This window comes from Haemorhous mexicanus, chromosome 13 (assembly GCF_027477595.1).
Source record: "Haemorhous mexicanus isolate bHaeMex1 chromosome 13, bHaeMex1.pri, whole genome shotgun sequence".
In the NCBI taxonomy this organism is placed as follows: Eukaryota; Metazoa; Chordata; class Aves; order Passeriformes; family Fringillidae; genus Haemorhous; species Haemorhous mexicanus.
Genome location: NC_082353.1, coordinates 14,365,259 through 14,437,043, shown reverse-complemented (window position 1 = coordinate 14,437,043; position 71,785 = coordinate 14,365,259). Strand labels below are relative to the sequence as shown.

The window sequence follows — 71,785 nt, the reverse complement described above, 5'->3', positions numbered from 1 at the left end:
GCTGGTGTCATATGTTTTTCAGTGGTATTTAATAAACTCCTCTGAAGTTCTTCTTAATAGTATGAGTATTATTACAAAGAATAAATCCACATGTGTGAAGAGGAGAGTGGAATCTATGCCTCTGTCCTTTGAGGGGTGAATGTCCATTAAAGAGCAGGGGTTGTACACCCCCCAATGAATAGGAAAGGAAAGGTTGGATGGGACAGATTTGTCACCAGCTAATTCCTATTTATGGCATTGTTGCATTTCCTTTGTTTTCCCATGGTTTTGCTTTAGAACCATTGTTTCCTCTTTATTTCATTCCCACTGAATGGTGCCATTCACAGAGGAACACGAGGACAGCTGTACTGGCTCTGATGGTGGTCCCATCACCTGGCTGGCTCTGGGGTCAGCCAGGAACCAGAGGCACAGGGCAAAGATACCTCAGCAGCTACTGGTACATTGCTGACACATTGTCCCAGCTCTTGGCTGGCAAGACCAGTGACTTTCTGACTTGGAGACACATTGCATTGGTCTTCAACTGCCTAAAACACTTTTTCTTGCCTGAACGTGTCCAGAGGGCTTCTTGCAAGAGATTTGACACTGCAAAGCGTTGATTCCCAAAGAGTTTTGAAGGCAGTATTGAAAAAGGGTGTGTTTTAGCAAAAGGAGGGTGTGTTGGGTGTGCTGTAGGATGGGAGGTCTCTGTGGCACTTCCTGGGTGATATTCCCCAGGGGTTGTAGTGAGCAGCTTGGCACCATGGCTGCTCTTTGTAAGTGATGCTCAGGGAAACACAAAACTTATCACCACCACAATATATTATCTGAAGTTGAACAAGAAAGCAATTATGGTACCAGATTGCCATTAGCAGGTAGAAAAAAAAACAAGCCAAAGGTTTCTTCTGCATCTCAGCTTGTGGGCTGACATTCAGATAAGATGAAAACATCATAACTTCCAGTGATTAACTGTGAAACATTGGAAATGAGTGTTCACAAGTGAATTTGTCCTCAAATACAGCCTTAAATACTTTCATCTAGGCACTTCTTTTTGAATAGCACAGCCTTCTGTGACACCATGGAGCATTTTTATGTGCAGACTTAATTGAAACAGTCTTATTTATAGCCATGAATATTCATTCTTCCTAAAGGTGATTCTGAGGGAGGCTAATAAATGTTCTCACTTTCCTTTGCATTAGCTAACGATCTGGAAAACAAATATATTGCCATTCCTTGGGAACCCAACCTTGCTGTGCTGGTCTATACTGGATAAAAGTTGTATTTCACCTGCCATTTATTTATTATTATTCATATCTCTTCAATGCCTGAAGTTCCTGCCATGGAGCATCAGGCACAGCCCCAATGTCCACGTTCCAGAGCTGGGACTTTGAGACAGGAGACAACAGATGGAGCCAAAGAGACAAAGTACAAGGAGAAAATCAGACTGAATCCATCAATGCAACTGGCCATGGTCTTTGTGCACTGCCATGGTGGCAAAGGATTTTGGCTGAAGAGAGTTAAAGGGGAGTCCTGTGAGATGCATGTGACACACCTTGCCAAAATATTACCTTCTATTCTAAGACAGAAAATTTTAATGAGTGAGTTATTTTTATCACTGATCAATAACTGTTCTTTACAGTTGTCAGTTTACCCATGATTTTTCAGGCTAAGTCTTGTCAAAGGAGACATCAACCCTTTGTGCAGCTCCAGCACAACGTGGAGCTGCAGCTTTTCCCAGGATCAGGTATCACAGCATGGACCCATGAACTGTCCAGAGCTGCAAGCTGACTGTGCCTTTTCATGTAAATTTTTGCTTCTGATGCTGTTTCATCATTTAAACTGCCAGAAACAACCAGGACACATGGCAGTATCCTTCAGCTCAGTTCTTTCACATAACTGAATGCAACATTGCACTGCAGTGAGGGATCTGGGGAACGTGAGCCTCTCCCTGGCACTTACTGCCTCCTTTCTCAGCCAAGGAGAGAGGAGTGATGCTGGCACAGGGAGTTGATGAATTCTGAGATTTCACAGACCAGTGCTCCCATGAGCTGCCTGAAGTCCTAAACTGTCTTGCTTACAAAAGTTCTGCACTGGGGCTACTCTTGCATGGGGGTCCCCAGCTCCTGCTTAGGGAGGTCCCTGGGTAAAATGAGTAATAAGTGATGAAAAATCATCTCAGTCAGCACTCTCCTCTAATGACTCTTGGCAAGTGATTTCAGTCTGCCTCATAGACATGTACTGAACCCAGCCTCCATTCTCAACAAAAGCCTTTTAATAATAAATGTTATTTAATCAGAAAAAGCATAATGCACTGAAATTCAGAGGCTAATGCTGGGAAATAGCTGTTGGCTTCCAAGATTTTTCAGGTACCCAGTGTTGCTCTTCTCTGAAAACACGAGGTGCAGGGCTTTCATCTGTCATCCATGTTGATGTCATTTTGTGCCTCTGGTGAGCTGTGCCCAGGTAATTTGGCTGAGACCATCTTTAGGGAGCACCAAAATGTTCTGCCTCTGCCTCAAAGCAGAGAGCTCACCCAAAAATGAGGCCTGAGTGAGGGCTCAGTGGAGCTCAGGTGAGCTGCCATTCCTGACTGGTCCTGAGCAGTGGGTGCCACAGGTACTGATAGACCCCAGCAATGTCCAACTCTTGGAAATCATATCAAGATCTGACAGAAGCGACTTTGGAAAGTCACAAACAGACCAGCAGTGGAAAGAAAAGCCTCTGGACAGTAAATCCAACCTTGCTTACACCTTCTCTAATTCTTCTCTCTCCTTCCAAAAGTGCCTCCCTCTGCGAGCTTTTGCAATTACCTCTCATTAGCCACTGACAATGCAGGAAGAGAAAGCATAAATTGGGAGCATGAATCATATCCCAATTTAGCCTGTCTCTTCTGCTAATAAAAAAGCATATGCTTCTCAGATACTCCTCTGCATCAAGACTGAGAGGGAAGGCAGTGGAGGGAAAGTGGAACTGTGCAGACTTTTACAATGAAGTAGTTCCCATTTCCCTTTAAATAAGAGAATAATAAATTATAAAATTCTCTTCTTAGAACTGTCTTCATCTTGTGCCAGGTATGTGCCTAAGCCAGTTCTCCATACCCAAATATGTGGAAGAAAGTTTGGTTTCTGATGATTTGTCTGCACATCTGGAGTTAACTCTGCAGCTCAGGGCCAGACTGTGTGTGCTGGAGCATCCTTATGTAATAATTGCCATTTTACAGCTGAGGAAATAGCAGTGCCCTGACACAGTTTGTGGAAAGGGCTCTATGAGGCCATTGCAGTAAGAGGTCTGTGTGACCTGCAAAACCCTTCTAGCCTTAAATTCCTGAGCTCACAATCTCAAAATGAGCATTAATATTCTTGAGGGCTTCCAGCACCATGATAATGGAATAAGTCAGTGGAATAAAAGGACTTCTTTAAACAGACAGTAAGGATCTAAAGGTCCAAACAGCATCAGCTTCAAGTATTCAGTCCTTTCCATGAAGCAACAGAGGGTCTGTGGGTTAGGAATAGGTTGTTATAATGTTCAAGTGACAGCACCTGTGAAACTATGCAGAGATCTTTTAAAATCCCTTGAAAAACACCAATCAGTGATGATATCCTAGACAGAAATAAAGTAACCCAGATAGGCTGGGCACAGTGGAATAATCCAAAGTATTTGGTTTGGGAAAAAAAAAAAAATATTCTGCTGTGAGGTTTGGTGGAAGCTTCCTGTAGTGTACTATAGTAATAGACTTTTTTGCTTAAGATCCTTACAAGTACTCCCTGATAAGTTATGAAACCCTATATTTAGTTTATAGAAAGTTCAAACAAGTCAAACCTATTCCACTGAAAGAATCAGATGTCAGTGAAAACAAATGTTCAGTATCAAAACACAGATTAAATATTGATGACTGCCCAAATTCTACATGGTAGTAAAACAACCTTTGGAACTCAGAATAACAGCAAGGCCTCTTAGCAACAGCTCAGCAAAAACCCAGTGAAGATCTGTTGCATGGCAAATACTTAGGAACATGCAAGCTGTTGCACCAGTTAGGTTATTGCACTTTTTCAGGGCAGAAACAAAAGCAAGGCAGTTGATTGTGGGCTCTTCAAACTCTATTTGTTTTCTCTTATGTTCTTACCAATGCATTGTAGAATAAGAATCTCTCAGTTGAGTAAGTGCTAAAAATGAGCCTCATGAAAATGTGTTACAATTCAGGGGATTATGAATTACAAAGTCTCACAAGAGTTGCAGTCAGTGGCGTGTTGGGAACTGCCTGGGAAGAAGGTAATGAATGCACAAAGTCATTGTCCCTGCCTCTCTGGTGAGGCAAGCTGAGGTCCTGATGTGACTACAACAATGGGCATTTGATCGTAGTAAGAAACAAAACTTAAACACAAATTCTGGGGTGTAATTAATACCGTGTTGTGAAAGTGTCCCCACTGCTCCCCATAGGTCAAAAAAATCCCTTTTTCCCCCAGAGTGACACAAACAGGCAAACTAAAGAAAGCAGAGCTTGGGACAGCAATTTTTCCTCTCTAATTCTTCTCCTATGCTGAAAATATACAGAAGTGAAAGTAAATGGAAAAGTACAGTTTCGAGCATAGAAAGTCCAGTCCTGCCCTGGTGCTCTCCAGTTGTGTCACCACTGGCCACAAAACCCAGCTGTAGGAAGTGAAGCTGTGGTTTCTTCTCTGCAGGGATTTTCTCTTTGCTGGAAAACTTCCCTTGGGCTCCAGCTGTCTTTGGGTCAGACCTTCCTGGAGTCCCAAAGGCTCTGGGAGGCTTGGAAAGGAAATAACAATAGCAAGGAGCCTTCCCCACTTCACAAGTGACAGAGGAACCCTTTGGTGATGTCTGGGTAATAACAAGCAGGACAGCTCAGATTAGAAGCCCACAAATCCCCTCAACTGACACAACTCAGGCCAGTAGTGACAGATAATGAAAGTTATTTGAAATTACAGACCTTCTTTTAGAAGTTAATGCTTGGCCTCATCTCCTTTAAGTTCTTTTCTGTGGAAACCATAAACGCTCCATCCTTCCCAGAGCCTTTCCATGCCTGCTGCATGGAGTGTATAATACACTGACATTTAAGGCTTTTTTTCAATTTTATTCTTGAAAGGCTAAGTCCTCAGCTCTAATCAGCTAAAGCCTGATGCTTCTGGAGGAGAGACTGCAATGAGCTCTGAGGTGAGACACTTTCTGGAAAGCTTTCTGGATGTTTGAGTACTACTGGACTCCTGGTACTGATTGCCCAGGGAGATTTTTTAGGACATAGCTTGAGACATTTTTGTTGGAGTAGTTTTTCTGGAGCTGACTCTGCTGTGGGCAGCTGCTAGACTAAGGAATCTCTGAGGAGGTCCAACCTCCTTTCCATCATTCACCTTTACTTTCTTGCCTTGGTCATGGTGGTTTAGTGTTTTCTGCTTCCAATCCATGCCAGTTTTTAGTAAAATGTAGCTAATCCCTCAGTGTCTTTGGGACACCCCCTTGCTTCACACATGGTCCTGCAGCCCTTGGGACCAGGCAGGCAGATGGATCATCTTTCCCTGGAGGAGAACCTGTCTTCTTCACAACTGAGAGGGAACAGTGTAAGCTGAGGGGGTGAAGCAGATTGCATAATTCTCTCTATTTAAAAACTGTACAGGAATTCCCATGCTATTTTATTAACAGATAAAAGCTGATATTATCACTTGTCATGAGAAAAAAAGGAGGAGGACTGGAACCTGATCTCCTGGGAAACACAAAAGGAGAACCTGCATCATGTGAGCTGTTAGGTGGATGCAACAGACTAAGTTTATTTCCTGTTTTATGAATTTCAAGGGATAGATAAATAAACCCCCTAATGAGATCCCTGCTGAAGGGCAGCTGTTTTCAGATCTTTAAGAGTTACTGATTTCAGCCCTAAGTTGCATTGAAGCTTCTCTTAAAGCAGAGATTGCTGCTTCTGCAAGTGCTACAGAAACTTGCCTCAGGCAGGTGCTCTCTCTTCCAGTCCTCAGCAGCTGCCATAGCTTGCTGCAGCACCCTCATCTGAAGGGAGAAAGGACAAAATTTGTCAGGCTGCAGAACATCCATCCACAAGAAAGGGAGTTTAATATTCGCAGAGTGCCATCCATCAACTCAGAAGTTCCCACTTTCAGGTATGAATTGATTTATTCCTTTCATTGTCCAGGACAAACGTGGCAGACACCTTGCTCTTTCTAGGCTGCACAGCCCATCCAGGAGGCACTGACAAGTTAACAAGGTTTATTTATCACCTTCCCTTATTAGACAAGCTTCAGCCAGCTGGGAAGATGTCCTGGGAATGGAGTGAGGGTGGGGGCCCACCACAACCATGTGCCCTTGACTTGTGACACAGCTGCAGGGATGAGGAAGGCAGAAGCTTCCCATGGACGTGCTGGCACCACAGAGATGTGGAAACTTCTGTATCACCAGCACAAGCAAAAAGGTTTCCTTCCCTATTCCATTCCTGCCTATATTTGTGTGGAAGAAGAGGACAAACCCCAAATGTCCACAGTGACATGGTAAAGGATGAGATCACTATTTAAAAAGATCAAGAAAAAAACCCCAGCAATGACTTGGCCACTGCTGTTGTGCTCAAGAGTTGGTTGGAATGGGGTTTTTTCTCCACCAGCACCTGAGGGTTATTCATTTGCTGCAAAGCATTTTCTCCTGAATGCTCAAGATACTCTGAAATACTGTCAGGAATGCAGCCAATTCCCACCTCCAGCTCCCCCCTGCCTTGTCCTTTCCCTGTGGGCTGTCCTTCCAGCAAACAAACCCGAGGGGAGGGGAAGCTGCTCCTGCTGCCTCTGAAGGTCACAGACACGAGGGGCTCATGCTCTCCCCTGGGAACCAGCAGCATCTCTTGGTTTCTGCACCTCCTGACAAAATGCACATATGTCTGCAGCACTTGTGGAGAATGATGTTAATATTTGCATGTTCTAACAGACTGATCAAGCATCAAACACTCAGCAGGTGGAAGAATAATTGAGAGCAGACAGAAAAAATGGACTCGGGACCTGAAAACAGTGAATCTTTCCTGTGATGTTCTTTGGGACAGAGTGAAGCTTGGATAAGTGTCTCTCTGAGTCTGGACTGATATGGATGGGCTTTAAACCAACAAAATGGTAGAAGCTTTAAACCAGCTTCAGAGCTCACATGGCCAGCTTGTACATCACCCAGACAGCAGTTCTACTCCTGCTGTAGAGGAGGATGCACATGGTGGTAACAAAACCATGGGTATCGTAAGTCTCTAGCAGCTTTTACAAACCAAAGCAATTCAAAGCAGCCTGATGGCTGTTTCACTTTGTGCTTGTGGCACATTTGGCCTTTGGCCCATGCCAGAATCAGAAGGAGCTGGAAATGCCTCTATCTATCTTTGCCTTCCTACAATAGCAGCACTGGACACCTCTCTCCTCTTAAATCTGATTTTCTCAGTGCTATTTCTGGTACAAAAGCAGAGGGTCATTGAAGTTACACTGATTACAAAACCAATGTAAAAGCAAGGAAAATGAGGTCTGTTCTTCTGTTAGGCAGAGTGCAGCTCTGAACTGGAGTGAGCACGGTGCCACAAACCTGCCAGCAAACACAACAACGTTGGGATCAGAAATCCCTGGGGAGGATGAGCTCACCGAGGTGTGAAATGCCTCCCTGCCACCCCAGAGGTTCCTCGAGGCTCCAAGGACAAACAAGCAGCATCTGTGTCAATGTTCTGTGCAGCACTCAGCAGGAAGGGCTGCATTTCAGGAGGGCAGTTGTGCAGTGAGCCCGTGCTGCTCTCACATCAGCTGTGGTTTTGTCTCTGTGCCTCCAGGAAGATTTCAGCACCGGTGTTTTTCCTCCTGCACCCAGCACTGCCTCAGCCCAAGTAAATCTCAGTCTGTAAGAGACACAATTTTGGTTGCTGTAAACCAAGGTTAGATGTTTCCTGCTGTAATCAGAACTGGCAACTCCAGCAAGCTTTTTTACTACTTAAAAGCTGGATTGATTGTATAGTAGCAAGGCTGAGATCATGAAGGAGCAATTTCTCTTGCACAGACCCATCTGGGGTAGTTAGATGACCTGCTCTATGAGCTGTAATTTAAAAACAGTGGGAGAGACAGCTAAACATGCCACTAAACCTTAAAAGAATTTCTAGGATCCTCCCCAACCCCCCCAGCACACATTAAAAAGCCCCACTGCTTGTGGATTTCTGCATGTACAATTCTGGCACTCGGAGCTTTCCCTGTGCAGTCAGCAGATGTTTTTGTTGTTTGCAGTCTGCATTCATCTGTCTCTACTCCTTTCTGCTCATCTATAATCAAGTTCTGGAGCTACAAATGTGTTACTCAACAACCCACAGCCTTATGTTCACATCATAACCCATTAATCCTGGACAGGCTCTGGGAGGGTTCTGTTTCTAGAGCAGTGGAGAGAGGGTTAATGGCTGCTGCACACAGATTTAACACAAACATCTCCTGCTAAAGCTGGGCAAATTCACATCACTCAAGGTGTTATTGGCAGCAATCAGCTATGGTCATAAGCAACATATTGACCTGCCAGTCTGTATAGCAATCCATAGCATTTGATTATCCATTTCTTGAAACAACTATTAATTGTTCATTAGCCCTTTATAAAGTATTTATATACTCATGCTTCATATAAAACATGACTGTAATGATAATGTATTTGACATTTAAGTATAATCAAACACAAAAATCAGTAAGAAACAAGGTTTTGGAGCATCCACACCACTTTGGCTGAAAGACCTGAAGGTCTGCAGCTAGTCCCAGATTCATTTGGATGGGGGACACTTTCACTGTCTAAATACTGTCTTGCTAAATTCTTCATTCCTTTTCCTGATAGAAGAGACACCATGGCACCATCTGAGCAAAACTGACTGAACCCCTGGATTTCAGATCCGGAATCAGAACGGGTTGAAGCACTCTCTTCCTCTGGGATGGGCAACCTAGAGACCTGGAGAGAGCTGGGGTGAAGTGAGAGCATCCCCACCCTTCCTGGCACTGAAGGCTGCTCTGATCCAGAAAAACACTGTGGATATGCCTAAAGTGAAGAGTAGGATGGAGCTCTAGCATTTAGCCAGGACAGGGGAGGCACACGACTCTGTGAGGGGAGAATTGTGCTTTGAAGGGCATCCAAGCACACAGAGATCCTGAGGATATTTCAGTGTCCACACATGGAGTAAGGGGCTTAGATATCAGTGCAGTACACTCTTTTTCACATCAGGAGGCCAGAGGAACCTTGGAAATTTCAGCAGGACATTCAATTGTGAGGCACATTTATTGAAAGCTCTTTTATCTTTGACTGCAGTAACTTTCTCCCTGGCTCTTAGGACTAATAACAGCAAAGCTAGATGGGGCTTTTGAAGATACTTGAAACAGCATCCAAGCTGGGCACTGCACTCTTTCTGATGCCTTTACACTCCTCCTTCATCTGCATGTCCTACCTCATCAGGCAGCAATGTGTCACAGGATTACACATCATGAATTAAGCCTCATAACAAGCTGTTCTGAGCTGCAAAAGTACAAGAAATATATTTTGGCAAATTGTACGAGAAGCAGAGGAGAACAGCAGATGTTTCCAACAGGCAAACATTTCCAGTTTGGCCAGGAGTCTGTACCCTGGACCAGTCCCTGATAACATCCTCCAGCATCGTGCCAAGGGGAACAATGGCTTTTTTGATCCCAGTGCTGTCCTGTATCTGAATCTGAAAACTCTGGAAGAGCTGACTCAGATTCCTTCCAACCTCATCTTCGTCCAAAGACACCCAGGAATTTCTTTATTCTCTATCCCTGGCTCTCCATGGCTGCAATCCAACACCTGCACTTGAGCCACTGGAGGCAAAGATCCAAAACATTCAGGAGAGGAACGGTGTGGTGAGAAGGCAAAAGGCAATCTGCCGTGACATGAGGTGGGTAATTCCCTTCCCTGCCTGAGCAAACACACAGACACTGTGGCAGGGAGCCTGACAGATGGCTACAGCAGAGCAGTGGGCTTCTCTTCACCCAGACATGCCTCCAATTCCATCTGGGAACGAAGATGTAACGTGGTTGTCCCTTCTCTGCTCCTTCACTTAGTGGGGCCCGAGTCCAGTGGATGGAGGTGCACATGGGGTGCTCTGAAACCAGGCAGGGTCCCCCTGGTTCTGTCTCTACATCCAAAAATGCTGGCCCATGTGTCCATCCTGGGTGAGCCCACCATCCCTCTTGGTGCTGGCACCATGAGCCTGGTGTTCAGGCCAAGGACAGCTCAGGTGCCAAGGACACAGCTGCTGTGCCTGGCCTGGGCACTAACAGAGCTTATGCTCCCTTCAGGGATGCCTTTGCTGTCCTCGGATGCTGCCCTGTGAGGGGATGCCACAGCTCCTTTGTCCAAGGGGAGGAGAGCACCTGCCACCAGCCCAGCCCCTGAGCAGGGAGGCAGCACTGGGGGTGGATGGGGAAGAGGGCTGAATTTGTCCCCTTTCCTTCATAAACCTACACGTGTGCAGGCTCAGGCAGCCCCTGGGGTAGAGGCAGAGAGCCCTGCAGCACTGCTCTGAGCCATGCTCCACAGGCAGAAAACACTTTGAATGCTTTTCTTTTGCTCATTTGCTCTTTTGTTTCATCAAGCCATCAGAGCAGGCAGCCGACCTCCGATGGTGCCTTTGAAATGATTTCCCTCGCCACTTTTGCAAACATGAGTTTATCCCTCCCTGAGAGGTGAACCAGGGATAAGTTTAATATAAAAAGAGAGAGGCAAGGTAATCAAACACCTGCTCCCACTAAAACAAAGCCTTTTCCTCTCCACAGGCTGTTGAGCACTGATGAGGGAAGATGAAGGTGCACAAGAGCCCTAACCCAGCACAAGGTCCAGCCTTCAGAGCAGGCAAATCTGGGCTGTAAAAGCAGAAACCTGAACCACACTGTAAGCCCTTGTCTCAGCTGCTCTGCCCAGGTCAGAGAAGGCTTTGCAAATATTTCCAGCTGAAAACTGCAGGTGCTTTCCCTGCTGCCTGTTCCCATCATCAGAGGGGGAAGCACAAGTGTTAAATGGATAAACTTAAGACAAATTGCCTTTGTTATTCTTGCAGGCGAGCCCCTGGGGCTGATTTACCCAGGCATGGAGCCTCCAAATGTCCCACTGGCTCTGGCCAGACATATTGCCACCCTCCTCCTCCCCTCTCTTTCTCTCTTGCTGCCCACATAACACACATCCAAAACTCCCCAGCTCTGCTCCAGCTGCAGCTTCCAGACAAACCCATGGGATGGGCATTTCTTACTTCCCTGAAAGACTTGTCTCACACAAGTTTTCAGACCTTCAAAAGCAGCTAAACTGTGGCTTCAGGTGGTTTGGATTTCCTTGGAGAATGATCTACAGTGTGTGTTTTTTCCCCTCTGCTGAGGGGGAAAAAAGGACAGGGCCAGAGTAAAAATAATCTACCACCAAAAGCCAGGGGGGGTTTTTATACCCCAACTTTGCAACCTTTCATGTAGCAATGGACACAACAGAAGCAGCTAAATAGCCTGGCTGACCCCAGTGGTCCATCAGGTGCCCTTTGAAAGGCAGCAAAGCCCTCACAAGTGCCAGAATATCCTCAGTCAGATTTCTGGTTGCCCACACATTTGAGTTGGTTTCTCAGAGCCTCTAATGGCCCATGTGCAGTGATGGGAGGGAGCTGCAGATGATGCCCATCAGCAGGCAATCAGCAATCTCAGATTTCTCTTCCAGCACAATTCTCCATGCTGGATGGTAATTTTCCCTGGCTGGGGCCACGAGTCCCCTGGTCCTTTGGCTATTGCCTTCATCAAGTCTGCAGCTTAAATAAACAACTTTCTGCACACCAGACAACTGTTAGGACCCTGTGTCAGGGAAATAAGCATATCTGTATCCTGTGGAGTCAGTGGAGTCAGCCCTACAGGGCTCTTTCCCAGAACAGATGCCTAAAAGCCCCATCTGATGCTGACTGCTCTGCAAGGCTCAGGATGCAGATATTTCAGACAAGCAGCCCAAAGCAAATGTGTGCAAGTCTCTGCAGACTGCACTAATGCCTGGGTTGTAAGCAGAAGGAAGCAGGCTGCCAGGATCTAGCAGGGCCCAGGGATGTTGCACTCAGTGCTGCTTTATGAACTCACCTGCACGGAGAGCACTGTGCACCCCCCACTGCACTGCTCACTTTCCAGCCCATAACTCATTACAGGGCTGCTGTTTCCCAGAGTGTAAAAATAGGATAAAAATAGCTGTGCTGGCACAGCTTACCTGGTGCTAAGAGCACCATGGAGAGGCACAGCAATAGCTGCAAGGGAAATGAGGAAACAGAGGAGTTCTCCTGAGCAAGGGGCAATATCCAGCAAGTGCTGAGCTGCAAACCTCTGCTGCTAAAACCAAAGTGCCCTGGCAAAAGGCACAGCCATCCACATATGCACAGCAACCAGCAGCCCTGAAGAGGATGGCACATCTCAAATGCACTCAGCAAATAAAGCCTCAGCTGTGTGCTGCACTGCAGGCAGGACAATCCTGCTGTTCTGCCCATCTGAGGAAAGTTAGGTCAGGATTTGGAAGGCAGCTTTCTGTGGGTTTCCAACTTGTTGATTCAAAGGCAAATGGCAGCACACTGGGGCAGGGATCCCAGCTCCCGAGGGGCAGGATGGCCCCAGTTAACTGAGAGGGAGCTCTGCAGGGCTGGGTTCTGCTCTGTTCAGCTCTCCAGCACTGTGGGTTTGCTGTGCTGCAGAGTGGTGCAGGACTCAGTGCTGCCCAAGACACCCAGCTTTCACCAGCAGCGTGTCCCACACAAGGTGTGCTCCTGGTTTTGTTTGACTTGGGGCTGGTCTAACCAACCTCATGGTGGTCAGGGCTCTCCTCAGAGACCTTCTGCTCTCTCTGGGTGCCCTGATGGAATAAAATTGTGTGTGGCTGGAGGAAAAGGAAATAAGGAGAAAATTGATTGGAGGTGATTTTGGAGACTCATTTGCCAGTATTTAATAGGTTTTGGATAACTGACAGCTGGCCTCCCATAAGCAGAATTTTGTCTCAATTCTTTTTATTTCCTCAGGTCATATTTACCTCTGCTTTTTAAACAAAATAGAGTCAGACCCAGACTATCACAGTCCAGACTGATTGACTGCTTTCAGACAGCTCTCCAAGCCTCCTAAACATGTTAAACCCCCCTTCCCACTGAAGAGGGATACAGTTCTGCCAGGAAGGGAAAACAGGAACATTCATAAAAGCTGCTCAGTATTTCTGGGCTGAAATTATCCACAGCAGTGTTTTAACAATTCTGTTTTTAATTTCTAGTAGTGGGCATAAGAGTCACTCTTTCAGCTGCATAGATAGCTTTAGTTGCTATCTGACATGGTAACAGGTTTTCTTTCCAATACTATTTTGTCAAATATAAATATCAACTTTGTAATGAAAAGGATTATAGTTATGCTTCAGAGTAAAAGGCTGTAGGGTGTTTTGCATGTAAAGCTGAATCTCATGCACAAATAATAAGGAATAAAAGGACAGAATTTAGTTTAGATGTTTAAGCTGAGGGAGTAATGAAGTGGAGAGGGATTTTTTTGGCTGGAAAGAAATATACGTGGAATACATAAAATTTCCCAAAACTAGTAAGTAGAGATCCTTTTCCTCCCTTTTTATTCCAGGGCATTCAAATCACTACAACTGGATAGGAAAGGGAACTTTGAGAGGCCAGTAAGCACCAACCCCCAAAATACCTGAAACTGCTGGACCTGCTCTAAGTGTGATGAACTCATAAAGGAGAGATCCAGACATGAGGCACTTTGCTATCAGCCTGGGGAATTCAGTCAGACACAGTCCAGCAAGCTCACCCATAGCTGCTCTGCCCTCCCCAGTGCTATTCTCATTTCTCACCCCAAACTCAGGAGATTGAGGCAGTAACAAAATCTCAGCCCCACAAAAGCAAGTGGCCAGGGCTCGTGCACGGTCAGTGATTCTCTGCTCTATGGATACTTACTGCTATATAGGCTTTTTTCTACTGCCAAAAGTCCTCAGCAGCTGCACATGCTGGGTTTATCAGACTTTATGAGATATGGCACCACAGAAATTGGTCTGAGACCGCCAGACTATTTACTACCACTCTACCAGAATAATTCATATGCTTATTCCCCATCCTGAATACACCCAAAACTAAACCTCCCAGTGAAGTTGCACAGATTTAAAGCTAACCATAAATCTGTTGACCCTTGGTAAACCAAGCCTGTGCTTTTTTCTTTCTTTTTTTTCTATTTAATATCTATTTGGTGCTGAGAAAAAGAACAATTTTCCAACCATATGCCTCAAGCAAATCTCCAGATCCTTTGCACTATGCTGTCCACTCTTTTTCCTGTTCCTCATTCATTTTTTATCTCCCAGAATTTTCTACAGTCTCTCCTGTCCTTCCTGAAATTTTCTCCCTCCCAGCCTCTTGCATAGGGAAAGCCAAGGATGGAAATGTGCTGGGTTTACTTCTCCCCCTCTAAGCAGGGAGAGCAAACAAAATAAAGCCAAGTCCTGATGTGTGTTGTATATCAAAGCCTTTCACCACTGCCCTTGATCCAGAGCTCTGCAGGAGGAGGCAACCTGCACTGCTAGCAGATAACTGATGGTTTTATTATTGGGCTGATATTTTCCCCTTTGGCAAGTAGAGTTAATTTTGGGGAGGAGGGAGAGAGAATTTTTCCCTAGCATGATGATGGTTAGATTTTGGAAAGCTTCCCTACTTGGGACAGCCTGAGTCATTTTAAAGCTTGTTTTCAGCTACCATTGTTTTCCCATTAAGATTTTATGTAGTTCATTTCCATGAATATGAGCCTTTGCCATCCAGGGCTGCTCTGTCCCTTCCTCCCTTCCAGACTCTTAGCCACTTTGGACAAGAAAAGGAATAGATCTTTGGTAAACAGAGTTCACAGAAATCTCTACATTCATTTTACTGGTTTATTGCAATGGAAAAGAGATGCATTAATATATTCTGATTAGCCTTGAACAGTGGTGGGAGGAGATAAGCTCTCAACATCTTTCAGGAGTAAACAGCAAAGTGTTAAATTGGTTTAACAGCTTTTCGATCCGTTTAAATGAGGCGTCTTTATATTTTTAAACGACATATTTAGAAAAAAATTAGCTCTTTGGTTCTTTAATGAGACATTCACTTATGTCACTTAATGTTGCATGATTCTTCTTTTACAGCCTTTGCTGAGCAAAGTGCTGGCACCGTTGTGATCCAAAGGAAAGAACAACTTCCTTAGCTATTCTGATGATTAGCTGATTTTGAAAGTGCAGATTTTCTTCATGAAACTCTCAGCTGGATGCAGCATCAACAGCAGTCTTTTGTGCAGCTCCTCCAGGGTTAGTGATAATAATGAATTCAGATGGGCCAGACCAAAGCAGTTTTTTCTCAAACCAATAGCATTTCTGTATGGAAAATGGGTCTGATTAAAATACTTCCTCCCACCCTCCATGTGTTTTCTCCTCAGTTTCGAACATTCTCTGTAGACAGCAGATAAAAGGATTTTGTCCCTTTTGTCAACACCCTGCAGTTATCAGTGTCCATTCTGCTGGAGTGCCCCTGCACACCCGGGCCAGGTGAGCAGTCCTGCACTGCTGGCAAGCATGGGGAGGTGCTGGGCAATGCCAGAAGAGCAGGCTGGAGGCAGGACTTGTTTTTCATTGTGGCTCTTCCCTTGGGAGGCTCCTGTGAGACCAGGTGGGAAGAGGGTGGTGGGTGGCAGCTCTGGCACTGGCTCTGCTCCTGGCACGGCTGTGATCCCGGGAGCAGACACCCTGGGTCCTGCAGTGTGCAATTATCACAATAAAACCCCAAACCCCACAGGCGAATTAGGTTAGAAATGTTGTCCCCTGTGCGAGGGAGTATTTGTTGGCGCTGAGAACTGCCAAGGTTACAAAATCCAGATCTCCCACAGGGAGTTACAGTCTGAATAAATTTCTTCTCCATCATACTTTTGACAAGAAAGTATCAGTTTGTATTTTTAAGGAATACTGAGGATACCAGAAAGCAATCCCTTTTTAGTTTTTTATTTATTTTGAGGTTAGAGATTTATAAAAAAGCTATTGGATAAATTGGATGAATAACTGTATCATCTCTATTTTTCCCTGCATTTTTAAAAATGTCAATAAGGAGATGGGAGCTTTTCCTATCCCTTTTAGGAGATTATTTCATAGAGATTTTGTACTGTTTCTTAGCTCAGACTTTCCCTTCTGTCATTTTTATCGTGCTCTCCTCAGCATCACATTTTTGTACACACAAAATAATTCTTTTCTGTCTGCCTGAACACAGTAACCGTAACACAAGTCATTACTCAGTGAAGGTATATATATTTAGTTCATCATCTTTTCTCATAAATCAGTCTTTTCAACCCCAAAATCATTTTAGCTGCTCTTTGAATTGTCTGCAATTTGGTATTTTCCTAGTAATGAGGTGGCCCAGAACTGAATGCTGTATTCAAGGCAGGCTGCCACCCAAGCAATCGGAACCTGGATGATTTCCATTATCTGCTGTTTGACACAAACCTTCGTGGGAATAAGATGCAAGCAGAAGTCTGTTCTTGCAAATGTAATAGTGCTGAAAACATACATAATCTTTATGGTCTGCATTTAACGCTGGTGCTCCCAGGCATCTGCATTTCTTAGATTGTCCTATTTTTCAATCCTGAAGGTTTGCTCATTAAGAAAAAAAAGGGGGAGAGATTTGGCCTTTCGGTCCCTATTCCAGATGTCATTGTCCAGGTAGCTGAGGACTGAAATATGGAAGCTCTCATCAAAACTGTATCCTTCTGGTACAGGTACAGCTGTAATTATTTCAGCAGCTTCAGAAATCCTTCCTCAGCTCCAGCTCATGTCAGGTCACTCTGCTCAAGCCAAGCTCTCGGCTTGAAGCATTTCCTGATCCATTTTTATGGTACAGCCGTCACATAAATACAGCACCAAGTTCTCCTTATGGGCACCAGGGGACTTGCTAGCCAGTCTAACAGCCCTGTTATTTCGCTGTTAAATAGAGCAGCGAGAGTGGAGCAAAAACAAAAACCCAACCCCAATGAAAACAAGAAACCCCCACCCAACACAGGGTTTGCTGAAGATGATTTCCTTCATCCACGTGCTGGCGCGACAGCGGCCGCTCCCCGTCCGTCCCCGCTCCTCGCACCAGTGATGGCAGAGAGCAAAAATCAATAGCAGGAAAGGAGGATCAATTCAAGCAGAAATGGCAAGTTTTGTTTTAAAAGATTTTGGCAGAAGGGTTTTAAAAAATTATGCCATCTGTGGTTTTTTCCCTCCACGGACAGCATGTGCTGTGGATAATGCCAGTCCCACATCAATAACATCTGCTAATGCCTCTTCCTGAGCCGTGCAATCAATCCTGCCCAGCAGGCCCTGGGGCAGCAAAGTGAGCTCACAAACTGTGCCTGCCATCTGCAGCCCTCGCCCAAACTCTGGCAGACCTCACCCAAAGTGCCCAGTGAGGCCCCTGCCCGAGGCACGGGGTGCTGGGCAGGACCAGTTGCAGCAGGAGCGCCCTACAACGAGGCCAAACCCCACCATTTGCTTTATTTGGAGCTTGTCAGTCTCTGATGTGAGCAGCAGTTTCCCACAAGCACCTTTGCACACCTGTCCCCAGCTGGGACAAACCCCATATGCCACCATGAGGATGGGAACCCAGGGGGAACCCTGGCGTGGCACAGGGCAGAGCTGGGCTGTCACTGTTCTCTGGGAATGCAGCTGGGGTGTTGTGGTTTGTTCATGAAACATCTGAGGATGTGTTTTCAGCACTCCCAGGGATGACAAAGAAGGGATACAGGGAACACCCTAACACTGTTCAGGGCACACAGCCCTGCAGTACCTCTCAGCTCTTACCCCAAGAAGAAAGTTTGCATGAAATGGCCCTGAAGAAGTTTTGCCTCTTCTTCCTATGTGAAATCTCTGGAAATCTGCTGAGATTCAAGGCACCACCCAACTGTCAGCCTCACCCATCAGAAAATACCAATTTTCCTGCTAGAACATTTTGTTTGCATTGCTTGGGTCTGTCTGGCCCCAGGCAGCACCAGGAGTGCTGGGAGTGCAGTGCCTGTCACACTGCACAGCAGTCCCTAAACCCAGGCTCTCCACATACATTTATAGAATTCTGCAATTAGGGGTGATTCCTTTCAATTTGATAGCAAAAGTCCTTGGGCAGTAGCAGAAAGGAGGTGGGACAGGCACAGATCCATTTTCTCCTGGGGCTGGCTGGTTTTGCAGCCTTCAGCATGCAGCCCTGAAAGCATCCATAAGGACTTACAAAAGTAACGGGGATTGGAATAAGTCAAATTAAAGAAAAAGTGTCCAAAGCACACATACTTGATACAAAATCCTAATTTATGGAGGAACTGGCTTCCTGCTAATCTCATTTAATACCCTTTTCTGCAGAGACACTGGGCTGAGGTACTGGGGGAGGATGAAACCATAAAGTCCTCCATTTGAATGGAACATTTCTCTCAAATTAAAAGGAATGGCTTTTCTCCAGAGTCTGAATGTGTTTGACAAACAGCATAATTTTATTTAAAATAGTTTAGGTTTTTTTAGACCTGAAAATAGGGAGTTCACTTTGGCATCTATTTTTAGCCACATTGTGAGCATTTATAGCCTTTTCTCCACATACAGATAAAACAAATGCTCCCCTCAGAGTTGTTTGCTTTCAATAGCACAGAGCCAAGCAGTTGTTTTAATTAAAAGGTTTTCTATAGACAAGGACATTTCCCTGATACTTTTCCTGCATCAAGACTGAGCAGAATGGGAAACGAGCTGCAAAAATTGCTGAGGGCTATTCAAGACAACAAATACAGCCCAAAATAAAAGGAAACCTGACCAGTACCCAACCCAGAGCCCAAGCACTGCTGGTTTTCATTGGCACTATCATAAATGGAAACCTCTGTCCACCCAGCATGAAATTCAGTGCTCACAATGTCACTGAGTCCCTCTGCCTATCTCTGGCAGCAGCACCACAGCAGTGTCACTGCACAATCACCATTTTGGCACTTGCAGGAATCTGGAAAAATGGAGCAAAAAGGAGAGGGAGAATAACGTGGTGAACATGGTTAGATAAAGTTTCATTTGTCAAAGAACTGTTGAGGAAAAAGGCTGATGTATTCCAGGCTGTTGTGTAGAGTATTACAGAAGCAATCTATTTTTGTTCTGCTATTATGCCATGGAGAATTCATCTCTCTGCAACAGTAGAAATGATAAAGGAAAAAATTGGCCCTTTTCCTGTAAATTGACTCCAGCAGTTTCAGTGCAGGTTGCTCTCCCTGCAGGTGAATGCAAGCCTGTGTATTCCCAAGGAAACAGCTGAAGCCAAGGTGTTCTTGAAGATCAAGTGCAAAACTCAATGACCTGGGACAAGAGAACGAGTCTTGGAAATAATCAGCCTGAGATGACACCTGAGCAGCAAAGTAAATCAAACACTTCGAGGTCTGAAAAGTTCAAAAGGCCTTAGGAAAGACAGAACCACTCGCCAACCAGTTTCTTATTTAGTCTTGATTTTATTTTTCTTTAAGTACAAAGAAATATTTCCAGGAAAATGGTGCAAATTCAGTGTCATCATTTGGAACAAAAGAAGGCAAAAATTCTCTATCAGAAAGAACAATTTAACCTCCAGATGCTGGAGGACATGATACCTTTGATGACAGCCAAGAGAAGAGTGTCTGGTGTGCTCCAAATCAGAGGCACTGCCACAGACATTGAGGGGCAGCTCCTTGTGCTTGTGCCTTTTAAGAAAGATCTTTAAATAACAGAAAGGAAAAGCAAGTACTTTGCATCGAAACCACTTGTGCAGTCAAACCAGAATCCAGCCTAGAGCCACAAATAAAAAAGGAGGTTTGAACCCTCTTCTGTCCCTGGAATGGTGCTCAGCCACAGACATGGGTCCTGTGGCACCAGGCAGTGACTCAGGGTGGCCAAGATGCTTTATCCTGAAAGGTTTGTATAGATGAACCTTCTGCTGCCCAGCAGCTGCAAGATGCACACCCTGGACTTCAGAGAGACACAAAGAACAGCTCTGGGCCAAGAAATGCAAGGACAGGTTCTCTTGTCTCACCCTGAGGAGGTTTTTTTTAGCCCTGAATAGGAGAGGAACAGATCCTGGGGGGGTCTGAGCTTCTTATGTCCACTGGGAGAGGCATTCCCAGCAGGGAGGGTCAGCAGCATCTGTGAACCTGATGCTCTGAGGCTGTAGGGGATTAAGAAGCTCCAGGAGGGCTTTGGGAAGCTTTAACAGCAGAACCTCCAAATTCACAGGGAGAAAAAAAGAGAGTAGGAAATCTGAAGAAAGAAGACAGAAAATAGAGAGGGTGAAAATTATGAGAATAAAGCAGCACAGGCTGCCTCTGTCCCTGCTCTCTCTGGTGGAGTAACAAGGAGGTGACCAGGGATAATCACATGGCAGCCAAGTGTGCTGAAGAGTGAGCTGTGGTCACTCCTGTGGCTGTGGGGACCTGCCACGTGTGTCCCCTGGGAGCTGCTGAGCCACAGCCTCGTTTCACTGAGCAGAGGGGAGAAGCTGGGAAGCAGCCCTGAACTGAGCAGGGAGAAGCATGAAGGAGAGAGAGGGAGGAGACCCACCCAGCCCTGATGGCCTTGGCTCTTCCCCAGGCACCAGCAGAGCCCCTGCCTCAGTCACACAAGGGTTACAGAGATGCCTCATGTGGGGAAATCCCCTCTGGAAAAGGATGGTGCTGTTTACATGATTCATAGCAAGATAAGGTGATTTATAGCAATGAATAATTAATTCCTACACATGTTAACTGGGGCACAAACATGACAGCCCTTAGAGCAGAGTGCCCAGGGATGGCACAGCCTTGAGTCCTGGATAGCTGCTGGGGAGCCCTGTGGTGGTGGGGATGGTGGGGATGGTGGGGATGGGAATGGCTCAGATGCAGGTCCCTCACCCTGAGTCTGAAAACAGGGAGAAACCTCCCCAGAGAGGGGAAGCCCTTGGTCCCACATGGGCTGATTATTCACTGGGTGTTGTGGGAATGAAAAGGAAAAGTAACCCAAAAAAATGAGGGGTTTTGCAAGAGACAGAGGTTCTCCTGTTCTTGCCCTCCTGCTGACACCCTGGGAGATGGTTTCAGTGAGAGCTGCTGGGGGCTGAGGCTCCTTCTTAAATCTCAGGAGATATTTTCAAATATTCCTCTGAGTTGACTGGGTTGTTGCATGCCAATTTGCATTTCAGACATTTACACTTCTGCTCCATAGTTTCCAGTTTCTGCTTACATGCATTGTGTGGAATGAAATCAAGCATTTGCAGCCACACCAATTTTAATCTAATTTCAGACAGGTTGGTAAGGTAAGGTCAGCATTCTGTCAATGACAAATTTAATGAAAATAAAGGTCCAGACACCAAAATGTTATGGAACTGGATAAGGCTTTTTGATTGCTGTCATTACAATTGATAGTTCTATTCAGTCACTTGAAATTTCATTGATTTTTTTTTTCCCAAGCACTCCACCTTAAACTTATTTTTCATTTCAAGAAATCAATACTATGGATCCTTTGACACAAGGCATGCAGCATTCTGCCACAATATGTATTTCATAATGGAAGGAGCTGGGATTCTTTTTTCCTGCTCGCCTCCTTCATTGTGCAAATGAACTGAAAGGTCTCAGTTACTTATAAAAATACAAATCTTAGGGAACTTCCTGCCCTTGATTCTCTGCACTAGATCACCTGTGCTTCTGTCTGCTGTGGAGATGTTTTTCCTGAAGCCCTGCTGCTGGCAGAAGGCAGAGTTATGAATGTCTGATGAGGTTCACCAAACAGCTTTGGTAAGTGGAAATTTTTTTCTTCCTCTGTCTGCTTTTTGTCCTGTTGTTTTTTTTTTTTTGTTTTTGTTTTTTTGTTTTTTCCCCCTCAGTTCTGCTTTCCTGGGCACTGGTGGAAATAATTTCTTTTTTTTTTTTCTTCTTCTTTTTTTTTATTTTCTTTATTTTTTTTTTCAATTTCATTGCTAGAATGACAAAACCCAGGTTCTCCATGGGCAAAGGCTCTGGGCTGGAGCTCCAGGTTATGTCACTGCTCTGGAGGCAGAGGAACTCTGGGGCAGTGCACACAGTGGGTGAAGAAGGTGGGGTGGTGAAATGTTATCAGGGATCTGTCTGTGTGAGACTGGGGGTGGACACTGGCCCACTGGGGACAGTTTGGTGACTGTAGGGGTGAATCTGCACCCACTGCCTCTCCAAGCCCACATTTTGAAGCCCAAATCCAGCACCCCTGGGTGCCTTTTGATACCCACCACACCATGGTGGAGCATGGACAGGTGATCATGGACAGGTGGAGCATGGACAGGTGACATCGCCTGAGCTCAGGTGGCTCAGAGCCAGCTCAGGCTGGGGGTTTGGGCAAAGTGTGAGCAGCAGCAGCAGCAGGTGCTGCCCTACACCACCAGCCCTGAGGGGCTCTGATGATCACCTTCACTCTTTGCAGTTGATGGATGAGGGACAGACATCCAGGTCCCCACTTTCACATCACATCTCCATGCATTTTCCCCAGTAAATGTATAAATTTCAAGGTCTTATCCATGCTTGAATAATGCCCCCCACTTTCCTCTGTCAGGAAATCTCTAAGGAGAAGAAAGAGCAAGGTCATACCTGAAGCAGGTGACCCCTCTGGTCAGCTGAGGTCCTTAGAAATGTCCTGTACTGTGGATCCAGCTGCCCTTCTGACTGATAAATAATTTAGATCTGGCTGTTATGAGTCCCTGGCTTTTTATGAATATAGAAATTTATTACAAGTACAGAAAGTCTCACCTTCATCAATAATTAAAGTTGGTTACACAAAATGACTTTAGCAAATGATCTGAAATTTAAGTGAAAAAATGGAGTATTTGTCCCTCTTTTTCAGAAAAAAAGAGAAGAGTGTTGAGGGATTGATACCAATGTAAGGGCACATAGGAGGGGTGAGGGAGCTACATCTTTCTTCTAAGTATCTCTCTGACCTGATGGATTTGTGACTACAGCTCTGTAATTTTGAGGTAAATGAATTCCATTCGGACAGAAGCAGGAGAGGAGGAGGGAAATCTGCCATCCACATTCTTATAGGTGCAACAGGTATAAAAAAACAATATCCAGCATCCATATCTTATTACATCCACCACTAAACCAGAATGTTATTAGCAGTCGTGGCACAACAGAGAACAGGAGGGGAGATAAAGAAAGAAAAGAAATCAGGATTGATGTTCTCTTCCTGTATTTGTTATCTTACAGAACCAGCAGCAGAATACAAATTAACCAATCCCATGCACAAGAGGGTGGGATCCTTCGAGGCTCTTGTTTTATGGATGAAATTAATTCAGTTGTTGGGGAATGAAAGGCCCTACAAGTGTAAAGAAAACCTCACCTTTTGCATATCCTTTTCCTCTGGTCAAGATCTTCTGGAGAGTGCTGTGAAGAGACATGCCAGCAGTCATGGCCCAGGATGGTCACAATTTTGCCCTTATCAGGAGAAAGGCTCCCATAGACTTCTTCTACTCTTTTCATGGCAACTCCTTCCTTGGAGGAGTTTAAATGGCACTTGCAGATGACAGTGAAATGGCACCCAAGGTGTTGTTATTGTTTCCTCATTTGGGAAAAAAAAAGAAAAGAAAAGAAAGAAAAAAAGGGGGAAATACTTTAAAAGGAAAATGAGCTGACTAAGGAAAAGTATGTCAGCAAAAGTGGAAAAAAAATATGTTCTTCATGTTTCAGCAGAGACAGACAGTCTGGTTTTTTCCAGTTTGCAGTTTTCTACCAGAAAACACAATTTTATATGTTTTACAGACCAAATCAGCAGCTGTTGCACTCTGAAGGAGCCTGTATCTCCCTGAGAATGTGAAAACACAGCAAGCACCAGGCTGGCAAAGCCATCTCACCTCCCCACCACCATCTCCTGCTCTGCACTGGCAACACTGCAGAGTTATTTCCTCATTGTACCTCCCCTTGGAATGCAAGAGAGATTTCACAGCTATCTTTAGACTGGACACAGTAGCAGGAGATGAAGTTGAACTGAAAACCTACCCAATATATTCCTTTATTCCTATTTCTTACAGATTAACATGGATACGTCAATCTACAACTCTTCAGGCTTGTGCCCTTTGCTGGAATATACTGATTTACAAGGTGGAGTAAAGAAATTGGTTATTAAAATATCATTCACAAGCACACATCTCTTAAATTTCCATTATAGCAATTACCCTGGAGGTAGTGGGATTCTTGGGGTTCCAAATACATCATGCCCAGAAAGCAATTTCTCTGTGAAATCAAACCACATTCAAAACCAAAGGGCACTTTTCAGATTGGTGATGAAATTCTTAATTATGCTGCATCAACCACAGCACTGCTATGGAGAAGCAAATTCTCTTGCAAATTATGTACATACATCAAAACCACCCTCTGTTTCAGAGACAAATGCCCTATCATTCCAATCTATTTTGCCATCTACAGCAGACTCTGCATCAGTCTATTTGATAACTATAAATTTTAATATGTCTTTCCTCATTATAGTCAGTCAACTTGTGATTATCCAGACTCAGGGAGGGAGCAGAACTAACCCAAATAAAGTGGAACACATTCGAACAAAACTGATGTAAATCAGACTGTGGAAATAAAGGTTTTATTTTCTATATTAATCTTAGCCAAAACTGGAGAGACGATGCAGGAAAGGTCAGCGAGGGGAATAAAAGTGTTTTATTTTTGGTGTAACAGTGTTCATTTGCAACTGGATAATCTGCCCACACATAATTAAAAGTTGACAGTGTCTGTATTGCAAGCTAGGCAAGAGAGCCAAGGAAAAAGCAAAGTTGATTTTGTTTCAGTCTTTGCAAATACTCTGCTGCTTGGTCCCAGTGATGGATTAAGATGGAGCAGGGACACAATTTACAGCTCTGTCCCCTGGGCAGACTTTTGAGAGGAGCGAAAGCAGTGATGGAACAGTGCGGTCCTGATCGCTTGGCAAAATGTAACGTGCTTCCAAACACCAGGGGCAGGGCCACAGACAGGGGTTTAAATAAAGCCAGCTTGTGAGAGAAAGATCTACAGCTCAGTGGGAGCTGCAGGCAGAGCCCAGCTGGGTGGTAAGGATGGACCAAAGGCAGTGGATTCACCAGGAGGAACAGATCACAGTGACCATCACACAGCTCTTCTGGTGCTAAGGCATACAGGAGAGGTGCTCATTCAGGGGAGGCAGATAATGCTTAGAAGAAATTCTGTACATTCAATAATCATCCTTTACTGTACACTCAATAATCTCCCTTACAGAGATTTGATTTCCTATTACATTATTCTGAATCGTATTAGAGGTCGCACACAGAATAAAGATTGGGCTCCCTCATTCTTCTATGCCTCTAAACCCAGATGGAATGCTAGAAAACAATAAAGTTCCTTTCCCTTTTTTTTTCCCCTTCCCTCTCTACTTAGAGGAAAAGGTGCTTAATAGTAGTTTTAAGATAAAGGAAGAAAATGGGTGTTTAAAAAAGAAACATATTCCTCTTGGGTCACTCTGAAAAGCTGCTTCATTATTGCCTAGAACCAATGGAGATAAAGCCAGCATGTCATCAAATCCTTAATACAGCATTAGATCTAATTGAATCTTCTGCATCTATTTTTAATGAGCATCTTGTTTGTTTAATGTGATGGCTACATAATTATGAGTATGAGTTTGTTCTCTGCTTGGGACATATTGGTTCTAATGCAATGACATTTAATTACCACCTCTCAAGGAATTATAAGAAACAAGCTGCCAAGCTTGAAAATGCAGGGAATAATTCCTTGTTCATTGGACTGAGGAGCCCACATCTTGTTATCCATGAGGTGTCCCTGAGGGGCCAAACCTTTCATCCTGGATTTCTCCATCCCCATTCAGCACTGGAGCTCTGTACAGAAGCCAGCTCAACACCAACATATGCAGATGGGTCAGACTTGCCATAAAATGAATCAAAATCCTCCTATTAAATGTGCAATAGCTCAGAGCAGTAATAGTGAGTGATAGGAATGAGGATGAGATCCAGCTGTTGAGACAGAGACAGGAGCACAGATTGGGAACACACATCTGTTTTCTAAGAAACAACATCAGCTGCTTTCCTTGCACCCGTCTGACCTGATTTCTGTCTACCCAAGAGCCCAGAAATGGCTTTAGAAAGCCACCCAGGCTCCTGCTGGGAACTGTCTGTCCTGGTTTCTGTCCCCCAGGCCCAAAACTCAACCTGCTGTCCCTGCCACATGTCACTCTCCTCTGCTCTGCTCCAGCAGTTGGCTATTGCCAAGGTGGAATTATGGCTGGTAATAACACCCACAGCAAATCTGGCCATCCTGCCAAGCTTTGCCTAAACCAAACCTGTGCCCTGTGCAGGGATCAATCACTTGTAAATTCCCCCAGTGCTCCAAAGAGGAGTGGCTCCCAAGGCCCACGTGCCTGGTTGGTTTTGCCTCAGCACTTCAATCTGCATCTGTTCCCCAATAATTAATAAAACTCCTTAAAGAAGAAACAACAAATCATTGCCCTCCATCCAACCCCACCTCAGAGGGAACAGCCTACATCCCTGTTCTTTTTAAGTCCTACCAGTATTTCTGTTTTCTCTAGCAATGGCTTTTCCCCTATTTTCACCTAACATCTGTGCTGCTGTGCCTTTGCCCTTCCAGCCAGCCCCGAGCTGCCAGTGCTCCACTCAGCAGGGCTGAGCACAGGTCATTTCTCAGCCAGCCAATTTGCCTTTCCCTCTCTTCCTGCCATTACTCTTCCCTCTGTGGAAGCCTCCCTCACACACGACCCCATCAATAACGCGAGCTGAGCACAGAGCTTCGCTCCAAAAACAGCCAAGGATCCTCCCTGCCAGAGCTGATCCAGCCCAGCTCAAACAGAATGACTCTTTGGGGGCTGGTGGACCTAGGGGAACCCCTTCAAAATGCCTGCATCCCTTAACAAAGTGTCCTGCCTGCTCCCTTCCTGGGCTGCTGCAGTGGCACAAGTTAATTGGAGAGCAATCAGGAAATATCCTAACTCTGCTGACATGAGTAACTGCAGACTTGCCATGACTTCCAGCAGAGCTACAGTGCAGTCCCCACAAAAACCTGTACAATTGACCCTGCTGCTGTTCTTCCAGTGTTTTCTAGACAACAGGAGCCATTGTTGTGAGGGATTTCATGGGTATGCATTAACAAAATTAAAGATTCAGAGTCAGGCCAAAGTCAGAAACTTCACTGACATTACCAAATCAGACCTTGCCACTTTATTCATGTGAGATAAAGCCCAGGTAACTGCTGCCACATTTTCTGCCCACAGTAAGAAGGATTCAGCCAGTGAAGCACCACTGGACAGACACAGCTTCAACTTTCTTATAGACTGTGCAAAAATGGTAACTCAAGGGACACGCAGAACAGCAGTTCTGCTGGAAAAGTGATCTAGGACATCACCCCATGCTAGGAAAAATCTGTATGGACTGGGGATGCAAATGTCTCGAGGAAAACAGAGCTGACAAAAGCCACTTAGCATTTCCACAATTTGTTCCAGCTTAGAACGCCACTGCAAGAGATTTTTTAATTTTTTTTTTTTTTTTTTGAAGTTGCACATTTTGTCCTTCCAGCTGGAAGAAAGGCAGAGAACAGGAGGAGGAGGAGAAGGGACAGCACAGATTAAAACACCAGCTTGGGCTGGCAGTGAAATATCACCCTCAAATGCCTGAATAACCCACAGTGAAGCAAAAATTAGACAAATGGACAATAAAACTGATTGTTCCATCTTGTCCTCAACGGATGGGAATAATGAAAATCTCACAAAAGATACATGGTAAAGTTTGTTTAAAATGGATTTAATGAAACTAAAAGAGGATGAGTACTCATTCTAGGCTACTGATTGATAATTTCTGCATTTTAGTCCTCATAACCAAGTTCTGTCTCATTAGCTATTGGAACTTTAATACAGGGTTACACGTTCAGTTAAAATCCAAGCAGCTTTTAAGACTTTGAAGGAGCAAAATGCTGCATTTTGAAAGATTAGCAAGGGTGTCCTTGGCTGGGTCCTTGCATATTAAAAAGTGAAGTTCAAACCTGGGTTTTTCTTGTGGGATGGGGGGATGGGGAATAATTCAAACCATCACGCCTTTTTTTTTTCTTCCATTGAACTTGGTATAATGTAAAATTATACCAAACTTCAACAAAAGGAATAAAGGTTTACAAAGAGTTATCTAGAAAATGAGTGGCTCTTGTGAAGATGAAATATGCTCCAAAATTAGCTGAGGGTTTGGGTTTGTTTTTTTTTCTTTAATTCTATATTCTTTGTCTTTCATCTGCTCGCAGATTTTAGAAAGAATGAGCTAATTTTTCCCACTTTGTCTCCTCAATATTTTTTCATGGTATAAATAATACATCACAATCACAATATTTGGAAGAAGTGGGATCTGCCTTTGTGTCAGAGCCATGTTGGAGGCAGACACAATGTGGATGAGGGTTATTATGCACCATGGTGAAACCCTCTAAACAGTGAGGACCATGAACAAGCAAACCCATCCTTCGTTGGATGGTCCACAGAGAGATGCTTAGGGATGAGTGACCTTTAAAATGGGCAAAAATAAGCAAAAGTCCTTTATAAAGCAGGAGGATAAGAACCACTGCCCCAGGCTGCCCACAGTGACTCAGCACTGAAACTGAGCCTCTCCCAGCCCCGAGCAGAGAGCTCAGCTCCTCTGACTCATCCCCAACACAATGGCAAGGCTGCCAAAATGCCAGCGGGCCCTTGTGACAAAGGTGCCACACTCCAGTGCTTGGGCTGAGACCAACCCACCCACTCCCTGCAGGAAAGGGCAGCAATGCTGGCAGGCCAAGCCTGACCAGGCTGGACCCAGAGCTGGCAGTGAGAGCATTGTCATCCCTGCAGGTGCACAGGTGAGATGGGGCTGCTGCAGTGGCCAGCCAGGGGCTAGTTAGCTAATAGTAATAAGGTAATAATTAATAGAAAATGGCTAATTAGCCAATAAGTAATTTAGAACTCTGAAGGCGCTGTCAGCTCCCTGGCTGCAGTGAGAGAGTATGGATCCAGATCTCCGTAGCTTGACAGCAATGTCCTTGATCTTCTTAGCTGTGTAAATAAGTGCATAAATAAACTACACACACGTGCTTTCCTTCAGAAGCAAATGGGAATTTTCCACACACAGACAAGGAGCAACCCTCTGCTCAAGGTTTCTTCCCGTGCAGGTCCCCAGGACTCCAGCGTAACACAAGATCCTGCTTCAGCCTCTGCTGGCATCTCTGAATCTCTGCTGCCATAAAGCAGCTGCTGCTGCTAAGTGACTTTCTGCACCAGTGGTCCCCTCATGAGCAACACTGATTTTTCTTTCCTTAGCAACTGAAGGTGCAGGGTGTGACTCCAGCCGATTGATTTTGAAGGGACGGCACCCGCCCGCCCGGGGAGGAATGGGATGTGCTGGAGCGCCGCAGTCCCGGAATGAACAGCAAGGACAGCACATCCCAGGCTGCCAGGGGTACAGGAACAGACCATCTCCTGCAGGAAATGACTGTGCTACAGCAGATCCATCTGCAGCCTGGAGTGAAACCATCCTGCTCCCAAGCTCTCCCAAGTCCAAGGCGTGACTCATTTCTTGACTAAACTCAGCTGGGCTTTATTCTGCACGGTAACTCTGGAGTCCCTGACCAAAATGAAGGAATGTTACCTTGGCAAAGTGACTGCTTTTAGATGTGAATTCCCCTGGTGCCTGTCCACTGTTCTGAGCTCCTATTCCGATGCATCAGTATTAATAAAGCACAAGCTGCTTTTGCTGGGTTCTTTTGTTTTTTCCCTCATGGCTTGACCTCTCGGGCCTCATTCTTGTTCCCAGAAAACAGCCCCACCATCACATCCCACCCAGTGAAGGTGGCCTCTGTCCTGTGACAGTCTTGCTGTGATGTGAAGGGGTTGCCTGGCTACAGCCACATCCCAGCTGACCAAAAGATGGGGAGAACTTGACCACGAGCCCTTCACTGCTCTGTGTTTGGTTTCCAGATACTTCTAACCCTAAAAACACAGTGTCTGCATCCAGGAGGCTCTCAAATATCACAAGCAGGGCAGCCAGTTGTGTTTTCTCCATCCCCTACCAGCACTGTGGGTTTTCTTCTCTGGTGCAGGAGGAGCAAATATATTACTCATCACAGCAAATGCCAGACAGACAAACACAGGCACTCCTCAGGCCCTGGTGAGTAGGGCACATCTCTCCCCAGAGAATAATCTCCCTGTGATCAACACATAACACTGAAAGACAAATGAGAATGAAAAGGCCTCTCAAATTTAATAGCCTCCATGAATTACACCGCCTTTCGTCTACATGGACTGTCACTCTTTCCATTAAAGAGTCACTGTCATCAGTAACCCATTTTAAGATTTATAGATGTGGAGATTTATAGACTTGCTGTTCTTATCTGCTTTTTCTCCCCCATGCATCTCCAAGGGCCCCCAAATAGTGGGATTCTATCCAAAGCCTGACTCCTGCATCTGAAAATATAAACCTGTGATGGGATGGAGGGCTTTTCAGTTGGATGCCAACTAAACTAATAATGCTGATAAGGACAGCAGGGATGATAACTAAGAGGGGAAGAGAGAGGAAAAATGACAAGGACAGGAAAGGATAAAAGATGAGCAGGAGAAATAAGAGAGGAATAATCCAGATTTTGATATATTTTTCCCAATTCTCACTCTATAATTCTATAATTTTGAGAAAGAGAGACATAGAGAAAGAGAGAAGGAAAGAGAAAAAGGAAGAAAGAGAGAAAGAGAGAAAGAAAGAAATTAGGTTAGTTTAACTCTGGTCATTTTTTTACTTAAGAAGAAATAAAAAAAATTTTTGCATCCTTGAAGTAAATGTATTCAGGTCCCATTTTTGCATCCAGGAAGGACACTTTACAATGCTCACAATAAAGAATATGCTCAGGTGGGAGTATGCTGACATTACAAAGTCTCTTCAAACAGCTAGAGGAATTTTAGTACAAATGAGCCTCAAGCTACCTGCTTTGCATATTTTTATCTGATTCTAGTGCAGTGGCACAGTTTGTTCTGATAGTAGTTGAATACCCATATGTGGATTAATACCTCCAACACAAAAGCATTTGAGTATGCTCATGCTGTTTGAAACCAGTCTGTTTGCAGGTGCAACTCCATCCTGGATAGAACTGCAAACACTTACATGACTTAGAAATCAAAGTACTACTCAAAAGCTTCTCACTCATTCTGAATCTGGGTTTGGGACATGTGTATGAGAAACAGATCTAGTTATCCTCACTCCATCACTCCTCACATAGTATTCTGACAGTAGGTAGTGTTTGAAGCAACACTGAAGAAGAAGCATTAGACTAAATTCCTTAGGTAACTTTAAAAATCTCTCTCTATGTATTTCTTCATGTATTTGTACCTGCTTGTTTGTAAGAAGAACTAGGACAATTTTTTTCTGAGTTGTGTTGCTGTGGGGAAGAAAGCTGTAATGTTTGGTGAGCTACCAAAGAAAATGCTCTGGTACAAATGGCTACGGTGTAAATCAGTGGAAGTCTGCAGGGAACACTATCCATGTACATCAAAAATAAGGCTCTCTTCCCAAATGCAAATTTACTTAAAGAGCAGTATACTGTGGGGACTGAATGTGTAAAATATTCTAATTAGCTTCCTCTTAATCATAGCCATTACCACAGGCTATCATCATATTGGAAGCTGTGTCTGCGCTGATCCTTTACACCATGCACATGTGACAGCTGCCAAAGTAATTATCAGCACAAATTTCACTTTCTGTTTGTATTTTCCAGCTCCAGACAAAGAGAAACTAGAGGTGGATTAATTCTGCTGTGCTCCTGGGGATAGGCTGTGCTAGGATTCATTTTACATTGATCCTTCTCAAGCTCTTCAGCAGACAGAGCTACAACCCATGAAGTCAAGATCTGCCTTCCTGAGCTCCAAAGTGTTACACAGGAAGGAAGCCTCGAAGCCAAAGCTGTTAAGAGGCTCCTCCTTGAACAAACAGTTGCCTTAATAAGTGCTCTGGGCTCATTGCCTTTAATAGTGCTTTTCAGTGTTGCCTCACACACTACCTGCTGTCAGAGTAATATGTAGAATAATGGAGTGAGGATAAGTAGATCTGAGTCTCTCACACACAACCCAAAACCAGACTTAAAATGAGTTAGAAGTTGTTGAATATTAGTTTGTTGTTGTTTTTGGGTTTTTTTTGTCTGCATATCATAATATGCTTGCATTTGTCTCCCAACAGCATAATCCTCTTGCAAGACAGCTCCTATTGGGTCTTTTTTGTACACCACCTCTTGCATGGCACAGCAGCTATTTGAGAAATAAAATTCAACGGGGCAGAAGGGTAAATGATGGGATTTCAGTGTGCTTACACTGCTCTTGACCCATCTTTTGGGTGACACAAAACAGAGGTCACTTCATGGAGCAACAGCACTGTGGATACCTTGAAAAGCAGCAGGGTGCTCCGCTGCAGGCAAATTCTTCCCCTCTGGGAAGTGCTTTGCTGTATTTTAAACATCAAAGGGATGTCTGTGCTGTTCCATGGGCCAAGAAAATGGGAAAACAGTGTGGAACTTTGTCACCTTTCCAGCTCCCCTCCTGCATCAGGAGGCTGTTTGTGATGGCCACCTCATCTTCCTCCTCCTGTGCCTGAAGAGAGCAGTTTGGAAGCACATAACCTGGCACTTGGGCACCTTCCCAAACCCACAGAAATGCTCATTTGGCAAATGGCCTCTCTCCTTCCCCACCCCCCTTGACTCAAATGCCCTAAATCTCCAGGCAGGGCCCATTGTGCTGGAAAGCAGAAGGTGAGGGAGGACCATAGGAGGCAGCAGCCTTCATGCCCACATGAGAGCTTGCAGAAGAACATGTGGGATCAGCTATTAAATACACACTCAAACAAAGCAAAAGACTGAAAATGCCATTTTGCAGCCTCCTGGCAGGAGTCACCATGTGGACAGGGAGCTACAGCATCAGGCAGGGGCAGAACCCAAACCTCTTTTTACACACACACATCCCACCTATTTTAGGTAGTGACTTAGAGATCAGAAAAAGAACTTGATAGTTCAGTATTGAAACAATTTATTTAATATTTAGACCATCATGTTAATGATCTGTGTGTTACAACAATAATCAAGAGAGGTAGAAGCTTGCTTGCAATTAGCCCCTTCTCCTGTCACACTCTACAGCATCTCATGGCCCATGGCTTCTAATTTTAGACAAATTCTTGCTTTAAAATCCAATTTACATTTGGTTTAAAAGAAAAAGAAATGCATTAATACTTGTGTTCCCACAAGCTCTGTATAAAAAGTTTCCTGAATGACAGGAGGTGAGTCTGTGACAGCCCCCAGTGCAGAGCTGCTGCCTTCCCTCCTCCTTGGCCATTCACCCTTTCTGCTCCTCTCTCCCCTCCTACATGATGCACAGACAGCTGCAGCCCTCTCCCTGCTGTCCTCAGGGAGAAACATTTCATTTCTGGGTGCCACAAAAAGCAAGACAGCTGCTGTGCCCCTTATGGCTTCTGTCCATGCACCATAGAGTGCCCTATAAATGTTGAAGGAGGGTGCTTGTTCCAAAAATTTGTATATCCATTGGAGAAAATAGAGGCAAAGCCAGAAAATTATACATCCAGGCTGGATTTGAAGCGTTCAAGTGGTGAGAAAATAGCCTGGCTGGTCCTGCTGCTGCTCCCCAAAAACCAAATTTAAGCCTATTGCACTATAATCCCCTCCTCTTACCTCTTTATTCTTGTTCTTGAATAATCTGCATTGTGCCGGGACTAATCCCAGCCAGAGGCCTGTTGTGCTGGGGATTGTGCTTACAAAGCCAGGACCAGTGTCACACAGAGCTTTAAACTTTAATTTTGGTGCAAATTATTTAAAACAAAGTGTTCACAGCACTGCTCAGTAAGCTGAGGAATTCCGTCAGGAATTTGTGTTATGTTGAAAAATGGAGACAGACTTTTTCCTTCCTTTAAATAAAAGCAAAACAAGAACCTCATCACCAAGAACAGCTTCCACCAACAGTAACCTGGATAGTTTCTAAGCCAGCAAAGAGCCTTTGACTGATAGCCCTGTGTGTATCAAATCTCAGCTGTGCTGTGGTGGAGCCCTGAGCAACAACACCCACAGCAGCACAGCGCCTGTGCCTCCTCAACATCTTTATTAATGATGTACAGCCAGCCCCTGCTGCTCACCAGAGCTTACCTCCAGATTTATGGCCAACTTCCAGCCTTCCCAGAGCTCTTAATTGATGATAAAACAGTGTTGATGCAGGAGTGTCCCGTGTCAGGGGCAGGGCAGGGTGGCCAGCAGGTCACAGCACAGGAGGGCTGCCAAAGTCCTACCAGTGCAGGCAGGAGAAGTCCCAGGGAAGTGTCTCCCAGATAACAAGCTGCAAAGTTGCTTTTTCAGCCTTTGTAAAGTGGAGGTTGCTTTTTTTAGCCTTTGCAGAGCATGTATCAGGGCTGTGAAGGGGCAGTTTGGTCACCGACTCCTGCAAGGTGTCCCCAGGAGGGTGGCTGCAAAACTGCTGAAGTCTGAGCTAAGCCCTTTCATCTCCCACCAAGTCATTGCAATCCAGTTCTCAGAGGATAATCTCTTTTTCCCTTTTTTCAGCATGATTTGATTGTATCTGAACCTCCCCAGACTCCCACCTCAGCTCCAGCTTTCTGTTACATTTACCTGCATTTTCCTGCTATGTTTTTCACTTTGGCCTGTGTTAAAGGGCTGGTAGGTTCCAAAAGTGGTGTTCCCTGGGGACCAGGGGCTTTTCCCACACCAGGAATTACAGAAGTGGTGATGTGATGGTTCAAAGCTTCCTTGGGCACAGCAATCAGAAAATTCTCACTATTTTCCTAATTCTTTGGGAAGGAGGGGGGTCAGCAGAATGGCTGCCTTGGAGTTTGGCCTGTTTTAAGGACAGAGTCCCTTGGGAGGCAGTTCCTGAAGGGCAGAGGAGTTCAGGAAGGCTGGATGTCCTTCAAGACAGAAACCTTGAAGGTGCAGAACAGGCCATCTCCATGGGCCAGAAGATGAGCCAGTGGGGAAGACTGGCCTGGCTGAACTACAAGGGTGTTGTGAGGTTATAGAGGGAGAAAATCAGAGGGGCCAAAGCCCAACTAGAGCCTAACCTGGCTATTGCTGCGGAATGTTTCTATAAATACATTACACATAAAAGGAGGGCTAAGGGGAGTGTCCATTCTTTATTGGATGGGAGGAGAAACTTAGTGGCAGAGAATGAGGAAAAAGGTGAGGAACTTAATTAGACCTTCTTTGCCTTGCTCTCTAACAGTGAGAGCAGTTGTTCAGCAGGTACCCAGCCCCCTGAGCTGGAAATCAGGGATAAGGAGCAGGATGAAGTCCCCATAACTCAAGAGGAAATGATCAGTGACCTGCTCCACCACTTGGACACTCATGTACTGTGGGGGAAGTGGTGAATCAAAACTATTTACTAGGAAATGATCCTTTCCAGTACCTTTTTAGCCATCCTAATAGAACTTCTTTGTTAGTAATATTTTATTAAATTTGACAAGGTGATAACAAAAGGCTATAGAAAGGTATTCAGCTTTATTATAGCCTACAGTACTTTTCCATAAAGGTTAATATGGACTCTCCACTCCTAATAATTAAATGGCAGTACTTCTGCTCAGAATATTCAAACCTTATAGTCCTGCCCTTTCAAGAGGAACACTTTGGTTTACATTCTGTCCTACTCCACTTTTCTTCTGTGGTTTTCCCCATCAAAAGGCTACATTTGCAGAAATTTAGGGATATCTTCTCTTTCCTCCCAAAGTACGACTAGATACACTACAGTAAAATACAAAATAAAATCTACTGATCAAGACAATTTGAAAGCTGACAACATATTTTGTTCCCTAACTATATATCCAAATCATCTCCAAAGTATTGTAGTCTTCTCTTGGAGCTGATAAGCAATTTAAAATGCATTATACTGGTGACAGACAAGCTGGCATTTGCTACAAGCATTTTTATGATTCAGTAGTTTGCAGAGAGAGTAGAAAACTAAGTAGCAGATTTACAGTATAACAAAATAAAAGCAGAGATCTCATCTGCCTGATGAACGACTAGAGCAGCTTTCATCTCCAGATTTGCAGATAGTTTGCCTGAAGGTGGAGAACTTATTGCTTAGGATGTGATAATGGTACCCCCAAGCTACAATCACACTGCATCTGCTGAAGACTGTACACATGCAGGGGGTGGAGAGATTCCTAACTCTGGGGCAGCTTCCATCTAAGCAAGGCATGTAAGTGCAATAAATCTGAAAGAAAAGGGAGCCCCAGTGTGAAGAGAAGTGCCCATAAATGTATGTGGGCCCCAGCAGCCCTGCCTGGCTGGCTGCTCTGTGCAGCCCTTGGCTCTGTGCTGAAGGTGCCACAGCAGACGTGGGGCTTTTCAGAAATAAACAAATTCAAGGGCAACTGCAGCTGAAAGGCCATTACATACATAGAATTTGGCATCAACAGGCAGGCAGATAGAGCATTCCTGGCTGTCTTTTGCCTTAGCAAACAGATATTAGATAATGCCTCCTTCTTGGCCAAGCAATGAGTCAGTGGTTGAGATGGAGGGGGAGCTTTCTTGACTTCCATTCTCCACATCTGACCAGAGATGGAAAATTCAGACCGTCCCAGCATCCTCTTATTCTGCCTCTCCATCATGTCTAATCTTTCACCTCCCTCTGTTAGGGCTTAGAATCATGAACTCACAGAATTGTTCAGGCTGGAAAAGACCTGTAAGATCATCAAGTCCAACCAGTTCCCTCTGTACCCTACAGAAAAGCCCATACAAGTCATTTCCCTTCCCACAAAGGAAATGGCCATGAGGCACTGTCAGATCTGGGCTTGTACTAAGCCTTCTGAGGCCAGTGGAAATACTGGACAGAACCATTGCATTTTCTACCCACAAACTTTTTGGTGCTTTCCGTATGATTTTTAAACCATGAGTAATGTCACCTTTCAAAGATTTGTCCTATATTTGAACCTTGCTCACAGTCATCCACTTGCTTAGCTGTAAACATGATTTTAACAAAGCCATTTCAACGTCTTAGTTAATTTAGTTCTGAGGTCTTTCTCTTCCAGAGTGTGTAATTAAACTAAAAGAGCATGGAAAAGCCCCTTACAGTAAATAATTTACAAGTTCCTCCCTGGGGACATTTTTTAATTATAACTCCACTGGTCAGATCTTACTGAATAGTCTGAGATAGCATTCCCCGCTGAGATCCTGAAATATAATTAACTTATTCCTTTGGTAATGGTGTTTTTCCTTAGTCTATCTATTTCTTATGCAGGGCAGGCAGATTTGTTTATAAACAAAGTGGAGATTGATAGACGCTTTGTCACGAGAGCAGCAATAATGGCAATCGCTGCGCCCGACGGGGGCACGTCCGTTTGAGGAAAGATGATACTGTTTGGAAGCAATTTTTATAAATCCTACCCTGACAATCCAGCATGGAGAGATAGAAGAGAGCAAGCAGACAGCCCTGATTCCTCTCAGTCTTGGCAGCCTGCCTCGCTCCCCGAGTGCCACTTCATGCATAGCAAACGTAAATAATCCTGACGCGCCCCCCACCCCCCTAACCTTTGTGCTTCAGGAACACTGCTATATACCATCAAACTGACAGGGATTTCATGTTCTGTGGCAAAAAGAAAAACCCTGAGCGACAGCAGCAAGGCTGGGAATGTCAAATGAAAACTGCCACATTTATTTAGCTCCGTGATTCTCAAGACAATATACATAAATATCGTTTTACTATCCCCACCAGCTAAATGTTAAGAGCTATCTGCATCAGTCAGGGTCCTGCAGCTCCCCCAGCCTGGCTGATGAGCCTGTAATAATCAACTCCTGACTCAGGAGAGGCTGGCAAGGAACAAAGCACCAGCTCCTCTTGTTCCCAATGATACAGTACATTAAATAGTCTCCTCATCCTTTCCCACTGCAGCTGTAGCCAAAAGGGCAGTTTGGAGTGAAAGTGGGAGAGAATGGCTACATGAGGGATGAAAAGTGATCTGAGATGTAAGAAGTTTGGGGACACTCATTGCCTCAAGTCCTGAAAACCTTCAAAGCTTGCTTGCTTTTTCTACAGCAATTAGTTCCAGCAACTCCAGTGAGCCCACAAGGACAAAGCTTGGTGCCTGTCTGTGGCTGTGCTGGATGAGGGTTGTAGTTTGCATCCAAAACCTTGTCTTTCACTTCGCCCCCTCCTATTTTGAACTCTCACACAACAAAACCAAGTCCTTGTCTCTCAGCCCTTTGTTTCTGTATAGCTGCTAGTGCTGGCTCTGAAGCCTTTTCCCCATATGCCAGCCTTTCTGCACACAGTTGTTCACCTGGTAACATCCCCACTGAAATACCTACAAGCCAAGCAGCCCTTATTCTAGTGAATAAATCAAAGTTCAGACAGCAAGATCAAAAGCTAAGCCAATAGGTTAAGCTAAGCAAACCTAATATATGCATTTAAAACATGTATCAGATGCAGGCTCCAGGTTTCTGCTGTGACAAGCACTGGCTTCAGCGTGGCTTTGCTGATGTTGGTGGCAGGCTGTGCCATATGGCACAGTGCTGAGCCTAATGTGGTAGGTGAACTCAAGCAGCTTTGCAGACAAACCCAGAAACATACAAAACCTGCCCCATTGCTTCGTTTTGTTGCTCTCCATGTCCTAATGGAAGTTCAGAAATGAAGAAGGGATTAAAATACTGACACAACAGAGATTGTAAAAGAAAAAGGTCAGATTTTCTCATCAGTTTTATTCCCCAGAGGTCTGGAATGGCAGGACTCCCTCTTCCTCGTGTGAGGCAGCACAGCTGGCAGCGCTCAGAGCTGAGAGGACCTGGGGGACACTCCAACACCAGCACCCATGCTGTCACCTCAATTTCTGCTTGCACCACCCTTTTGTTTGCAGGGTGACTCAGTGTGATAAGGAAGGATGGAAGGCCAGCTCTGATCACCACTGTTTTACTGAGCAACTCATCTTGCAAAGTGCTCCCAGCTGCCTTGCCCAGGCTGCAGCTCTCCTGCACACACGGGTGGGATGCCCAGCAGAGGGATCTTCAGCCCAGCCAGAGGGACCCTGGTTAACACAGGATGGAGAAGCACCAGGGAGCGCAGGCCAGAGGGACCTCAGCTGCTAAGCCTATGTTCACCCCAGAGCCAGAGGGTTTAAACAGTTTCTGTAGCAGCAGAATGGAAACAGCACTGAACACAAGCACTCTGAGAAGAAAAGGTTCATAGGCACTGCAGGCATGGTTTTGTTCACAAAACCAGTTGTTGTTGAGGAAGCCTTAAGGTCTTTCCACTCTGGAGCTGGTCCTTGAGAATTAATGGATTTTTTTAATGATGACACAGAGTAGTTTGGTGAAAATAAACACACTGATTTATTGATTGAGGGAAGAGTTAAACATGCATTGAAAAGGTGAGTTTGCATTGAAGAAGGAACACAAAATTCTGACATATATTCCAATATTTCCTGATTGGAAATATTGTGCTGTTATACCACAAGGACAGTGTGCAGAGGAAACTCACTTTCTTCTTCTGGATTTCCATGGTTGTCTCGAGAAGCAGAAAACAACCAACCTTCCACCCCACAATTTATTCCATCCATAAAACCTGCTCTCTGCAATTCTCAGCATCTCTCATTTTTACCAAGCACCACACAGTATTTTGGGACATTACGAATGGCTTGTGTACAAAATTAGAGAACTTAAAGTAATTTTGAATATTATTTTACCAAAGCAGAACTGTCTCTGGATAGACAACGCCTTGACCACATTTTAGACTACATTATAATCTTGTATTCAGATAAAGGAAAGAACATACCAAAATTATGGACATCAACCTTTTCTTATTAGCAGATACTCCCTTTATTTTAAGACAACTACAAGGAGCCAAGTAAACAGTCAAAATTACTGCATACACTAAAATTAATTAAGGCTTTTTTTCCCCATAAAAATTTTTCTCCAGCTTACTCTAACTTGTTTCCATCAATTTCTTGTTTTACTCATGGATACACACTATATTTAAGTACTAAGAACTTTTACCATTACAAGTATCTAATTCCAGAATGGATCAAGAACTGTCATTACTAGACAGTTCACTTTCAAACCAGAATATTAAAACTGTTAAGTATCAATAAGCTTGTACCTCAAAAATATTATGAGGAGAAATGGTCCTTGCAGTAATAAAGAAACACTCATTCTAGTTTGTATTGATTCTAGAATAAGAATTCACACCAGACATTTGCTAATTAGAAGCAAATCAACACAATCCTCACTACTATTACCACGGTTACACTGGCTTTGGAGGTTTTTTCCCCCAAACACAAATAGTATATTTTATTGGTCCCAAAGTCATACATGACAATTAGAAAAAAACATGATTGATGGATATGACCCCTTTTTTGGTTGCTTGCTCTGGAGGTAGGTTGGTATCAAAACACTTTCAGCAGTCTTCATAAAGGATTTCATCTATTGGAACATCATTTTCTGTCACAGGCACTGATTCACAAATCTGTTCTCTAAAAGCCAAAGCAATCGTGTAAGGCTTTCCACGGGGATGTTTCATACATCTTTCAAGATAGGTATCATAATATCCTTTCCCTCTTCCCAATCTGTTGCCTTTTTTGTCAAACCCAAGGCCTGGCATGAAGATAAGGTCAAGACCTCCTGCAGAAAAATGAAATAAGCATTAGTGGATGCCCTGTGGATTTCCTGATGGCTTGACTACAACCACATAACTTCAGACATTTGCAAGAACACAAGCTTTGTGTTTTGTAAAATGCTTCCCTTTCTTTGATCAGATGAAAAATACTTTGAATACTAAACCTGTAAATTTACATTTTCATCTATCAATTGCATACTAGTTCAGCTGAAAAATAATTAGATCTTGAAAAGCTGGATGGGAAAAAAAGCCCAGCATTTTAACAAATTTATTTTATCATTTTAACCCTGCACTTCCAAATACAAATTATTATGACTCTAAATCAGACAGAAACTGAACTCAGGGAAATTAAACGCAGGAGGAATCAGAAAATCAAATGAACTTCAACATCAGACACAAAAATAGAAAAGGGAAAAAGGGATGAAAAGAAGATGTGTAAGAGAAAGGGGAGACATCTTCTTGACACCACTGTAAGATGACATGAACCTTCTCTTGACCTTCCAAACCAAAAAATCCTTGAATACAATATATTCTGAAAGTGGTAATTTGCCCTCCTATATCAAGATGAAGATTTGAAGGCTTGTGCCTTCATGATGTCAGGCTCCTTTTGTCCCAAAGGATTTTCTTGCCTGGCCTCCAGCAGTTTTCTCTGTTGTTCCAGCAGCACACACAGGCATTCTGCTTGCCTGCCCTAAATATCCCTCCTTCCAGAATTCTTGTGAGATTGCACTTGATTGGAACTCAAAATCAGTTAAAAAGCTGAAAGAAGGTGCATAAGCTGCTAATGACCTGGACTGGCTGGTGAAACTCCAACAGAAGACCCCACCAACCAGCTCCAGATAAAAAGGCACAAGGTTTTGCTTTGTTCATGCTCTGTCAGGGGATGTGGACAGGCACCATGCCAGGGAGCCAGCTCCAGTTTACACTTGGCTGCACACCTGTTTCAGGAGCTGATTCACATCACTGAATCTGCCTGCCACGAGCAGTGACCACCAGGCACGGAGGCTGCTGCACATCCCTGTCGCTTCTGCAAGGCTGGCACGTTCAGTGTGAGAAGTCTTGCACAGACATCCTCCAAACAAATGAGCTGGACTGGCCTGGTGCTGACTCCTGAACCCAGGAACATCCCACTTACTCCTTTCATGAAGCAAAGAAAGTCTTTTATTTCTTGCTGCTGTAGCAAGAAATAAAAGACTTAAGGAGAGAGGGGCAGGGAGTGGAAAGGCAGCACAGACTAAAAGACAGCTGACACGAGTCTGGAAAGAAAGAAAATAGAGTCTCAGTCCACTGCTTCTGCCTGCTTACAGGAACAGTGCTTAGCCTTGAGCAGCTTTTCTGTGACCAGACTCTACTCCTTCAGCAGAGCTTGGACCTGGTCAGGTATTTTTCTGCTTTTTCCATGTTCACACCTAATCCTTCCTGCCATTTTGGGCTGATCTGCCTTTAGTACAACTGAGGGATGATGTCCACCACTGAAGGAGATGTGTGGGAGCATGTACTGGAAAAGCCAGAGCAAAGCAGAGTTTTTCAGTTTAGAGGGAATCCCATCTGAGATCACATATCAACTCCAAACTTATACAGTTCACATAAGACCAACTCATTTGCACACACTTCCCAGGGTCCTGGAGATTTCCTTCAACTCTTCATTGTTCAGACAAGAGTCACTGACACAAATACTCATGTCATCCATCATGATCTGATGTCTTAATTAGAACATTGATATAAAATATGCAAGGCAGCACAGTGCAAAATGCTTAGAGAACATCAGTCTTGCAAATCCAGCATTGTACAGTCAAGAAGCACAGCTTTGCTAAGGAGGTCAGGGGAGTAAGGGGAGAGAATAAGCCAAAGCACAGACCACAGAATAATACTAGTTGGATTAAAAAGGAGTCAGGGTGTTTTACCACACTGCAGGCAACCTTTGATTCAGAGGACAGTGAAATAGCAAATGGCAAACAAAGAGAAAAAGAGGCCCAAAGGCAGAATTATGGTTTCCCTGAAAAGAGACGTCATTTTCATGGTATCACCATGCACATCATATTGGACACACCACATCACATCTCCTCAACTTGCTCTTGTCAATTGTCAGACCTATGGACTAGGACCTAGCAACCAGCCTTCCTGCTAGGAAGGTCAGGAATAGATTCTGCAGCTCAAATCCTCCCCAAGTTACTCCTACTTATCTTCACAACCGGCCTCACATCAGCCTTGTGGAGGCATTCAGGTGGCCCAGAAACCAGTAAGTACCCATCAGTCATGATGCACAGAACTAAACACACTCTGCCTCACAGTCTGCTTCAGCCGTTTTCACTCCAGGTGCCTCTCAAGACAAAAAGCAGGAAACATTTGCAGTCTGCTGCTGGCAGGAAGAATGCACACAGGGGGCAAATCTGCAGAGCAAAAAGGCGCCATTTCTCCTTACAGTTGTGTTAGAGACATGAAGAAGACAAGTCAGGGGAAACACTAGGGAAAAAGGGAAATGGCAAAAACAGTGAAGGGAAGAAATATATTTTCTGTGGAGTTTAACTGATATCGTCAGGCACCTCAAGGAATTTAGATGTATTAAAGCACTGCTTTCCTCTGGGTTCTCAGAAGAAACAGGGACTCTTTTAACAAGTTGGCTCCTCTATAATCACAGGGGTTTTATGCTGAAGAACTCAAACAAGCTAATGAAAATCTCAATATGAAGAATTATGCTGTAAATACTTTAATAGTTACCCTTATATTTTTCTTCTGTGGAGCACAGCAATACTGACTGCCTTGCTCTGATTCACAACATGTGCTCTGATATTCATGCAACTCACACTGCACAAGGTTTAAGTAAAATGTCTTTCAAGACTTTTGGTAGAAAAAATGACACAACTAACCCTGCAAGAAGCCCAAGGGCAGCTCGAGCAGCATTAGTCCCAAATCCTGTATCAGGATCTAGAATGGATGGCAGAGAGCTGCATGGAGTAAATGTTTCCCTGACATGTAACTTGGGGAGGAAAAAAACCTCTTGTGGTTCTGTGGCAGTGTGGGGGAAGAGATGTCACAGGAAGAGAGGTGACACACAGATGAGACCAAGATTGCAGACACTTAAGATTGTTATCAGCACTGAGGGTACATCAACAGGATGGCAGCTGAGGATAAGAACATGCCCCTTGTGGCATGGGGTCCTCATGCTCTTTAGCTCTCCCAGCCCTGCAGGACTACTGTCTGCCACTCAGGACCATGGATTGCTCTGTCCTCACATCTTACAGCCCTTGCTCCTACAGCCCACTGTGTGAAATGGCATCCTTGTCCCTGAGAAGACAGAGCAGGTACTTGAAAATCAAACACCACATCAGGTGTTTTAGTGCCTCATCAAACATGTTAAGGGAAGTCTCACATTTGACATCTGCCCATCCCCTTCCAATGTCCACTTTCTCCCATGTGTCTGTAGACATTAACTGCTGGTTCTTGGATCCCCACGGGTCCTGTGACCACATGCCAGGAGCCCAGGAAAACACATCCACATTCAAGAGAGTCTTGTTACAGGTGAGCCCTGCTTCTCCTGGAAAACTTGCACGTGGTCTGCAAATTGCTGAAAACACTGTCTCAAGCAACAACATTTTGCTCCAGCTTCTATGTAGAGAATTTCCATGGTTCTTGCACACTTTAAGTTCCTGGGTATATCAGTAAGGTTAGTAATTGTGGTGACAGTCACCTAATACTCAGTGTATCTATGGCATAAGCTCTTGTGGCTACAGCTGCTCCAAATGTGTAGCACCATGCATGAAATAATAACCCTGACTTATATATTAGTGTGGGCACACAGCCATGCTGACACGGCCACACAGGCTTCATTTATACTGCTAAAAGCAGCGCAGCCAGAAAACAAATTGATTTACAGGATCACAGGTGTTCAATACCTTAATTGTCAGCAGTGTCTGGCACTGCCAGACCAGGTGACACCCATGACTGCTCCAGGGGACAAGACTGCTATGTGCAGTAAAGGCAGAAGGGTACAGGTCTGACTCCTCCAGATAAAAGAAGAGAGGCCAAGTTCTGTGTAGTGTGGACAGGCTGTATCTGTGCCACTTAGCCCTGTGTTGCTTGGCAGTGTAGATGCAGCCATAGCTTCTGAACCTGTCCTGTGGATGTACAGGCACACTCTGCTTGCACTGACACCCTCACAATGATGTAGACATACCTCATGTCACAGAGGAGTGAAATAAATAGCCCAAGGACTCAAGAAATGAAATGTGTGGCAAAACTACATTCAAGAGGCAGGTGTGCAAGCTGCACATGCCCTGACACAGCCAGCAGACCAAAGCATTAGCACCCCTCTGAGTGTTTTAAATAAGAATACACAGTTTCGTTTCCTCTAGGCAGCCGCAGTGAACCTCAGTTTGGCAGTGCATTTCTCATTACCTTTCATGATGCTATCAGGTTTGATTTGTTCCCCAGGGAAGGATTTTCTCCTTGCACCTCATTACCTCTCTTCTCCTTAATCTGATGTTCCTATTTGAAATGCCAGCCGGCATTTTCAGAAGTGTTCTTGACAATGGTTAATTATAGAAGGGTCCATCAAACTGCACAGATACAGGTCATGTAAAGACTGCTGGGGACTTGTTCTGCCCTCAGAAGGAGCAGCCAGCATGGCCTCTCTCCTCCCAGCTTCGAAGGAGCTCCGCCAGTCCATTGTCACCCACTGTGAGGGGTCATTCATCTCCCCCTGCACAGCTTGACGGTCCTAATGGAAGCTGAAACTGAAATACTCTGTCATCCCACTTCTCATCCCTTGCTGCCACTTGCTTTGTGGGCACAGCAAAGCACTTGGGACCCATCAAAGTGGGAGCTAGGACTCTTTTGATCCTCTCCTCAAAGGCACTGACAGAGGATGGGGCAGAGGATGGGCTGCAGCAGCTCCTGCGTGCCTGTGAAGAACGGCAACGTGTTCACACGAACCATGCTCACAGCAGACGCCGTCTGAGCCTACAAGAGGTCAACAGTGATCAGCTCCATGTCACTGCTGCTGCTCCTCACAGCAGCAGCTGTGCACTCTGAGCTTTCCCTGAAGCACAGAAGTGTGTGCATTGTTTACTCCATCACCACAAGGATGGCTGGATCCTCACAATCTGGTACCTCAGGCAAGAATGAGTTTTCCAGTGGTTGGTTTTGCTCCACACAGACCTCTCTTGTGCTTTGCTCAGATGTAAATGATTTCATAAGGTGCGGGAGCAGAAGAACCAGGGTAAGAACAGCTTTCTGTTTAAAGGAAAGGAGTGTTCATGTTGCTGTCACACCATAAACAATGTCAGATCTGTGCAAAACCTCTGCTGAGCTCACAAGTAATTGAAAGCTGTTGATTACAAGGAATGAAAATTTACTTTGGTCCTTTTCTGATCGAGAAAAGACTACAAAGGATTAAAAGGCAAACCCTGTTTCAGGAAAACCTTACTTTTCAGAATGAAGAGTGCAGTAACCATCTACTGCTTCCGTATCTGCTATCCTAGCAGAGAGAAAAAAAATAACTCAATCACTTGATCCCTAATATCTAAGTATCAGTCTTGGTGACACGCAGGGTGTGAGCCAATGAATTGGAATAACTCAGAAATTTCTAATTAATGACAGAGTCATTACTGCAACTTTAATTACTGCCAACATTAGCATAGTCAGGCCTTTTGGGTAGGTGTTTGCTTTCAACACATACTCTATAGAGCACAGATCACCATCCTGTTCTGTATTTACACAGCACCTAACACTGTGGTCTGAGTTAATCACCAGATCTTGGGGAAAATAACTCCACAAAAGTATTTCACTTATGCTGCAGCAAAACCAATCCCTTCCCTTTTATGGTTTCTCCTAGAACATCCTGGGTGCCCCAGCACCACTCCTGAGGTTACCAACGCTTACTGTTTCCTTCCAGATAAAAAGGTTTCTGCCCTTTGGAAAAAAACCTGCCCTGGGTTTTGAGCACACCATCTCTGCTCTTACTTGTCTCTTGGTATAAGATCAAAAAAGGAAATGCCAGATCTGTTCACTACAGACCTGATCCAGACCCTACTGAGATGCATGGTTACCCAAGGGCTGGGATTGATTCCAGAGGAAACAAGCTCTTTCCCCCACAAACCCCTGGAGAAGACAGACACTGTTACATGCCCAAGGAGACAAAAACATTTTCCTTTGCTGCAACTCATAAACATTTGAAAAAAAAGGGCATTCATCCAAACCCAATGAGGTGCACATCCAGTAACTCAGAGGACTGTAGACATAAACAGCAATATTGCTTGCCTTGACCCAAGCCAAGGCAAAATACAAATACAATATTGCTAAAATACAAATACATTCCCTTAAAAAGAAAGGAAACTTTTAACTGATAATTCTTATTTGCTTACATGACACACTGTTGGAAGCTCAGTGTGAATTCTCATCTCCTTGGAAACTCACGTTCCAACATGAAGGACCACATCCTCAGTTGCTCCAAATTGACATTGCCCCATTGACTTCTCTCTGCACCCACCTTGGGAACTACATGAAAAATAGCCTGTATTACTGACACGAGTTTGAGAAGAATGAATTCTTTTCTCTTGTAGACATGTGGTGTTGGTTGTTCATAAAAAGCTCTCCTTGAGTTCTCATTTTGTAGCCTCCTTAAGATCCCAAACAGATATCTAACAGGACTAAAAGCTGTGTTTCATATTAGAGTAAAAAACCAGCTCATTTTAAACTGCACTCAGTAGCTTTTCCTCCAGGTGTTTCCCCTGTGAGAGCACCTTTAATTGTGCACTACCACATCAGCAGGACACACTGTTTTCTACCTATTCACAGACACTTGTTGTCACAGAATCACAGAATACTCTGAATTGAAAGGGACCCACAAGGATTATTGAGCCCAACTCTTAAGTGAGCAACCTACACAGGGATTGAACACACAACCTTGCCATCACAGCCACCATGCTCTGACCAGCTGAGCTCATCTCAGGGTGCTGCTTCAGAAGGAGCCAGAGGAGATACCCACTTTAACTCAGCTCAGGAATCAAAAGTTGAAGTATCCAAATCTCATAGGCTCCATCCATGGCTTCCTGCTATGGGACACACCATTAAGTCCTCAAAGCCTCAACTCCTCCAGGGAGAAATGCTCTGAACACCAGGGGTAATTGTTTTTGTTTTCACTCTTGTGTATGGGACTTGCAGGCAGCAGGAAGGTTCTGTCTCCTTTTGTGCTCCAAAGAACATTTTGCACACCCATACCCCACCTTTCACAGCCATACAGATGCCAAGCAGACTATCTCCTCTGCAATCCCACCTCTGGCATGACACAGACAGCTTCTGTTATTACTTCAATAAAATATTTTGCAGTAAATAGAACCATCAGCAGAATCTACAAACAAGCACTGAGCAACTCAGCGTTTATCTGTCTGCTCATCCATGTCAGTGCTTTGTGTCAGCATGAAACATTGGTCTTCACAGTTCACACTTGCCCTGCTGAACTACAGCATAATAAAATATTTATCTGCCTCCCTGAGAAGCTACATGATAGCCATCACTCATAAAGGTTTAAAACAACTGAGTGGCAGCCACTTGCCCGTTATTAAACCTCAAAAACATGTAATAAAGCTGCTTGATCAGCTCCTCTGCTACTGAGCTGTGCTCAAGTAAATACCTCTGATTTTGAATTAAACCAAAATCTTGCAGGTTTAGTGCCACTGCATCTGACAAGCTAAGTGCAGTGAACAACATCACTAAAGTTTGTCAGCCCTGCTCAAACAAACCTATCCTGCTCCACAGATAAATGTCCTTTCATGTTGCACCAGAGAAGCTACTGTACAAGGCTAAGACCTGTGTTTCACAATGTGGAAATGCTGTGTGAGGCTATAACCATAACACTCATTTCCCCTGAGGTTTAACTTACAGTAAGATGGGGTCTAGAGTCTCAGTTTCAGAGCTCCACCCAAAAGAAAATTTGAAAAGTATTTTTCTTTTTCACTATTATTCATTGACCCTGTGTAAGCCCTGTAAATAAAACATGATCACTCAATGCCACCCACAAAATGTCTGGTTTTGCAAATTCAGAGTAAAGGAAAAAATAGCTTAGGACTTCCCAGTCATCAGTCTGTGAAAAATGACTTAATCTGTTTCTGATATTCATATATGTGAGTACAGTTCGATTGGGAAAACATGGGCAATCAAAAATATTTGGTTCCAAGGCTTGCACCTGGATTCTCCTGTGATTTTAAACCACCAAAATACTCTGAAACCAGATGTACCAAGGAGCAATTCCAAAGAGAGGAGAAATGGCATTAGAGCCACTTTACAGCACATCAACATATCTTGTTAAATCAGCAAATGCTGACTACAAATCTGCTCCTTTAGAGAAACTCACAAGGCATTGATGCTTGAACTTTTTATGTGGGAATACTGCTGCATCCTAAAATACAAGAATCTTTGTGTTTTTATGGGAATTTCTTTATGGTCTTATCAGCTACACTTCCATGGTGTTTGCCTGAGCATTCATTTGAATACTCCCACTGGATACACGTGCATGTCTTCACTCTCGGTCCTCTTTTGCATACTTCTGTCTGGGTATTTTAAAGTCAAAATAAGACAGAGGTGAATCATCTGGGTTTTTTTCAATACTTTATGCATCACTACCAATATTTCCAATACCCTTTGATTCACTCAGCAGATAGCCTATCATAAAATACACAGAATTACTCACTAAATATAAACAGGTGAGACAACAACTTCCAAGCCAGTGGCAAAGCTGGCTCCTGTAAGGAGTGACACCACTCGATGGGAATAGCAGGCTGCTTACAGGCAGGGTTTATTGTACATGCAGAGTCAGCTGGCTGGGAGGTGATGGCACCTTCACAGTTGCTGTCAAATGTGTTAACACCACAACAGCTGAGAAATCCTGCTTCTTCCATCACAAGATTTTATTTCATCTTTTTAAGCTTGCACAGTTTAAAAATCCGGTTCTCCCTGGAATCCTATCCCTCCCTCACTTCAATCCCCAATTTTTATGGGAAATTAGGCTGGAGCATTTGCTCTCCTCTGTGTGTGAGAGCAATGGCTGGATGAGATTTTAATTATAGGAAAGCAGCCGAAATGACACCAATATTCCATGGTAAATGTATGGAATGCTGACACCTGCCGGCAAAAGGCTTCATGTCACTCCTGGACAGGAATCTGCCCTCATCTACATCCCAAAAACTCATTCCCATCCCATTTGCACAACAGCCAGCCCAAGCAGGGACTGAGTTCAGCATGACACCAAACATGAAGATCCAGAGCTATCCTTACACCGTGAAACAGCAGCATGAGTCTCCTGCTCCCCGAAACAGCAGCATGAGTCTCCTGCTCCCCTGTCTGGGCCAGTCCAAGGAGTTTCCCACCATCCAGGGGAATAACTGTGTATTTTGAATCTCAACAAAACCAGCAGGGATTAACTGTGCCAATAAAACCAAATCTTTTGTAGCTGGAAAAGTGTTGACCTGATTTAATAGCCCACTAGGCTGGCAGTACACAAATCCCAGGAAAAAGAAAAGGGAAAAAAAGTCACAAATTTCTGCCAGATTCATGAGCAGAATCTGCTCAGCAGCAAGTACCAGAGATGGTACCTGGGATGAAGGGATGAGGGGAGCACAGAGCTGGGCCCAAGGAAAAGGCAGCAGGACTGTTCTCTCTGGCAGCAAGGAGGGCTGAGCTGTCTCACCAAAGCACATCGCAGCAGGGAAAGCTTCCTCTGCTCTCCCCAGAGTGTGTGCACAGAGATGAGCTTGGTGCTGGGTCTTCCCTTCCAAAACATGAAAATAAAGGGAGACAAAGATGTCTGTTTGGATAATTACTGCAACCAGAGATATTTGCACATTGGCATTTCTCCTGCATGAGTTATACAGACTCCTGCCACACTCCAGAAATGAATTTCACCTCTTATCTACCTTTCAAAGACTCCTGTCTCTAGGAAACTGTATGAAAAAAAAATGACAATGCTACTGTTCACACTCACTGGAGCAAAATTAGCCCTTTGAAACAGAACCCTTGAGAGTCACTTGCAGTGACTTCAAGGCCCTTGCCCATGTTGCTTTCACGTCTCTTCAAACTTTAATTGATTACAGCAGAAGTAATCTTTTCAGTTGTTTTGATGAGTTTTCTGCAAGAAGGCAAATGTGGATGTGACACTTAAGATGATTACAAGGAAAAACAGTCTTTTAAAGCCTTAATGATCTTTATGGGAGCAAAAAGCTGTAGTGTTCCAGAGCTCTCATCCTTTCAGGTTCACTGCAGGACACCCTGGCATGGGTGGTATTAAATAAACCACACGATGCTTGTGATTTAGTCTGCACAAGGGAGATTCAGGACATAAGGACACCAAAGGGCATTACAAAGCAACACCATATAAACACATGCACTTTTGCATTTCAGAGCTTTTTTAAAAACCTGGAAAAAAAAGTCTCTGTATTGTGTCATACTTGTTTCTGAACAGAAGCACTGGGAGAAACTCAGGTAAAAGTTCTGCCTTCACTTAGCAAATTAAGTGTTGATTATTGAGCGTTTCAGAGAGTTCTGGAAGCTGGTGCAGACCTCAAGGAAAGAGCTGAGACCAGCTCCAGGCAGAGAAACCCCAGTGCCAGGACGGAGTTCCACATCTTTCAGCTGAAGGCTGGGATGCAGAAAAACCCTGAGGAAAAAACCTGTTATCACCTGAAATGTTTTATCTCCAAGGAAGCATTTTACTAGCTCTACCTGTTAAGGAACATGCAGGATGAAATAATATAAAATTATTTTATAGATCTTTACTAGTGGAACAGGTCTTTTGTAATGATGTGTCATTGTGGAATACTGGTGTGGAAACCACTGAGAGATCTGCCCAGTGAGCTGATCTGAAAAGCAGTGTTATGGTTTATACAGAAAGAATTAACATCTCCAGTGCCAGTACGTGCATTTCACAGTATTTCTTTGCCTGGGCATAAAATTTTCTCCCAGGCATCTTTTTTTCCAGGATAACATCAGAGAGATTGTAAATGTTGAAAGAGCAATGGCTGGAGCTGCTACAGAAAAGCTTCACTACAAGAAAAATAAAACAGTTGAAGTTTGATAGAAAAGAATACAATAGTATTCATACTACAGGTGCAACTAAACAATGAATAATAAAAATAATGTAACTCAAACATCCTTATTCACTTCTCATCATAGAAAAATGAAGTATCCCTTGAACTGAAAGCAGCAAATTTAAAATGAATACAAGGAACATAATACTTCACATGTCACAGGAGCATAATATAATATTAACATAATAAGGAACATAATATTTCACATTACAACTAACTAACCAGTACAACTCACAGCTGTTGGAAGGCAGCAGAGCCAAGGGCTTAATACAAATAAAATTAGATGCTTAGAGGAATGCTCCAAATGCCTGCTGGAAAGAGAAACCAGAACCTGTTTGTAAGGCAATAATCTGGGGACTGCAGCTGCAGAGGTAGGAAGATCCTTCAGTTATTGCTACACAGCTCCAAGTTGTGAGATTTCCTGACTTTTGTAAAACATGTGATGCTGTATTGCATGTCCACATCCTGCACTGTGAGGAGAAGGATCCTCTCTCCACAGCAAAATTCATGACCAGAATGTTAATGCCTCATTTGCACTGAATTTTGTTCTTCTTTTGCATATCAAAAATACTATGGATCATTGTCTCCAAACAGAAGTTCATTCCAAACTTTATATCATTTCATTAAAAAGTAAATTACATTAGCAGCTAAGCCTCGATTTTCAATTTTGCATTGTGCCATGCTCTCAGGTTTTCTTTTTATGACCAGTGTAAAAAGATTTTAAATTATAATCTATCCCTTGACATATTTTGTACTGCAAGTTTTAATCAAGTCTCCCAGAGGAAAAGAAAATCTAATAGTACCTTCAATCACTTTACAATCTTGTTTGGGGTATTTTTTGGGTTTTTTTTTTTTTTCCTAAGCAGAAACATTTTACATCTCTGCTTTTCACATATCCATATTTCATTTATTCTTGATACATTCCTATCTGCATATAGCTCATTTAAATATTGCCAGCTACCTCTAAGCATTGTTTACTACATATCTTTTTTCAGAATAATTAGCATCATTTTGTATGGTCCCCTTATGCCTTCATGGACAGATGAAGTAGGATAATAGACCTTCTCTACGCTTCAAGCCACAGCATTTCCTACTCACAAGTGTTTTTTTATTTCTAAACTCTAATGTGCCTCATCTTTCAAAATCCTCTCACTTCTGGTGCATGTTTTTGGGGGGAGGGGTGGGGGAGGAACCCATTATCCTTTTTTAAAATCCCATTTTATTTTGCAGTTCTAAGTCAAACCTATTCCTCTTAAGACTGTGCTGCCATCAATTCACTCACACTTCTCAAGAACTGTGCTAAAATTTGGAATCACTAAAAATACTGATGGCATCACAAGGCCATCAGTCCTGGCAGCAAACGCAGAATCTTTGAATGCATGAATAAATATCAGGAATTTCAAACAGGTGAAAAAGAGTTTCTGCAGACAAAAATACTTTTGCAGGGCAAATCCTGATGGCAAAATTTCAAACAGGGGTAATGGTCACTCAGGAATAATTTCAAACTACTCCAGGTTTGGAACTGTAGCCTAGAGGTGGCCAGCAGTTTCCTTGCAAGAGAATCATGTTCCCTGGCATAAACCCTTATAAACTAAATGCCACCACACAGGTAATCTGTCCCTGTCTGTTTCTGCTACCAGCAGGTTGTTGTAATTTATGCTACAGCAAGTCTCACAGTGTTCTGGAAGTTAAAAGGGCAGAAAGATAAAACTACCTTAACCTTAAAAGCCAGCATTCAAAAGGTTATATGAAAACAAAGCTGCAAGAAGTTGCTGCTAGACATATGTTAGTACTTCCTTATTTTATTTCAAATTTGAATCTTTTCTTTTTATTAACAATAAATTTTTTACCATCATTGAAAGCATTGATTATCCAGTTAATATTGCACCAATTATCTTGAAGTTACAACATAAATTATGTGACCAGTAGGCCACCAAAGTTTTCAGGGCTGAAAATGCCAGAAGTCTCCAAACTGAATTACAAACTACAACTCAAGTTCTTAATACATTCATTTCTTAAAGCCAAAAAATGCATTATGCTGTAATTGAGTAGCAGCAGATCATTCAGCATTCCTACATATAAAATGCTATATTGTCAAATGCTGACATTTTTCACTTGAATATTTGTGCCAAACTGAGATGGGAGCAGGGGGGTTATGTTTGTTTTATTCCTGCAAAATGGTTCACTGGTTTCCAAGATCACAGCTAGTAAAAAAAAAATAAATAAATAAAAGAAAAAGGAGAGGAACTCTGTTGCTCCGTGCCTTGTAGCAAGAACTTGAAATCTTACTTGTAGCACCCTCACTGGTGGTGATGTGGCTTCAGCACTGTTCAAACCCATGTGAGCCAGGCTTCTGCAATGCTGCAAATGTGTGAAAAGCTGCCATTGGCACAGGCTTAGGAGAGACTGCCAGGGTGAGTTCTGGGGCTCTCTGAAGATGCCCCCCTCCCTGTACCCCTACTGGAGTCACATCTGCATGGTGGCCCCACGACTCTCTCTAGGAACCTGTGCCACAGGGGACGTTCCCTCCATCCTGGCTCCTCATTCCCCCCTCCCCACACACATGGCACTGATCTGGCCACAAGGTAAACTGGATCCACTCATCTGGGTTCCAAAAACCCCAACAAAAACAGGAGAAGGGAAAGAAGGGAAATAATCTTCACCCAGAGCAGCAGGTTGATCCAGCTTACCAGAGAGAGGCCGGAATAGGCTGAAAACACAAGGAGGGAAAACTCCTTAAGCCAGTATTGGTGCACAGATGGAGCATGTGGAGCTGCAGGCTCAGCTCCTCCTGCCAGACCCATCTCAGCTGTGAGGACTCCAAAGGACTTTCATTTCACTGGCTGCTGCTATTCCTGCTGTCTGGGGCAAGACTGGGAACCGAAACATGGAAGGAAATGATGACATGAAGTTTCACTGAGACTTTCTTTGCCATGAAACCCATTTTCACACCCCCTCACCATCAGCTTCCTTCAGTTGCATCAGTCCAAACCTGTGTGGTGGTTCTGTCTAAGAAGAAACTTCTGCTGGTGCTGGGTTGCTCCAAACCAAGACTGGTTTCCCAGCAGAGGTCCCAACATAGCTGCAGGGCCATCTGTGCTGGCACAGGAGAGGACGGGTGGGGACCAAGAGGAGGAGAAAGGGCAGCAGCTGATTTAATCAGGCACTGCCCAAAAGAAACAATCACAAAAGTATGTCTTTTGTACTATTTAGCGGGGAAAGTACTATAAAACAAGTTTTTCAAAGCCAAGGCAAAAGAGAAAGAAGCCAGCACAGTGGGAAAGGAAATGAGTAAATTGGGATGGAGAATCTTGTATGTCTGGAAGCAGACACGTGAAAGAAGACAAAACACATGATCTCCTCCCTTTTGGCAGGGACAAGCTATTTTTGCTGGCCCAGCTGCCCCTGAAATGACAGCCTGGGACTGAGAGCAGGAGGAAGTGGGGAATACAGAGAAGGACACTTGAGGAGGGAGTTTCAGAGAAGCTGGGCAAAGAGCAGAAGGATGGAAAGTGACATTATAGAGGCAGAGAAATTAAAGCTTGAAAAAGCAGGTTTAGTTCAAGGCTGAGACAAATCTGGGAAATTATTGGTTTTGGAGGAAACAGAGAAGAAAACCTAATGTTGGAAAAACAAGCATAAGAGTCTGTATTCACTGGGGGCAGCTCCTCTGCACAACTCAGGCTGCAACAGGATCCGGAGCCTCTGCTGCTGCTTCTCCATCAGGAAATACCACTTAATATCTTTAAATCACTGAATGGTTCAGTGATGAAGAGTCCGTACAGAAATGCAGATCTCCATCCTGAGGTTTGAATAATGCACAGTAAAGAGGCCTGCAGCTCTAACCTGGGCAGGGAGAAAGCAAACCACTGAGCAGATACTCATTAGAACTGACATTAACAGCAAGCAGAGTTCATCTTCTGCCTTTTTGAAAGAACCCAGACCATTTCACCTGGGTTCATCTCTGAGGGAGGTTCACACCTGAGGGACAAGGACCATGTAATAATGTACTGTGACACCAGGGCAGAATTGACAGAGATTAAGAGGCTGAATTAAGTCTGTACACATAATCCCATTTCTTGCATTTCCTAGAAAAGCACGTCCCAATCCATTAGAGTAAGCAGATTTAGAGCCATCATTTCTAATAACACTTCATTTTTTGGCCAAGAAGAATATTTAGGCCAAACCCCCTTCTCTCCATCATGCAGGTGAATGTTAGAAAAGCTGTTTATAATTTATTGCACACCTTCAGCTACCAGTCAGTAGTTAAGTTATGAACACTGAAGCATATTTGCTCAGGTCCAAGCCTTCCACCTGGGATCCCTGGCCACATGCCTCCCTTTAAAGAAGCTTCCAAGAATTTTACCATATGGAAAAACTCAACTAGTCTTTTTATCTTTTTTTTTTTTTTTTTTTTTTTTTTGTGTCCCACTAAGAATAATCTCTTTTTCAGAAAAATAATTTAGCTTTTCTCTCATAGTTCTCAGAGCAGGTCTAGGTAATAATAAATAACATTACAAATGAGGAAACCCATGTCCAGCTCAGTGAATCACAACACCTCCCTAAACCACACTGAAAATGAAGCTGCTGGCAAAATGTTTTTTAAACTTCTGTAGGAGTACTGATAAAAAGCAAACACGGAGTACGGTTTTATCTGATTTACTCCTTCCAAAGTTGTGCAAGGTTTCTACACTTCTGTAAACAAATACTGCAACCTGCCTGGACTTTCATCAGCGGTATTACCTTGGGCAAAACCCATTTATACCTCTGATGGGCAAGGATAAAAATGGGAATTGGTATCTATTAGGAAAATGTACCACTGGCTTGCTCCAGAAGTTGTCGAAGTCTTTTCAACAGATACAGCTGGAAACGAACCAAGTCACGCACCTACACACACCCCTACTCCAAAATATCTGAACTTCTTCCACCTTTGTTCTTTCTGTTATTGTGTCCATATAGCCTAACAAAAGCAACTTTTCACATGCCAATGAGACACCCACACATGGTAGAGAAGATGACAGACTTTCTCCTACCACAAAAGCAGTGATCTTTGTTTATGCCAACACGGTGCGATGTGAGTACTGCCAAGATGAAAAGAGGCAAACCCTGGTCCAACAGAAAAAAGAATCATCTCCAAAAGGAGGCCTTGTGTCTATTCAACACTGCCCATGAGTGCTACCAAAGACTGGGAAACTCTATGCAAAAATTACACCTACTCAAATATTAGAGCTATTCTTAACAGTAACTATGTTTGACGTTTTAAGGACTGTGTGAATTTAAGTTTTTTGTCATGCAAAATGAATACACTCAAAAATGACATGGCTTATTTATGTACCTGCAGGCTATTTCTTGGAAATTACATAGTAATTTATGCCAGCCATGGGAACATTACTAATGTAACACCATGTTATCTCCTTATAACAATGTAAATGCCTCAGATCACCAAAGTATTTGATAACATCTCTGAGATAAATGCACTATCCATGTGTCATTCCAACAATGGAGGATGGATGTAGCAGCAAGGCAATTTGCATTCTTGCAAATGTACCAAAGTTCAAAAAATATAATAGGTGACAAAAATATAGCAAAAGGAATATAAAGACATATTGGGATGAAGTGTTTGTTTCTGTGGGGACAAATTGGTAGTGTGTATATGATGCTGCAACAGTGGAAGAAAACTAATCTAATTCTCAAATTTACAAAAACTGTTCAGGATAAAGGACCGAGGTTTGACTTCCAATCCAAATGGCATTATTCCAAAATTACTGTACAAACAGTACAAACAGACTAATACAGAGTTTCAGGCAGAACAAGTCTGACATGGACATACATCAGTTCTTACAGCTGGTCTCTTGGCACCTCTCTGTAGAGCACAGGAGCTCTTCTGGCATTGCTCTCTGCCCACAGCCTGGTGCAGAGAAGGAAGCAGCAGCTGCAGAACTAGCCAGGTACCAAAGTGTGTTCTGCTTTCCCCATCTTCACTGTCTGGCACCCAGGTACATCTCAGTGCACTCTATACCTGGAAGTCCTTGCTCGCATCTTACCTCAAATTGTGTGTTTACTCTGTGATGTCTCACCCGTAGTATAAAAGCTTGTCCAGAGTGCCTGAACTAAGCTCAGTCAACAGAACTCTGGATATTTTTTATTACCTTCAAAAGTCCCTAAATCCCACCAATATACACAATTTTTTGACAAAAATTGGAAAAACATCAAACAAGGCTAAATATGAAATGTAAAGAAGATGATTGTATAAGGCAGTGAAATCCCTTGCTATCTAAAATGTAGACACAGAAGGGATTCTGAATTAGGAAAGAGGTAATGACTGAAAATAAAAGAGAAACAAACATGGTGAAGCATTATGAAAAAGTACATTGGCATCTCACAGCAAATACAAGCCCAAGTTCAATCAAACAGAGTCATAGAAATGTTATGTTCCTTTACCAAGCACTAAAAAGCTGGCAAGTGTGTGAGGTGTGGAAGCTGTCTGCATGGTGAATTTCAACAAGGAGAAAATCTTCCCAGGCTGAGGTTTAAAGCATGAGTTCAACATGAGTTTTCCATTAATAAGATTAAAAATTTCTGCAGATGTTTCAAGAAGACAAAGTGTTTACAAAAAGAATGCAAATAATGAATGCAAATACACAAAAAGTAAGCTTGTTTACAAGTAGGAGTTGGGGAATTTTGGGTTAAGAGAGAGGTTATTTGGGGATCAAAACACAAGCAAAAGTTTGATCTTAATTAACTTGTACCTTCTCAACCCTATGAAGAATTCAGAGTCTGAGACAGCATTATAAGGTCAAAATAAAAATGTGAGAGAATGACACTAGAAAAGACTGCAGGCCAAGAAAGTCCTTTTATTTTCAGTCTAAGGTCTCAGTCCAGAGAGCTGTTCTACAAGGGCAGGCTCCATATCAGCACTGTGGTTCATCCATGCAACACAATTTGCAGGATCAAAGATTTCAGAAAATTCTCAGTCTACGGGCATCACCTGAGAAGCTCCCAACCTTTCAGGCAGCACAAACCAAAGTCTTCAGAGTACATCTTAAACCCGTGAATCCCTGTGACTTTCAGTGGCAGCTTAAGCTACCCCCAGCTACCCCTCCTTCCTTTACAAGTCTCTGCATGATGCTGGCTGAGACTGTGCTGAGGATGTTCATGGATCAGACCAAGAAGATGATTTATGTGGAGAGCTGAGTTTTCTTTCAGCTGGATCAGTGCAGCTGTGTTCCTGGTCTGCTGGCATGTCATTGGGGTGGCACAGGGTAGAGAAAAACAGGCAAGAGAAAGGAGCATCTCTCTACAATGTATAAAAACAAGGTGTAACATTTCATTTCAGTCTTGCTATCAAAGTATTTCCTACCTCCAGGCTACTTCTGCTCAACAATCCCTTGATGCAGCAAGAAAACACTCACCACCAGCAAGAGCTTCCTCTCTTGCAGTGTCATCATCACTGGGCTGAAGAATATTCCAGGATGTCAAAGCAAGTGAAGACATGTCTTCAGCTGATGATAATTTCAGCATGTCCATGTAATTGCTCTCAGGTTTGTAACGGGGGATGAAACACTCCTTGCCTTGCTTAAAAATGTCCTTAATGATTTCTTCTGTCTGGACTTCATCTGGCATGCTCAGGAAGATTGCAATTCTTTTGGATTCTTGGTACTTGGGATGGTCAATCACCTACATGGGAAATTGACACAATTGGTTTATGAAAAGTATTTGGAAAGATCAACTTATTTTCATTTAACACAAAACTGGAGCAAAATATTCATTGAAAAGGGTAGAGATACAAACTTTGATGCATCATAAACAGAATAAACTGACTTTGTTGCCTACTCCAACATTTCTACCATCAGCAAAATCAAAATAGAGAAATTTTTGCATCTAGTGAACTAAACACTGCAACACAGGTTTGGGCCAGCCAAAAACAATTTTGCAGACAACCTTCCAATCCCCTAAAGATCTGTTCCATACCGTGCAGACATCCTCAAATGCCCAACAAACACCACTGCAGAAAGATACAGCAGGCCAGAACTGCCAGTTTATGCAAGTCAAGAGGGCTTAGCATTCCTGTTCTTCCATTCTTTTTACAGGCTGCATCTCTCATCTGGGCCCAGGCAGAGTGGGAAGCGCCTCAATGATAATAGCTCAAAGGAAAATCAGCACCAGAGCAGATGACTGAGGAGCACAAAGTCTTCCAAGAACATACCCCTCTTTCTTTTGTCAACCTGAATGTCTTCCCTCCAGCAGGATGAGATACATGACTTCAAACATCACCTGCTTCTAACAGGTGATCTTATTACTGCACATTTTTCAAAGCTCGAAGGAAAGATGGCCTTGCCATTTTTTGCTTTTCATGAGACTCTGTGCTGGGTTTATAAAAGGCTGAATATAGGAGGGAAAATAAAAAATGCTTATATGGTGAAAAAGTGTTAGCAGACTCATACCTCACTTGTCTCTGCCCATTCCAGACTGAATTCCACATTAAAATTTGAAAGGAGGCTTTTAAAAGCTCGTCTTCTCATTCTCTAGCACCTTATATATTTTGTCACTTCCATCTGCACAAAACAAATATAAATGTGTCCCTATTCATTTAAATGTGATTTACTCTAACTCCACACACTTAGACAAAAATCTGTTAAAAATGTCAGACAATTGAGAAACTCTCTACTGTCTACAGAACAGAGATCACCAGATGCCTTGCACAGTATTTGTATAACTGCAGGGTAACTCACTCTTATGAGCTTTAGCCTTTGCCCTGGCCTTGTTTGGAGACACAAATGCCCCCCATCTGAGTCAAGATATGGTTCCCACTACATTTTTTATTTTCTTTCCGTCACAGCAGTTAAAAACCCAAGTGAAATATTCAGAAGACAGATGGAATTTTGTAAAGGATAAAAAAAAATAAACACTCCAGACAAAATGATGGTGTATGTGTTGCTTGGCCACAGAAACATCTTAATTCCAAACCGTATTTTATTTCCTTTTCTATCTGACTAACCCTACACATGGATTTTTCCACAGGATTAAGCTCTCAAAAGACCAGAATTTCCATGGTAGCTTTTGCTGCAAAAAGCAGACTGTTTAGTCCAACTGCAGACTCCAGAAAACAGCTGTGGCTCATGTTGAGGGCCCCCAGAGCCAAAAGCTCTCATGGGTTTGGTGAAGAGAGAAACTGAGACACTGAGACACTTTCAGACAAGGGCTGTGTGCTCTGGGCACCACACAGGTCCCATCTGCTCTGATGTATCCAGTAACACATTAATCAGGCTGTATAAGAACAAAAATGAGGTTGAAGATGTAAACCCACATGTGAGCAGGAAGACACAATTTCAGATGTTCTCAGAATTGTGTAGATGCTCCTGCTATGACTCGGAGCAGTTTCTGAGAAGACTGAGAAAATTTCCACGCTTAACAAATATTATCTGTCCTTTGTTCACCAGCTGATGGCAATTTTTTCAGAATCAGAGCATGCAAATAGCATGACTTTAATCATGAACATAAGCATTAAAAAAGAATAATCACCCAGAAGCTAATTAAATACTGGTGGTTAGGTCAGCCTGTGAAGCTATTTCATTTCGAATTTAAAGATTATTTTGAAATGAGATTTTTCCACTAAAAATATTACTCAGGTGTTATAAAATAACCTGCTCACTTTAATTAGCTACAAGCACTGATGTATGTTACAAAGCCACATTTTTGGCCTTATATAATTCCAAATATTTTCTCAGCCTTTTCCAAAATTTCTCCGTGCCTGCTGTATTAGCCACCCCGAATAAGGAAGCCAACTATACTTTCTGCCACTTACACAGAGCCACTGTCCCAAGCAAGGTCAAGATTTTTAATTTGTGTCAGATTAAGAAAAGGGCAAGATAATTTCAATTGATGTCATATTTCCTGATGCCTTCTTTTAAGCAAAACAAAGGCTGTATCTTTTAGAGTGCTCTCATTAGAAGAAATGAGTGCTGCATTCCTGTAATTATCAGCAGCAGTTAGACAAAGGCTGAGGGCTCCTAAAAATTCATGGGCTAGGTGCTTAAAAGTTGGCGGAGGACTCTGAATTTTTGAAGGGGATGCATACCAGGATTTGCTAAAATTCAAGAGATTTAAGTCTAGGATGTATGATTACTAAAATGCATTATCATGAGAGCAGGACACTACATATAGATATGTTTTTAAAAAGCACTCCCAAGAAAAAAAAAGGGTTATATAAATTCCAGTTAAAACTTCCTACAACTTAAAAGTTTCTGTGCTGCCACATCCCACTCATGAAGTGGCTACACATTAGTAGTAAATGAAGTCTATAAAATGATTTGAGAGCCTCTGGCAGGAAAATAACCATATAAATGTAGATCATCTAGAAGTACCCGCTGGTGCTGCAAAAAAAATGAGGACTGTGCTCTATTACATGCAGTGACTGCAAAATAAAATTTTATTATGTTTATTAAAATGATAAAATACATCTATATAAAAACTGTGTAATCCAAACACAAACAGGACATTTCAAAAGTACATACCCATATCACTCTGTGCTAGGATACCAGTTAGGCAAACCCTGCCTGATATCTTTTAGAGTGTGAAAATTATATTAGAAATAAAATTGTGTGGAAGAAACATCGCTGAAGATACAGAAGGGAGATGACAGTACATAAAACAAGAGGCCAAATCAGGCAGTGGCTGGGTTTTGTATGTATGGCTAGAGACAGGGTGGAGTGAAATGTCTGAGATAAACACCTGCCACCACCCCCGAGGAGCCCTGCTTGGGGCAGGTGGCAGTCTGACCCTATTGTCCCCAAAATCCAGCTTTGAGGCTGGACCAAATGATTTTCTAAGGTCATTCTCAACCTCACCACCCACGGGAGGAGTGTCCCCAGCACCCCGAGCTGGTGTGACCACCCACGGGAGAAGTGTCCCCAGCACCCAGGGTGATGTGTGACCATGGCTCCACGGTGAAGCGTCCCCAGCACCCCAGCTTTAGCCGACAGCAGTTCCTGTCACTCCGGCGCCACCAGCCCCGCTTCCCGGCGCTGCCGAGGAAGAGCCGAGGGAAGGCTCCGAGGCGGAGCTCACCCCCGCTCGGCGGAAGGGCCCCTGAGTCACGGTTTCGATCACCGGCAGGGCCTGGAAAGTCCCGGCCGCGCTCCCCGGCGAGCCGGGCCCGGCCCTGGCCGTGCCGAGTGTCCGCACCCACCTTGCGCCCGAGCAGGCGGGACTGGCGCTGCTTCTCGGCCGCGCCGAGCGCCCGCAGGCGCTGCCGCAGCTCCGCCCGCAGCTGCCGCTTGGCCGCCCTCAGCGCCGCCGCCATCGCGCCGCCGTCCCCGGCCCGCTCCATGCGCCAGTGCGCCGGGCGGGCCCGCGGCGGGGCCGGGCAGGGCCGCGGGGGCGGCCCGGGACCGCCCGCTCCGAGCCGCTCCGAGCCCGGGTGGCACCGTGCGTGAGGGCCCCTGCCAACACCAGCGTGGTGGGGTTTTTTTGGTGTTTTTTTTTTTTTTTTTTTTTTGGTGGGGTTTTTTTTCCCCCCAGGCGCAGATCGCAATGAATTTCCCCTTCTCTAATTTCGCTGCAGGAAGGGAAAGTACACTTCGGCGGGATGCTCTAGCCCCTCTGTGTGCCAAGCAGTTTCGTGTCCCTGTGGCAGCCCGCGGTGGCCGGGCGCCCTGGGGGATGGTGTGACGGACGGTGGCCAGCGGTGTCCAGCCCAGGAGCTGTGCCCACAGGGAAGATGTGCCGTCCCAAGGCAGGCTTCTGTGTCCAACACACCTTTAACTGCCCGGGCAGGTGGTGGAGTCACCATCCCTGGAAGCGTTCAAGAAATGGCTGGATGTGGCACTTAGTGCCGTGGTCCAGTTGACAAGGTGGTGACTAGTCACAGGTTGGGCTCAATGATGTCAGAGGTTTTGTCCAGTCTAACTGATTCTGTGATTTTAAGCACAGAAAGAGACATTTCTATAGGAGAACAGCTGTTTTCATAAATCTCTTCTGTGTGGCTTTTGATGACATCTCAGTTTAGCTGCTGTGTGCATGGATGAAGTCATCACTGTCCCACTGGGCAGCCCTTTGACATCACCTTGTGCTCTAGAAGCAGCATGTTGTTCTCCCCTGGCAGATCCAAGGATCCCTTAAACAGCAGTGCCCCAGGACCTGGGCACTACTCCGTGTCATGGATGGATAACTTCATGACAGTTACATGGACACTATTTTATAAAACTTAGCTAATATCCCTGTTGTTTTCAGACACTTCACTATGCTTAGAATTGGGGTGATACATCTCATCACTGCTTTTCTTGTTCTCCACTGAAAAAAAAGAGGTTTTCTCCCAGTGAAGTTTACCTGGAGCCCACTGGACTGTTAATGATCCAACCAGGCTTCTTTTGTTTAAACCCTGCCCTTAAACCTTCTTTTGTTTAAACCCATGAAGACAAGTTCTAAAATTATTGTATCACCTACATTTTGAAAAGACACCGTTACCCTTTATATTTAACTAAAAAATTGTACTTCTGAGTATGAAATAGGTTACTAGATCAGTGTAAAAGGAAGTGCATGTGGTATTAATAGATTGGTGTTAGCCACCATAGTGTGTGGCTTGCAGTAGTGCTCAAAAAGGAACTGAGTAAGAATTACTGTTCTTACCATGAAGACTTAGACTGCCTATAAAGACATATGTCATAGCATGCTCCAAAATGTCATTTCTGACAGGTGCTGCCATAGGTGTTCTGGAGGTGGCATTTTCCTTTTGCTGCCCCTTGCCCTTTGAACGCTCCCATCTTTTCTTCAACAGCAACAAAGTTTACCTTACAAATCCTGCCTGCGTGCTAAATAATATTTCTGGTTTTCACTAGGGAATGAGAGAGAGAAATACATGCTCTAACAAACATTAACATCTGTTTGTGTTCTATGGTTAAACCCACCAAGTTAGACCATGGAATCACAGAACAACCCAGGCTGGAAGGGACATTGAAAGCTCCTGTGGTCCAACGTTTCCTGGGAAAGGGAGCCTAGATGAAACTATCTAGTGCTCTTTTCAGTATCCTGAAAACTGCCAGGGAGGGAGGCTCTACCACATCCCTGGGCAGGTTGTTGCAGTAAACAATTGTTCTTACTGCAAAAAAGTGTCTTATGCTGAGATGAAAGATGGAGAGCCCATTACAGAAGAGGCTGATTTGTTCTCAGTGTCACAAAGCTGGATTTTCTAGAGGATCTGTCTCAGAGGACAGTGGTGTTGTGTGCCACAGGCAGCTGCTGCTCAGTTTGGTTCACCTCCCAACACATCTAAAAAAAGAAGAAGGTGTTTAGACCCAGCCTTAGTTCCCTAATGGAAAATCACTACAGCTAAAGAAAACCCCTCTAGAATGAATTCTTGAACAAACTGTTTAGCCTTGGAAAGCAAATGAAATTTGAGTAAAATCATGAATTGCCCCAGACTTTAAAAGCCTGGAAGTTCTATGAATTTGCTGAGTTTTACAGTGTATCCCAAAACACTGGTTACTGTCATCAGAGCTGATCCAGTTCATTTATTTTGCCACAAGATATCTGTTTCTTATGCAAGCTACCAGATAGCACCAAAGAAGTACTACAGAAAATGGAAGTCTTGACATCCATGGACCTCAGGTCAAATCCATAAACTACTTGGATTTTCCAGCAGCATTTTGATAATTCTTCTAAGATTATCTTACTCAGACAGATCTTCTCCCATGCTCCAATTTTTCTGGAAAAAATGAGACCAATCTCTTAAGGCTTTAAAATACATATTTTAATGTATTTTCTTAAAATATTAGTGTATTTACACAAATTTATCATTTAAAAATATTTTCACTTGCCTATTTTTAAACATCTAGTTTAAAAAACGTTCAGCCAGATGACTACATCACACAAATATGAAAGAACATTCATTGTAGATGTGAGCTATTAAAAAAATACAGCACAGAAACACATACCATTGCTGTAACAGTAAGTGAGTGCACATTTTTAAGTTGCTATCTTCCACAAACAGTTCTTCCCATAGAAATTGCTTAGTCTGTGTCAGTAACTTCTACCCAGTTCTATATTGGAGTTCCCATTTCTTTTTTCTTCACAAAAATCCCCCCCCCCCGCTTCTTCTTATACAGAGGTTGCAATAAAATGCATTACAGTAGTATTTCATTTACAAAACAAATGACATGAAAACTTGTTTCTTAACCCATTGGATTGTATTTCACTAAAACAATGTCCTTTCATGGAGATGCAAGAGAGATTCCAAGAGCTGTCTGGATGTGGAAAATGATCTCAAAGCAATCCTGCCTGGAAAGGTGGACTTGAATTGCTGCATGATGTTGTGCAGATTCCCCTTTGGAAGGATCTCATCTTCAGATTTGGTAATTAGGATAGCATGTTAAACATCATATTTAGTAAAAATAAATACAAATAAATTAAAAAGAAATTATGGAAGGAAATTATTCTCTTGTTGATATTGCTTGGAGGAAGGCTGAGAAGTGAAGTTTGTGGCAATCTCTAGATTACACATGAATGGCAGATCCTTTGACTTCAGTAGTACTCTCTGAACAAGGAAACAACAGCAATGAACAGGGCTGTAATTTTGGAGAAGGACAGTAGTGATCTTCTTTCAAACTTTGTTAGGAAGCCATTTTCCTGTGGAAAAGAACACACACAGTTAGGGACAGCTTAAAAACAGCATGTAGGGAAACCACACCACTCTCTGTGTCAGATTAACAGTGCTGCAGCACTGTGCAGTGAGGGACAGCTTTTCAGAGCTCTGCCTCCAAAAGATGAATAGCTCTTTAAAAATAGTAACCTAAAATAGCTGCACCTTGCTGAATGTTTGTTTCATCTCCAAGTCAAGGCTATGCCCTCCCTGTGTAAATAGAAAACAACCATGAACTCTATCAGCTGAGCCCACATCTTCCAGGATGGCACAAGTACTATGTTTCTGATGCTAATATACCCAGAAATATCTTCCTTTATGCTTCCTTATTCTACTATGATGAGCCACCTATTATGACAGAGTGTTGCCAGGAGTTGATACTTCTCTGAAATAAAATTGATTCTATTTGAAAGAGATGGAAAGATAAGCCTTTATAATAAATCCAATGCATCAAGGAGCCAAGAGTCACTATCACCTTTTTTTTTTTTTTTTGCTGCTGCAGACAGAGAAGGATTAAAACAAGCAGAAAGAAAAAAAAAAAAAAAAGGAAAAGCAAGACACTAGAAAATAAATCAGGGGGAAAAAAGTAGTTGGAAATATGAGAGAAGTGAGATGAGAGGGGGTGGAAGGAAAAAGTAACATTTACATATAAGTAAAGGAAAAAGTACCAAGGAAATAACTGACATGGGTGTCATTGATTCTCAGATTCCCCCACTGCAAAAAAAAAAAAAAAAGTATTGGTGCGATGAAACCTTGCAGAGCAAAAGGATATTTCCCTTCCCTTCACTGGCAGAATGGGAATTTCAGCAGCTTGGCAAAACAGTCTACTTAGTAACATGTATTTTTCTCAGCATTGACCATTCATAGATGGAAGTTCTAGGATTATCTCAGTCCAAATAGAAAAGATTTAATGCCAGTTGTACTTACCAGTACATTTGTTGTAAGTAAAACTGATTTGGGGGATTAAATAATGGCTTTGTTGAAATCCACAGCAAAAGTGCTGACTTCATTTGTGAGGATCACACCTGTGTATTCTTTCCTTACCTTGAACTTAAGTAGTTTTGGACCAACTTCTCTATGAAAGCAAAATTGCTGCCCTGACCTTAGGATGCCACTGAATTTTAGATTTAATAATGGAAATTTCAGTGTGGTTTAACCTGCTTTGAGTGGGAGGCTGGACCAAATGATTTTCTAAGGTCATTCTCAACCTGAATTACTGTATGATCCTGTCATTCAAAACTGGCAAGTGCCTTTTAAAAAGAAAGTTGTCTTTTATCACTGTTCTGTTTAAAGCAGAAGCAAAGCTCTCACTCTAAGTCTCAGTGAGACATTCCAGACAGCAAATATTAAACCACCAAAGGAAACCTTGAATAAAATGGTTTTGACAGTATAGCAATAATTAATGAAATCTCCCAATGTAGACTTTGGTGGAAAATGAGAAACTCACCCAGCCACCATTCGCATCGATCCATTCGGCTTTGTTGTTTATGATGTACTCTGTGATAAAATAAGAGATCTGCTCCTTCTCCTCTGCAGTCAGCTGAACCCCATGCTCTTGAAGCTTCTTGGTGAGAAGACCTCCAAATGTAAATATGGTCATAATTCGTCCCCAGTTAGTATTTCCATCAGCAAACTTTTCATCCATGACTCCATTGAAAATTCTCTTGGCAACAGCTACAGAGGTGATGTCAATCCTGTCCAGGAGTGGCCTGAGAGCCTCCTCGGTTTGGTCTTGCAGAGAGGATGCAATGGTTCTCAAGACATGAGCAACCCTGGTCTGGGCTGGTCCGAGGTGTGATTCCTGGAGCACATACTGCAGATAGTCCTGAGCTAAGTAATAAACGTAATAGAACTCAGCAGTTTCCATTCAATCCAGAATGCAGAGAGCAGCTCACTGCTCGCAGTCAGGCTCGGCAGTGAGCAGCCACAGGACATGCACACGCTTTTGTTTCGTCTGTTTTGATGGAATCTTTCTGGTTTTACCACAGAATTTCCTGTAAAAGGTAGTAGTGACTTAATAGCTGCGTTGGGGAATATGTCACAGAGGAAATGAAAGAAAAAGTGTCTCCTTTTATGTCTTGAGTGATTTATTTCTCCAAATGGAGTGATTCCGCAACTACAATCCACCAGATTTTACCACATTCTTAGCAGCATAACTTGGCATTTTCTAGGGACTTTTGCTACATACCACTAGCAAAGGTTTGGCATTTGGCTGGAAAAATTCCAAGAATGGTGTGTTCCTGCAAAGGTTAGGCATTTGGCTTGAAAAAACATGCCCAGAAGTGCATGCTGCTGGAGATGAAGACACTCAGCACCCCCAATCCAATCTCCTCGCTGTCAGGATTAAGGCTGCAATCTGTATTGCAGGTTTATGGGTTATTTCTGGTCACAACATTGTGAAGAAACTGGTAGGCATTCCCAACAGGATGGAAGAATGGGTAAACTTTCTTCAGCACTAAAGGAGTTTTATGGAAGTGCAAAAAGTGGGAGCACAAGAGTGGTACAATTATGGATGGACAAAAGGGAAAGTCAGCTTTATAGCATTATCCCTGTTCCAGACTTTCCCACACTCTCTCTGAGTGCTCTTCAAGGTCCTTCTTTGAAGATTTGAATGGGAAGCTTCAAAGATTTCTTTCCCCCATGGGGAGCTCTGCTGTAAAAGATGTTATAAGTATGAAAGACAATGCTAATGCAGGCAGCATGTCAGGACATGGGATGGAAAATAAGGGGCCAGTGATGTGTGATACCACCTGAATCTTTCAGGACAGGTAAAAAAGAAGTATCATGATACCTACAACTGCTCATAGATTCAAATTTTCTGTCAAGCTGTTATTTTTGGGAGAAGAGGCAGGGGTATCTAGCCAGCTTTTTCCTTACAAACATCTTTTCCTGAGGCAATCCAATCTTGCTAAAGGGCCTGGATGTGTCCATGGAGAATTTCACCCCATTGCAAAGGCTTCAAAGAGCAGCAAGCAGTTTGATGTCTGGAGACCCCTCTCTTTCCCCATCTTTCTTTATCCCTCTACTTCTTACCCACCTTTCTTTCACTGCTCTTCTTCCTTTGAAAGCAAAAGGCACTCCCAGCACCCCACACCAACAGCTTTTCTTTGTCCTAGGAATGGCTGTGAGCCTGTTTCCAGTCCTGGGCACTCCCTGATGCTCAGACTTATGGAAGAGGAGCAGAGCTGCAGTCTCAGATGTCAGGATGGCACTGGCACCTAATTGCACTGGGGAAAACCTGTCTGGACTGTGAAACAGCTCTGGTGTCACACACTGCTAACCCTAGACAGCCCCCCTAAATGCGTGTGCTGCTGCTCTGACATCACAGTTTTTGCAGAAACCCATTGACTAGACCAGGGTAGTTTCCACTTCCTGCTCAGGGTATTTCTGTATGTGGTGAGTCTGGCCCAGAGTGACACAGTCATCTTCCATCATAGCAGGGCTTGAAACCTTGAGCTGGAGCCAGCACAGCACAGCATCCAGCACTTCAGGATTATTTCCCTCACTTTCCCCTGGAAGCAAAGAGAGAGGGGGCTTGGTGTTGTGTTCACTTTTGGGAGAAAATCTATTTCAGAGAACAGTGCAAGCTGTAAAACTCCAGTGTTAGATGTTACCCCAGGGAAGGATGTGATGCCAGGATGGGAATGAGCTGGGTGTGGGAAGCTGGATCTCCCCTCTTTCATACATTCATGTTCTTACCAAAGCTTATTTTGAAAGTTCAGAGGTGTTTCCTATCCAGTACCTGCAGCTGTTGCTTTGGCAGAGCTGTCAGGCTGACTTTGCCTTTGTTATGTTCAGTGATTTCAGCAAAATGCTATCATTTTATGAGGAATGCAAATGGGGAAAAAAAAAACAAAGGACGTAACAGTCCCTAACTCTTTCAAACTGGACAGGAATTTCTGGTGCAGAGGGAAATCATTGCTCACCCAGCCAGCTCCCCTCCTGTCAGATGCTTGCTGTAAACAGGGCTGAGAGAGGTACTAGAGCAGACATCACAAGAATCCTCTTTCTATAGCACAGTCTGTGAAATTATAGATCACTCCTGAATTTCTTAGCAATTGATTAAGGAAAAGTTTTTGGTATTCTCTGAGAATATAACAGTTGAATATGGGGACAGTGAACAATACCTAAGGAGACCAGTTTTGTTTTCTTCATCTCTGATAGTAGCAGAGCACAAGGAGATGCAGCTGTTTCTTCATCAGTGGAGCATTTAGAATTCTGAGGAGGATGATGAAATAAGACTATGAATGTCACCATTATTGAAAGAAATCAATGTAATACCTTGGCAATTTTAGTGCACATGCTGCTACTTAGTCTCTTGATTTCTTAAAGGGCTCTGAGGTGAAGCTGAGGGCTCAGCTCCCAGAATGGGGTGGCAGCTCTGAGCAGAGATCTCTAACAGCCAGCTGTGACACTGGTGACCAGAGCTCAGGATGCAGCAGTTGAAAATGCCCCAGGTCTCTCTCCTTCAAAGTTTTCAATAGTGTGCAGTGCAGGGTGCAATTCCAAGTGTTGGATGTTCAGTAGCAGTGACAGTTTATGTGTCTATACACACAAGTTGATGATGGTCAACTCTGAACACTCTAAGAAATCAGCTTTGGGATCTCTGGCATCCTGCTACTTTTATGCTTTTATTCTCATTTTTTTACATTAGGCAGTGTCTTGCTTGCTTCTAGCAGACTTTATTCTCATTTTGTAGCTTTAAGTGAATACCTCTGAATTAATGAAACTCTACTTTCCTACCTGCTCTGTCTCCCCAGTGCTGCATAGACTGCATTCTCATACACTGGACTGCTTCTTCCTTGTTTTCCTCTTTGCTGGATATACTTTAAGTGTTAATTGTTAATAAAAGGCTTGAAACAGAAACCAGCTTGACAGGGAAGCTCAAATGCAAACCCTCCCCTCACTACTTGGCAACTGGAAGGGGCTTCAGATACTTTTATTTAAATCTGTGCCCTGTGGATTTCAATCCACATCCTACTCTAACCTGAAAAGGCTTATTTTTCCAGAACAGATGGGGACTGAATTGACAGATCCTCATAAAACTGACTTGTGAGAGACGATGTTATCTCGTCGCATTCGAGACAAAACCAAGCCAAATAACAAAAGCTTTGCTGAGCTATCCGTGCTGCATCTGCCTTGCCAGAGTTCCAGGTGATTGTGGGAACTATGATTTTTTTTGTCTGGAAGAACAGTCCAAAGCCTTAACAAAACTATTGAAGATTTTTTTTTTCCCCTCCATTTCTTCTCTTTTTGAGGTCCGCACCAGGGTGGTTTTTTTTCTTCTTTTTTCTTTTTCGTTTTTTTTTTTTTATTTTTTTGGCGTGGTATTGGATTTCATTGCGAAAGAACAGCTCTGTTCACCTGTAGCTTTGCAGCTGTCCTGCACAGCCCTGGCAGGAGACCCGGGCAGGTTTGATGGCCTTTCTTTGCCAGGGATGCTGCTGCGCTC

General features: G+C 43.7%; 2 protein-coding genes across 2 annotated transcripts; both read right to left on the bottom strand.

The window, feature by feature from the left end:
* Positions 1-39,314: 39,314 nt before the first annotated feature.
* On the bottom strand, positions 39,315-63,042 carry MTHFS (methenyltetrahydrofolate synthetase). Its single transcript, XM_059858519.1, has 3 exons — positions 62,887-63,042; positions 59,111-59,375; positions 39,315-40,625 (listed from the first exon to the last, which is right to left on the bottom strand). Exons 1-3 carry the CDS (start codon positions 63,025-63,027, stop codon positions 40,402-40,404), a joined length of 630 nt encoding a protein of 209 aa, XP_059714502.1. The 5' UTR covers positions 63,028-63,042; the 3' UTR covers positions 39,315-40,401.
* A 2,381-nt stretch (positions 63,043-65,423) lies between these two features.
* Positions 65,424-69,547, bottom strand: BCL2A1 (BCL2 related protein A1). The gene is made up of 3 exons (XM_059858518.1): positions 69,371-69,547; positions 67,781-68,327; positions 65,424-66,320 (listed from the first exon to the last, which is right to left on the bottom strand). Exons 2-3 carry the CDS (start codon positions 68,198-68,200, stop codon positions 66,216-66,218), a joined length of 525 nt encoding a protein of 174 aa, XP_059714501.1. The 5' UTR covers positions 68,201-68,327; positions 69,371-69,547; the 3' UTR covers positions 65,424-66,215.
* Positions 69,548-71,785: the final 2,238 nt, after the last annotated feature.

Bases quoted from the DNA above. Each gene is read 5' to 3' on its own strand.
- BCL2A1 (XM_059858518.1), bottom strand. From the start codon at position 68,200: ATGGAAACTGCTGAGTTCTATTACGTTTATTACTTAGCTCAGGACTAT. The intron at 66,321-67,780 runs GTGAGTTTCTCA...TCTTTTCCACAG, and splicing joins TCGATGCGAATGGTGGCTGG to GAAAATGGCTTCCTAACAAA.
- MTHFS (XM_059858519.1), bottom strand. From the start codon at position 63,027: ATGGAGCGGGCCGGGGACGGCGGCGCGATGGCGGCGGCGCTGAGGGCG. The intron at 59,376-62,886 runs GTGGGTGCGGAC...TTTCCCATGTAG, and splicing joins CCCGCCTGCTCGGGCGCAAG to GTGATTGACCATCCCAAGTA. The intron at 40,626-59,110 runs GTGAGTGTTTTC...ATTTTTCTGCAG, and splicing joins AGAGGAAGCTCTTGCTGGTG to GAGGTCTTGACCTTATCTTC.